Here is a 72,089-nt window from a genome sequence, read left to right as displayed (position 1 = left end):
ACTCACATCAGTCAGTTATAACAGTGCAACGACACTTCAGGACAAATATCCACCAACTGCTAACTACATTCGGCGATGGCATGCGCAGTTTGAAGCTTCTGGATGCCTCTGTAAGGGGAAATCAACGGGTCGGCCTGCAGTGAGCGAAGAAACGTTTGAACGCGTGCGGGCAAGTTTCACGCGTAGCCCGCGGAAGTCGACGAATAAAGCAAGCAGGGAGCTAAGCGTACCACAGCCGACGGTTTGGAAAATCTTACGGAAAAGGCTAAAGCAGAAGCCTTACCGTGTACAATTGCTACAAGCCGTGACACCTGATGACAAAGTCAAACGCTTTGAATTTTCGGCGAGGTTGCAACAGCTCATGGAAGAGGATGCGTTCAGTGCGAAACTTGTTTTCAGTGATGAAGCAACATTTTTTCTTAATGGTGAAGTGAACAGACACAATGTGCGAATCTGGGCGGTAGAGAATCCTAACGCATTCGTGCAGCAAATTCGCAATTCACCAAAAGTTAACGTGTTTTGTGTAATCTCACTGTTTCAAGTTTACGGCCCCTTTTTCTTCTGCGAAAAAAACGTTACACGACACGTGTATCTGGACATGCTGGAAAATTGGCTCATACCACAACTGGAGACCGACAACGCCGACTTCATCTTTCAACAGGATGGTGCTCCACCGCACTTCCATCATGATGTTCGGCATTTCTTAAACAGGAGATTGGAAAACCGATGGATCGGTCGTGGTGGAGATCATGATCAGCAATTCATGTCATGGTCTCCACGCTCTCCCGACTTAACCCCATGCGATTTCTTTCTGTGGGGTTATGTGAAAGATTCAGTGTTTAAACCTCCTGTACCAAGAAACGTGCCAGAACTGTGAGCTCGCATCAACGATGCTTTCGAACTCATTGATGGGGACATGCTGCGCCGAGTGTGGGAGGAACTTGATTATCGGCTTGATGTCTGCCGAATCACTAAAGGGGCACATATCGAACATTTGTGAATGCCTAAAACAACTTTTTGAGTTTTTGTATGTGTGTGCAAAGCATTGTGAAAATATCTCAAATAATAAAGTTATTGTAAAGCTGTGAAATCGCTTCAATCATTTGTAATAACCCTGTACATATCCTCGCAAACAACTGGAGAGGGAGTGGCAGAGGACATTTCGTACGAATATTAGGCGTTTACTTTAGCATCCTGCGCTGCGTGACGAAAATACAACATAAGAAATGTGTTAAAAAGTAACGCTAATTTTGCAGTCCGGCTTGTTGTATTAGTCCGATTCCCGCGATTTTTTCTTTGTTATACAGGGTGTATCATATTTAATGGTGTAAACGTATACAGTTGAAAGTACACGATACTAGAAGCAAAAAGGTCTCAGTAAAAATAGGGGCGAAAATGCATACCTTAAGAGCTACGAGCAATTTTTCATCTTCGATACTGTGAAGCAAATCTCTTCTACTGCAAGCTCTTTACTTTCCACATTTTGGGAAGTAGCAGTATGGGACAAAACAAGAAAAAATGTCTAGCAAACATTTGCTCTAAAATGCATACCTCAAAAGTTATGAGCAATTGTTGAATAGAAGAGTTGTGTTTCCAAGTAGCGAAGATGAACACTTTACTGATACTTTTTTGCTTCTTGTATCGTGTACTTTCAACTGTATGCGTTTACGCCATTAATTACGATACACCCCGTATATCCGAAAACTATCTGTCCAGTGTTAGCCATATCGGATATTTAGTCTGCTGTCAGCTGCCAAAAAGGTTTCACCTGTTTTGCTACTGTCGGCGATCGTTTATTTTGTATAAAAATGGATAAGAGAGTAGAAATTATGATTTCGTAAGAACGGAATAAAGTGCAGCAAATTTTAGAAATGTTAAATATTGCTTTTGACGAGGCTGTTACGTGTAAAATAAGGGTTTACGAACGATATAAGCGTTTCGAAAAGCGTGAAAACCTTTAAGATGACGCGAGCTCTGGCCGCTCCATCGTATCATCAACCGATGAAATCGCGGAAAAATTGAAAGAAATGGTCATGAACGCTCGCCGAGTCACTATGAGAGAAGCTGCTGATAATGTGCCATGGAATTTTTCCATGATGTTTTGGATATGACGCAAGTAGCTCAAGAGTCGCTAGATGAAGTCAACAACGACGCACAGCGACTAAACACGGCACAACAGGCGATGAAACATCGGTTTGTGGATATGATGTTGAAATTAAGACTCAGTTGTCCCTGTAGAAGTATTCTGGATCGCCATGACGGGAAAATACCCAAGTGCTCACCGTGTTTCCGATTTTAACGGCGTAGTGCACCAGAAACTCTTGCCACAAGGTAGTACGATCAGTTACGTGTCAGGTACTACTTACATAAAAGTTCAACGCTTCTTGCGTGAACCAGTCCGAAAAATGAATAGCTCGGTTTTGTGGTGAAAGAGTTCGTGGCTTTGCACCACGATAATGCACCTGTTCACAATTCGTTGCTTGTTCGTGAATTTTTGGCCGAATGCAGTACTGTAATGATACCCCAACTTCCATATTCGAGAGATACGGCACCATGTTACTTGTTCCTGTTTCCAAAAATGAAGAAAACCTTAAACAAGCGTAGACGAGATTGCCTGGAGCGATTTAGAAGAATCACGGAGAACTTCAATCCGAATGACCGGACGAAGACTTGAATCTTTGTCTTCGCGAATGAGAGTTCAGTATGCTAACACTGAATGACTTCGCCCCGTTTCAGCACTGATGTTTCGATTGGATGCTGGTCTCCCTTCTTTTAAAAGCCGTTATCTTGCGTTCATTAAAATTTAAAGAGAACAGCCAATCACTGCACCAAGAGGAAGTTGTGTACAAGTTGTAAGATACCGGCAACGTGATCGAGGGATCTGGATGAGGCATACAGAGCAGATAGAGCCGGCTCTCGGGCTGGGGCGGGGGGGGACAATTTAACAGTTCCCTGGAGGCGACAGGCCGGAAAATTCCTGAGCTGTTTTTCTTATAAGTACAAGCAAAGTGGGCAATCTGATTTAATAAAGAAAAAGAAAAAAATAGGCATTTGGATTCGGACCCGCGCACTGAGGGTTCCGTACAAAGTTAACGTTATATGTAGGCAGTTCATCTATCGTGAGAACTGAAGATATCGGCTATTTTTGCCTGTTTTCGACATTGATACTGGCAAGATTTTGGTCCCAGGGATTCCGAGAATTGCGACAACGTTTTTATTTCAAGTTCGAAGTCGGATGACAGATGAAAATCCAAATACTTTTTCGTTTGATATAATAACAAATTAAGAATTTTTAGATATTTTACTTAGTTGTACAATGAAACCTCGCTTGTTGCCAAATTTCATGCTCCTAGTCCGGGAATTACCCTGTAGGTTTCGATGAGTGAGTTTGCTAGTGTCTAAATATGTGACGTAAATGGCCGCGTCTTTTGACTGCATTGACTTAGAAGCGTCATTTTTTTTATATCGCCAAGGGACAGTAGACGCTAATATGTGACATAAATATCAACTCGATACGACTTCCCATTCCTGAGAAAAGTGGTTTTGAACATTCGGACAAACAGACAGACAGGCAACAAAGTGATCCTATGTTTTCCTTTTTTTTTCTTTTTGCCGATTGAGGTAGGGAATTCGAAAAGGGCCGATGGAGATTCAGTATGAAGGGAAACGTACCTTTTCAGTCAAACGTGATAAAATATTGTTGTTTATAATAAGGAGAAGGGGCCTGGCTTGTGGTGGGAAATCTGACTCATTTCAAAAGTTGCAGATAATATGCGAGGTGGACTCTTAACAGGCCGCTAGGCAGGGGGGCACTCGTAGCTGCATCGTGAGAGACGGAGGACGTGCCCCAGGACCAGCACCACTCAGACTCACTGCTACATTCCATGAAAGTGTGGCGGTATTCTTGGATGCGTAACTAGGATTAGCTGTATGTATATATATTTGTTAGCACGTAACTTATTTGTACGATGTCTTTTCGAACATGTATCTAGTTACAGGAACAGCTGGAGTCGGTGAAAACGTCGTACCACCAATGCGAGGCAGTTATTAAGGTTGGTGTTAATAGACAGGAAAGTTTTAAAACAAGTAAAGGATTAAGAAAGGATGTTCTACGTCACCAATCTTATTTAAGTTGTATTTAGAAGTTGTTCTTGGTTACTGGAACTAATGGTGCAAAAATTTGGGCGTTGCAGTACAGCACCAACGTTTACGTTGATTGTCATTTGCCGGCGATCAAGTGCTTATAGCTCCGGATAAGGATGATCCCATGTATCAAACGAGTAAGTTAATGGATGCTTAGAAACAATGGGGACTAACAATCAATGTGGATAAAACAGAATATCTCGTTGTGGGAAGGGGACCAGGTGAAGATTTGGATTTTGAGTTTGGCTGGGTAATAAAAGTGTAAGTGTTCAGGTATCTGGGTTCACTAAACGATAAGACTGGCCAGCGAGGGTAAGTCAAGTGAGTGTAGCTATCAGATGATTAAATGGTATCTTTTGGAGTCGGCACGTATCCAGTTGAACAAAGAACGTAGTGCCACGAGCTGTGGTCGAAAGCACTCTGACACATGGCTCAGACTATTGGACGTTGGACAAGAGTTGGATCGACTAAGAAATGAATATGTAACAATGGAGACGGATGCTGCGGAACCGCTCAGAGACAGGATTGAGATGGTATGGAGGATCGACGATGGTGCAGTGCCTGCTCAATTGGTCTCCGGCTGGGAGCCAAGGGAGAGGAAGAAGACTGGCAGAACAGGCAACGGCTGATAAATGGAAGCACCTGCTAAAGTAAAGTAAAGTAAGCATGTATAAATGTGATTGACTTAGGATACCTGTAGCCGGAAGATTTCGTTGACAGAGAGTAATGCAACATATTTTTTTCTGCAATGTGGTTAGTTTTATTCAGGATTCCAAAATTCCCTATTATTGTCCACTCTTTTGGCTACAGAATCTTATTTCTCAGCATAATCTCCGTTCAGTGCTACGGTCTTACATCACCTTAATTGGAGTGCCTGTCGACTCTACTGGTCGACGACGGAGCCAACGTCTTGTTGCTTCAATATCCTCATCACCTACGTACGGTTTCCCGCAGAGTGCATCCTTCATTGGGCCAAACAGATGGAAGTCGGGAGTTGCGAGATACGGGCTGTAGGGTGGATGAGAAAGAACAGTCTATTGAAGCTCTGTGGGCTCCTCTCAGGTGCACAGACTTGCGTAAGGCCTAGCATTGTAATGGAGAAATAGAAGTTCCTTTGCATTTTGTAGCGACTAGTACGCTGAAGTCGTTTCTTCAGTTTCCTGAGGGAGCATGCGGTCGGCCGGCACGCGGGAGATCGGACAAGTTTGCGCAACCTTGTTGCTATCATGATAGACGCCTCGTCCAACGATTCACCGTGCTTTTGTTCACTGCTAGGCACCGTAATCATCCAGCAAGCGGCTGTGAATATCTGCGGTGCTACCGCTTTCCTCCAAAAGAAAGTCAGTGACAGCTGTCTTTTTGGACGCATCTCTTTCACAGACGCAATTTCAAGGCTACATATAGCGTCGGCACTCCACCTGTAGGAACTTCTTGAAACTACAGTGGATGAAGCGGGAATATTCCACAATGTTCGACAGCAAATTCTGCATTTTTTTAAAAAAATATGCTGCATTACTTATTGAATGCTCCTCGTATATACTCTTAAAGCAATAAAAATGCCTCTTTGTTAAATAATAACCGACGTTTTATGCTACAAATAACATAATATCATGCCACGAAATGTACGGCTTCACTGTATCATCTTGAACATGAAACTCATCGTAATTTTCTTTCATTCTTTTGTAGGTGATAACGCTTAGTGGCGTCACTTTCGTGCAATAGTTAATTTCTTTTTGTTATCAGCATCTTCAAATTTTATACTCCTGTCTTCTCAGTTGCGTGTAGTATTAGGGTATATTGATAATTTTTACTTTTTGGACCGTCTGTCTACAACTGAATGAAACACAATTTTCGGTCCATACGCGTTTCGCCTTTATTCTCTGCAAGGCATCTTGTAATATTTCTGGCTTATTCAGCCATCATATTAGGCTCCAGGAAGCTATTCCCAGGGCAGTGGAGATGCAAGAAGCATAGAGATGACGCAGTGTGGGATGAGGTACCGGTGACAGATGTTAGATTCGGTAGCATTCCCGTGAGAAAGACCGCCTGCATGATGCTGCTGCTCTGTGATTGGCTGCTGTGTTCGGCGGTAGGGCGCCAAAACGTTAAACTTTAGTTGCTATTATAAATTAAACCTGTCATCCAAACTACTTCATTTTTTTAAATAAACATCTCTCAACAGCTAGCTATCAATCACTCATTTCAAAATTATTAAAATCAAAGTATTACTAAAACGAAAGACTGACGATATCACTACCGATGCACTTCGGTGGCGTTCGGGTCACGCCTTACTGGCTTGGCGTGCGAAGTGTCTCGGGCAGTCCTCCCTCCAGTTCTGACCGTTCCAGTAGACAGACATGTTGTCTGTAATAGCAGTATTTGTTTCATGCAATTTTATTTACTACAGTTCAGACCGTCGCTAGGTACAGACATGTTGTCTGTAATAGTAGTATTTGATTCATGTAATTTTATTCTCCAGTTCTGACGGTTCCAGTAGACAGACATGTTGTCTGTGGCAGGATGTATTTCACGCTATTTTAGCCAGATATAGTGACTATGGAAAGATATGTCCAATACGTTGTGATCAAGAATAGTTTCTCGTGTCTATATCAATAAAAACGCGAGTGGCATCCCAAATGAGTTATAGTTTATTCGTAGCAGCAGTTCCTTGCGAAGTTAATTTCAGCCTTAAGAAAAAGAATCCACGACCTGCGTGCTGTTTTCAGCGCTGGGGACATCATCACCATGAAGACAGCAGGTTAGTGAAGTGTACAAGAACTTATGTATTCCACACAGGGCAGTGGAAACAACTAGGCACCTCACGTGTACTGCATGCACAGTACAAATGTGCTCAGTGACACGTCATCTGCAGTAATGCAGAGGAGGTAAAGAAGGGTGAAAGTATTAACACTATCTCACTTTTATTCCTTTTTTCCTGCCGTAATCTTCAGTGGCAGGTTGCGTGGACGATTTCTTACAAATCACGCTTTTTTTCCATTATTGGTGCCGTTCCCATTCTTATAAATCACTCGCGGTTTTTTCCCCCACACTTCACAGCACTAGGAACTGAGCGACTATGGGCGTCGTGTGTCCTCAAGCAGGAGACAGTTGAGTTACTGGGCAGTCCAGATACTGGTTGGCTGCTTCCTTCCGGCTGCGATAGCGGCCTCTCAGGCCACTAACTCAGTTGATAACAGACCCGCACTCACTCACATACCTGCAAGTTTTTCTTTCGCCTGAAATTTCGCGCATTGTACGTAAGTTTATTTCTACCTGTCACTGACGCCAGATAGCGGAAGTCACAAAGCACATTGTGGGTTACTAACTCAGAGGCCCACTGTAGTGCAGAATGGTGAATGTCTGACTTCTCAGGTGCTGACCCCTTTGTTGTAAAAACTAAAAACGCCGGAACTTGAAAAGAATTTGACAAGGAATTCTATCACTTACGAGTTAGACGCTTTAGCGAAAAAGCTTAGAACATTATTTAAACTACTATTAGCCATTTTCATAAGGTATTATAATACTTCAGACGTTAACCCGCCGAAGTAGATTATTTGTAAACGAAAGTAGCAGAGTCCAGCAGTATTCAAAGCATTTATGATGACTAATACACTGAGTATAATACAATATTTTTTCTTGTGCCTTTTCTGAATGAGGGTTCTCGCAGTGATATCGACATTTTACTGCAGGCTATTCATACATTTCTTTTACACTGAAGAGAAAAAGAAATTGGTACGCCTGCCTAATACGGCGTAGGGCCACTGCGAGCACGCAGAAGTGCCGCAATACGACGTGGCATGGACTCGGCTAATGTCTGAAGTAGTTCCGGATCGAATTGGTACCATGAATCCTGCAGGGCTGTCCATAAATCGTTAACAGTACGAGGGGGTGGAGATCTCTTCTGAGCAGACCGTTGCAAGGCACCTCAGATACGCCCAATAGCGTTCATGTTGGGGAGTTTGCTGGCCAGCGGAAGTGTTTAAAGTCAGAAAAGTGTTCCTGGAGACACTCTGTAGCAATTCTGGACGAGTGGGGTGTCGCATTCTCCTGCTGGAATTGCCCTAGTCCGTCGGAATGCACAGTGGACATGAGTGGATGCAGGTGATCAGACAGCATGCTTACGTACGTGTCACCTGTCAGAGTCGTATCTAGACGTCTCAGGGGTCCTGTATCACTCCAGCTGCTTTGCTACGCCGAGCAAAAGGAGGTCCGACACAATATTATTAAGTATACCATGAGTATTGCCCCCTGAATGAACATGATCTGAAAAATATTTGTCGAAAAATTTGAGAATGCAGCAAATGATGCAGGTGAAAGTGAACACACACGTCTACAAATGAAATTGACAGAAAGTGCCCAACGGATAAGCTGGAATTCTCATAGGACAAATGCAAGGCTATAGAAGCATGCACAAGTAGGGAAAAGATAGATACCGCCTATAGGAAAAATAAAGAGACCTTTGGAGAAAAGACAAGCAGATGTATGTATATCAAGAACTCAGATAAAAAAACCAGTGCTAAGCAAAGAAAGGAAAGTTGAAAGGTGTAAGGAGTATATAGAAGGGCTTTACAAGGCAGATGAACTTGGAGGCTACAAAATAGCAGGTCAGCAACTGGAAGCAGTTAATACCATAAATTATCTGGGAGTACGCATTAGGAGTGATTTAAAATGGAATGATCATATGAAGTTGATCGTCGGAAAAGCAGATGCCAGACTGAGATTCATTGGAAGAATCCTAAGGAAATGCAATCCGAAAACAAAGGAAATAGGTTACAGTACGCTTGTTCGCCCACTTCTTGAATACTGCTCAGCAGTGTGGGAACAGTACCAGATAGGATTGATAGAAGATATAGAGAAGATCCAACGGAGAGCAGCGCGCTTCGTTACAGGATCATTTAGTAATCGCGAAAGCGTTACGGAGATGATAGATAAACTCCAGTGGAAGACTCTGCAGGAGAGACGCTCAGTAGCTCGGTACGTGCTTTTGTCAAAGTTTCGAGAACATACCTTCACCGAAGAGTCGAGCAGTATATTGCTCCCTCCTACGTATATCTCGTGAAGAGACCATGAGGATAAAATCAGAGAGATTAGAGCCCATACAGAGGCATACCGACAATCCTTCTTTCCACGAACAATACGAGACTGGAATAGAAGGGAGAACCGATAGAGGTACTCAAGGTACCCTCCGCCACACACCGTCAGGTGGCTTGCGGAGTATGGATGTAGATGTAGATGTAGAGGCAGTATTATAGAAAGATAAGAGGAAGTAGATGAAGATGAGATGGGAGATACGATACTGTGAGAGAAATTTGGCACAGAGCTGGAAGACCTAAGACGATACAAGGCAACTGGTATAGACGACATTCCCTCAGAGTTACTGATACCCTTGTGAGAGTCAGCCGTCACGAACCTATTGCACTTGGTGTGCAAGATACACGAGACAGCGGAAATACGCTTAGACTTAAAAAGGAATGTAGTAATTCCATTTTCAAAGGAGGCAAGTACTGGCAGTTCTGAATACTGCCGACCCGTCTGTGACATAAGTCATTGATGCACAATACTAACACGAATTACACTACTGGCTATTAAAATTGCTACACCACGAAGATGACGTGCTACAGACGCGACATTTAACCGACAGTAAGAAGATGCTGTGATATGCAAATGATTAGCTTTTCAGAGCGTTCATACAAGATTGGCGCCGGTGGCGACACCTACAACGTGCTGACATGAGGAAAGTTTCCAACCGATTTCTCAAACACAAACAGCAGTTGACCGGCGTGGCGTGGTGAAACATTGTTGTGATGCTTCGTGTAAGGAGGAGAAATGCGTACCATCACGTTTCCGAATTTGATAAAGGTCGGATTGTAGCCTATCGCGATTGCGGTTTATCGTATCGCGACACGGCTGCTCGCGTTGGTCGAGATCCAATGACTGTTAGTAGAATAAGGAATCGGTGGGTTCAGGAGGGTAATACGGAACGCCGTGCTGCATCCCAACGGCCTCGTATCACTAGCAGTCGAATTGACAGGCATCTTATCCGCATGGCTGTAACGGATCGTGCAGCCAAGTCTCGATCCCTTAGTCAACAGATGGGGACGTTTGCAAGACAACAACCATCTGCACGAACAGTTCGACGACGTTTGCAGCAGCATGGACTATCAGCTCGGGGACCATGGCTGCGGTTAACCTTGACGCTGCATCACAGACAGGAGCGCCTGCGATGGTGTACTCAACGACGAACCTGGGAGCACGAAAGGCAAAACGTCATTTTTTCGGATGAATCCCGGTTCTGTTTACAGCATCGTGATGGTCGCATCCGTGTTTGGCGACATCGCGGTGAACGCACATTGGAAGCGTGTATTCGTCATCGCCATACTGGCATATCACCTGGCGTGATGGTATGGGGTGCCATTGGTTACACGTCTCGGTCACCTCTTGTTCGAATTGACAGCACTTTGAACAGTGGACGTTACATTTCAGATGTGTTACGACCCGTGGCTCTGCCCTTCATTCCATCCCTGCGAAACCTTACATTTCAGCAGGATAATGCACGATCGTATGTTGCAGGTCCTGTACAGGCCTTTCGGGGTACAGAAAATGTTCGACTGCTGCCCTGGCCAGCACATTTTCCAGATCTCTCGCCAATTGAAATGTCTGGTCAATGGTGGCCGAGCAACTGGCTTGTCATAATACGCCAGTCACTACTCTTGATGAACTGTGGTATCGTGTGGAAGCTGCATGGGCTGCTGTACCTGTACACGCCATCCAAGCTCGGTTTGATTCAATGCCCAGGCGTATCAAGGCCGTTATTACGGCCAGAGGTGGTTGTTGTGGGTACTGATTTCTCAGGATCTATGCACCCAAATTGCGTGAAAATGTAATCACATGTCAGTTCTAGTATAATATATTTGTCCAATGAATACCCATTTATCATCTGCATTTCTTCTTGGTGTAGCAGTTTTAATGGCCAGTAGTGTAATTAAACAAAAATGCAAAAAACTGACATTTCATCCTCGGGAAATACCTGATTGGGTTCCGGAGAATTGTAAGAACATATGACGCAGTATTGACACTAAGTCATCTCTTAAAAGATAGGTCAGGGAAAAAGAAACTTACGTTATAGCATGTGTAGATTTGGAGAAAGATTTTTAAAATATTGACTGGAATGCACTCTTTAAAATTCTGAAAGTAGTGGGGCTAAAATACAGGGAGCGAAACATTATGTTACCGGCACGGTAACTCAGCGTGTTCGGTCAGACGGTTAGCTACTCTCTGTAATAAAAAAAAAAACTGAATTAATGGATCAACGACGAATTGAAACGGGTGCGTTGCGACGTCCTCCCCGAGCAGATTCGGATTGCCGTCCTACGGGCTCGGGCTCGATTCCCGGCTGGGTCGGGAATTTTCTCCGATCAGGGACTGTGTGTTGTGTTGTCTTCATCATCATTTCATCCCCAGCCGGCGCCTAGGTCGCCCAATGTGGCGTCGAATGCAATAAGACCTGCACCACGGCAGCCGGACCTGCTCCGCAAGGGGCCTCACGGCCAATGACGCCAAACGCTCTTTTCCATTTTTTCCACAGTCACAAAAGGATTTTGTACTTCCATACCTTACCCAGATTCGACGGATATACAGTATATTTTGTACTAATGAACATTTTCAGTCTTAAATGTTCACTGTTTTACTTCTTATAATTGTTACTTCTTGTCATGCAGAAAGTCGCAGAAGTTACGTGAAAACTGAAAGAAGGTGGCCTTCATTTTGGCAGCATTATTCATAAATCAGAAACTTCCTAGCGGATTAAAACTTTGCGCCGGATCGCACTTGGACTTGGAACGTTTTGCTGTTGCGAGAAATTACTCTTTCGACTTCTTTTTGTCACTTGTCGACATCTTTCGATGAGAAGTTCACTCAGTTTGGGTTCCGTATCTCAACTGGTAAAAACGGAACCATTATAGAATCACATTGTCGTCCGTTTGTCTGTCCAACTGTTAAGACCCCTTTTTCTCAAGAACGGCCGAGGTATCATACTGAAATTAATGTCACGTACTAAAGTCTACAGTGCCTTGGCGGCGTGAAAAATTTGAGCTTCTAAAGCAATGCTGTAAGAAGCTACGGTCATTTATGTCATAATTCGATAATCGCAACTCACTCTTCAAAATCCATACTCTTAAGGTGCTCTCAGTTGTCACAAAGTCATAAAAAAAACGGCAAGAAGCTAGGTTTCATAGTATAAGTAAAGGAAAAAAATCCGAAAATTGATAATTTGTGATTATATCACATAAAAGTTTTTTTTGGCATTTATTGCCCACCTGTTTGTACGCGTGTTGAGACATATTTTTCTCAGGAAGGATTATGTGTATCAGACAGAAATTTATGTACAGTACTAAAGTCAATAGTCCCTTGGCGGTGTAAATAATTTAAGATTCTAAGTCAATGCAATAAAAGATAGGACCATTTATGTCAGATATTTCGATGCTCGCAAACTCATTCATCAAAACCTACAGTTGAACTACAGGGTGACAATTATTGAACTCGTTTCTTGCAGTGGCCATTTTCGCAGCAGCTGTATATAAATTGTAGTTATTTCAAAGAAAATGCGTTTTTTGGCATACTGCACATTATTTTTATTTATGCACCCAAACGCGTTTCGCCTTTTTTACAAGGCAACTTCAGTGGGTGTCCTGAAATATTACATGATTTGTTCATTTTTACACATAGGTTGTGGTTTCACATCTAGGTTATAGATTTAAAAACAGTTCCTTAATGTTTTTTTATGAAATGATTACACATCAGATTCCTCTCATAAGTATATACAGGAAAATAAAATAATAATAATAATTATTATTTTTAAGAATAAATAAATAAATAAAAAAGTAATTAAAATAAAATAAATAAATAATTTATTTTATTAAAAAATATGAAATCTCTCCCCCTCTCTAACACACACACACACACACACACACACACACACACACACACACACATTCACGAAACAGTTGAATGCAGAAAACTGAGAATGTTGGTAACACTTAGAAAAACAAATGAAACTCTATATTAAAAAGATGGCAGTTACAGTGATGTGTAACGTAAACAGTGAACTGAATGTGAACTGTAAGATGTCAACCTGGTTGCCAGATGAGAAAAAGCAGTTTGCTTCGATGCAATGAATTAGAAGTTACCTGGAAGTAATTGTCCATTTAATAAAAAAACGTTAAGGAACTGTTTTTAAATCTATAACCTAGATGTGAAACCATTACCTATGTGTAAAAATGAACAAATCATGTAATATTTCACGACGCCCACTGAAGATGCCTTGTAAAAAAGGCGAAACGCGTCTGTGTGCATAAATAAAAATAATGTGAAGCATGAAAAAAAGGCATTTTCTTTGAAACAACTGCAATGGTTGAACTATATGGAAAAAACGTAAATTATTGGCAAACTACGGCGTACATACTCTTTATTCAACATGTAAACGTACTACAGATATTCGGATTTAGTAAAAATATTTTTTGTTTGTTTATAGACACAATCATATGTTTATGACACAGTCATAACCGGTTTCGGCCATACAATGACCACCTTCAGATGCTGAAGGCGACATACACTGAGCACAGGTTCATGCGTTGTCAAACAAAAAAAAAAAAAAAAAAAAAATTACAATAGAATCAATCACCCACTCCATAGACACAAGGTCGCTTTTTCAAATTCGGATTTAGGTTACTACATGTTCGATATACCTGCCATCATTGGCGATGATGTGACACAGATGAATAGCGAAATTCTGCGTGACCCGTTGAAGTGTCGGAACATATCGATGCTGTCGGCGACCTCCTGAATGGCTGTTTTCAGCTCAGTAATGGCTTTGAGGTTATTGCTGTACACATTGTCTTTAATATAGGCCCACAAAAAGGAGTCGCGTGTATTCAGATCCGGAGAATATGGCAGCCAATCGAAGCCCATGCCAGTGGCCTCTGGGTACCCCAGAGCCAGAATGCCGCCCCCAAAGTGCTCCTCCAGGACATCAAACGCTTTCCTGCTTCGATGGGGGTCGATATTCGTGTTGCATGAACCACATCTTGTCGAAATCAGGGTCACTTTGGATAATGGGGACAAAATCATCTTCCAAAACCTTGACGTACCGTTCGGTTGCCACTGTGCCGTCAAGGAAAATCACACGGATTATTCCGTGACTGGACATTGCTCACCATACAGCCACCCGTTGATGGTGAAGAGACTTCCCGATTGCGAAATGCGGATTCTCAGTCCCCCAAACGAGCCAATTTCGCTTATTGACGAACCAATCCAAATGAGAGTGGACACCCTGCATCAATATAGAGGTTCGACGTGTTGGACTCGCGGCAGCCATCACGGTAGCTTAGCGTGTTCGGTCAGAGGGCGTGGTGCCCTCTGTGATAAAGAAAACTGAGTGCAGTGTTGAACGATGAACTTGAGGAGGCGTCATGTAACGTTCGCCAAAACCAAATGACGGGAACAATGACGAGCAAAATGAAGGAAAAACGTAAGAAAAAAGTGGTGAAGGGCGAGCTTCGAAAATGAGCTATCGTGGGATCGAATATCGCCCGGACCACGGATTTTTCATTACTCATTTTAACCTCGCGTTCACCTCTCAACTATGTGAGGAGCCGCCAGAAACAACACTTGGTTCGGATTCCGCGCTGAGCTGTAGGTCCCTTTCCCCGTTTGGATAACAGGCGATAGTTAGGGACATACTAGTCCCCGGAGTGGCGTCTAATAGAAAAACTTTCACCAGGCCACTGAGCCACACTAAATTATTATTATTACATTATTGTCTACATAGGTAACTGGTTTTGCACGGAACCCTCACAGTGCGATTCCTATTTTCACTTGCCCGGTCTTTTTTATTTGAGGGTTTGGCCGGGACATGACCGAACGCCCTGAGAACCGTGCCGGCGCGCGCTGGGTTCTCGAAGCTCCTGCCCTCACAGCTTCCCTTCCGGCAGAATCTAATCCCCAGCCTTCCACACTTCCTACATACCCACACATGCCTCGCGGAACTGGGACTCGTGGAAGAAAGGGTAGTTGCGGAGACATGGCTGAGTCACAGGCTAGAGGATCGTTTGCAGGCTGAAGTTCCACTCTGTCAGCGGAGAGTGCGATGATTTGAAACTTCCTGGCAGACCAGAACAGTGTGCCGGTTCGAGACTCGAACCTCCAAGCCATGCAGGAGAACTTCTCTGAAGTTTTGAAGGTAGGAGATGAGGTACTGGCGGAAGTAAATGTGTGAAGGCGGGTAAGGAGTCGTCTTTGGGTAACTCAGTCGGTAAAGGACTTGCCCGATAAAGGAAAAGGTCCAGAGTTCGAATCCCAGTCCAGAATGGAGTTTTAGTCTCAGGACGTTTCAAATTAGCGCACTCTGGAGAGTGATAATTAACCTTGGTTCTTGTAAATCTGTTTGGCTAAAGAGGCAGAAACTGAGACATTGCAAGCAAAATGAACTCTCAACCCAAATTGTGTTCTGTAATCACGTAAAACAACTGTAATCGTTCAGTTTACATTTCTCTGTTTTGATTATTGCGGGCAAACATCATTTCTATGGGAAACTCAGTGCATTTAAACAGCAGTTTCATTTTTTTTAAGGCACTGAATCAGACGTATTAGTGTTAGTAGGACGATTCCAATATTTCTTGAGAACATTTTAGCAAAGATCTGGAAAGTCAATTCCTGTAACTGTACCTTGATATGAACGTATATTTAATCCAATTTTTTACGGGTAAACTGTTCTCATTCGGGAAACAGCTGTAAAGATAGAATCGAAATTGTTTAACACCGTTTGCGTCGCCTAGCAGCTGCATTCGAGACAGGTGCTCACGAATTCGTAAACTCAAATGCCGATATGTCATTTAAAAGGTAAAACACCGCCTTTAACGGTTACAGAGATCCACAATTGAAGAGCTACATAATTAGAATAACGCCTTTAACTTCTTCCCAGTAAAGTACGCGCAGCATACCTTTATTCTGCACTGAAACGAGAAAAATATTTCAGTAAGCTCATTAGTTCTAGTTGAGCAAAATATGGACTAATTATTTCCCGTTTCCCACTGCTATAAACACCGCGCCCATAACGCCGAAGTAGAATGTACGTGAGCGCGACTCGGTGAATTTGTAAGAAACATAGTCTGTTTACTCGTGGCGTAGATACGAAACTGCATGGAAAAAGCTGACGAAAATGTTCCTGGACAGAAATAAAAACAAATCTGCGGCGTCAGAAAAATTTATAGGCTCGTCGGATACAGCGTCACTATCCCCTTAAAACAGCGCGTTGCAGATTGTGTAAAACTGGTTCCAGACGGTCATGTGACCTTCCACAGCTGACATAAATCATGACAGCGAAACGTTGTGTGTGTGTGTGTGTGTGTGTGTGTGTGTGTGTGTGTGTGTGTGCGTGTATGTGTGTGTGTAGGAGGGGGGTTGCTAGTTGCATGGTATCAGAACAGCAAGATGGATCGACATGAAGATGTGCTAGAGTGGTGTAAGAACGATGGATGTACACAGAACGTAACCGAGAGGGATCGAAGACGAGTGTCATACCAAGTCAGAGACTATCGGATGGAACTCATCAGGAATTGCTGCTGTCATTGGATGCAGGTTCATCTGAAGCTGTTTTCGTGGGAAGATTGCCAAGAGAAGTACATGCAGTGGACATTTGGTGTCGAGTACCTCGCACAAGGTCGTTTCTTACAGTGGCACGTCTTCAGTGGTCCAGACAACGAGGAAACTGGGCCGAAGGTGACTGGAGTAGTGTAGTGTGATCCGACGACTCGTGATTTTGCCTTTTTTGAAATGACGCAAGCGTCGAGTACATCGACGGCCCACTGAGACTCTTCACCTCCTTTGTGTGGATGATGTAATCCAGGTCAGAGGTGGTGGGGGGAGGGGGACTAATGTTTTATGCTGTGTGGAAGGAATTACATTGACAAACTGTACATGAAAGTGAGTGATCTAGTTTTCAGATTACTTGTTGACATTAAAGTATACTCCCAACGGCATCTTTCCACAGTGTGAGGTATTGATCTGTCTGTACAAAACTCGTTGTTGAACTCTAATCTCTTTTCCTTTAAGTAAACGCCGTCAGAATATTTGTACCTAACAAACCATGAAAGAACTTAATGAGGATGGCACTTCTGTCTCTGCAGGCGGAACACTGTGTAAGATGTGCAAAGAAGTGGAACAAATACTCCATGGTAATGTTGAATGAATATTTGCCTTAAGCCATCGGATGAAACAGAAATAGCTAGAATCTGGATAACCAGATGTGTCCAGTCTACAGATATTTCAGAGCACCGTAAAGGAATGTTAATTCTTAGATATCATGAAAATGGATGTACGTATGTAAGAATGTTCCACTTCTTCACCTGATCCACTGTACCGATTTCAGCCAAACTAAATACGCATATGATTTAACAGTGTGTCTAAGAACTACCTGCCTGTCGAAGGGGAGGGGGAGTGGGGCGAGGGTCAAAAAGCGATGTAGTCCCAAATACCCCCGAGTACACATATTTCAGTCATCCAGTATTTAAGAATGAGAGCAGTTAGTAATTTGCAACAAACTTTGCACATAATTCCAAATCCTTACGAAATTCTTCTCGCTGTAAACCTCCACAAAATGGCAAAAGAAAAACGTTTACGCTAACTACATTTTCTGCTGTTCGTGCCGTAAAACTGCCGAATGAAGAATGCCGTTTTAATTTATTAGTTCTTTATTACTAAATCCATTCGCAACACATCATTTCTCAGTTATTATTCACGTATGCTGCTGAATTTATTAAGAAACAGATATCATTGTACGATACATATTTCTGGAGATATGAAGTCGTAAATACTGAGATGCGTGGAAAACTGTCGAATCAAGCATGATGCTTTAATTTATTACTTATTTATTACTAGCTCTATTCACGACACGTTTCGCAGACAGAAGCCACATATACCACTGGATGTACTTGCAAAATTACATCGGTGTACAGCATGTAGTTCGAGAAGAAAGACGTGATAAACATTGAGCTGTGTGATAACGTTGCGGCAGAGCGAAATTCGCTCGAGATAGAGGTGAAATATATCTACAAATACGTGTGAAATATGTTACATTATGTAAATAGTCTTCACGGGTGTGCCGCCGGATGACGTTGTGCAAATCCCACAATATTTCCTCGGAGCAACTGTCCGACATCATCAGGTGGTTGAACCTCGCTGGTGGCTAGGTACGACTGACAAGATTCGCATGTCGACGCCGCTGTATATAGAGCACGCGCGTGAAGATTTGAGCAGGCGCGGAAACCACGCATGCGCAAAAATTTGCAGATAGATGGCGCCAGACTCAAACGCCCTCTGCCGGGAAACGCAGAGCAGCCGTTCTGCGCGTGCGCTGACGCTGTCTTTACTAACATGCTGCCAACGTTATGACGGGTCTATTATCGAAAGCTCTCTCCTTTCTCGTCGTGATTTAACAGCAGCCAATGCGACAAATGTAGAACGTAATTAGATTCGAGAAGTTGTACATGCAGTCTGATCCTTGCGTACAGTTGTGGGGCTGCGGTCTTAAATGTGTTGCGTTGTGAAGACGTGATTCCCTCCTATCAACTTTGACCCTGCCCCACCCCCCACTTCCGGTGTCCTTTCCTTTCGGCACTCTCCCTCCCTTCTCTTCTCTTCCCTTCTCTTTCCTTTTCCCCCATCCTCTCCCTCCACCCCTCTTCCCCCGGGCTTCCCCTCCCCCTTCCTCCCTCCCCCCTATCTCCCCTGCCCGTGGCATCCCTGCTCTCCCCTCTCGCTCTCCCACTCCCCTTCCTCCTCCTCCTCTCTTGGCAGTTCCCCGGACTCACACACGCTTAGTGAACATTCGCGCGCCGGAGATCATCGCCTTCTGTGTCTCGTGTGTGTGACGTCGTTTAGTGTTTTTGGTGTCCGCCGTCCCGCTACTACGTTCACTTGTGCCGTCGGATTCATCAGTGTTCTGTGCGCCGTGTCAACGTGTTTTCAGTGTTGTTATCGTCACGTGTGAACGACTCCGTGTTTTTTGTGTCTCTGTGACCTCTCTCTTTTGCCCGTCACTATGTTCATTATCATTCTCCGTTCTTATACTATTGTAAACACTATGGCTGAAGAGCAGCGTAGTGTGCCGCTGACAGCCTACCTGATTTGTACAGGTATTAAAATAACAATAAAGTAAAAAAAAAGACGTGATTCAGGTTAGTCCCACCTGTATTCAGAAATTGATGGTAGACAGCACTGACTGAACAGAACGTGTCTGAATCAGAAATCAGATGATACGAGGACAGACGCTATAGCAATGTGCGCTTAAGCATTTGTGACAAGTCACTTACCTTTTACCTGCGACACGGACGATGGGTGTGTGTGTGTGTGTGTGTGTGTGTGTGTGTGTGTGTGTGTGTGTGTGTGATGAGTGTTATTGTCCCCACGAACTCGTCTAGTGGATCATGCACAAACATTCCATACTAACATTTGGAAAAAGTGGTACGAGACAGCTGTAGATCAGATATTGCTTGTCTGTATTGTTGTAGTTCAGCTAAGTGAAACGGATACCACAGCAGTGATAGGGGAAATGGGATAAATATGAGCGACAAAATGCAAGAAGCTCTACGTATGCGTTTGCAGGCTGCTGTGGACAAAATGTAGAACTGCTACTGACTTGTGGTTAGAGTGATGGTATCCGTATCATATCAGCTGGTGGACTTGGTGAAAACTCGAAAAAAGTGTTCCTGGAAAGTACAGTGCATACTTAGGATGCCACCTTCCGAACGCTAATGATTTAAAATTGAAATATATGAACCCTATGTCCTTCAATAGTAACAGTGCAACTGAATCTTGCAGTGCATTCTTACGCTGCCACCTTCTGGGTGGTAACTATTTCTAATTGAATGATAATATAAATAATAATGACCACAGTGCCAATATAAATACGTCTGTCTTCTTCAGTAGTAAGAGTACACGTAAATCTTTATTGTATCATTTGAATTACGGGAAGATAATTATGTAACTTGTTTTCTGATGTTATTTGTACGATTGTTATGTTTGTTTCTGCCATTTGACGTCCTGAATGGCGTTTTCAAGGTACGGGTCTGAGACTCCCTCTGAGGGTTCCTTTCTACGCCAGATATTACCAGTCCTTGGTTGACTTGGCTCAAGAGAAACCTCGATGTACAGTAAAAAATTCTTTTCTGTTTTGATCCTTTTGGCAGACAATGTTAAAATACAGTCTCTAAATTAGCCTGATAATTCTTTCCTCCTGTAACATTTCGTGATTGATGTCGACCAGTCCTGTCCTTCTCCACACTAATGAAGTTTCTCTACGTACAGCTTATTTTTTGCAGTCTCGAATAACCCTACCACCAAAATAAATAAATAAATAAAATAAAAAAAAATAAAAAAAATAAAATAAAAACGAAGTGCTCAGGTTACAAACGTTGTGAGGTAAGGATGCAGCTTTTTGTCCCTATTGTTCAATCTGAACATCGAAGAAGCAATGACAGAATAGAAGATTAAGTTCAGGAGTGGAATTAAAATTCAGTGTCAATGAATGTGAATTACAAGATTAACTGATAATATTTCTATTCAGTGGAAGCGAGAAAGAATACTTGGATTTAAGAACGAAATAAATAGTCATCCGAGTACTGAATATACATTGAGAATAAACCGAAGCAAAACGGAAGTGATGAGGACTATCAGAAATCAGATTAGTGATAAAAATAACATCAGAATTGGGGATAACGAAACAACGAAGTGAAGGATTTCTTCCACCTTGAGAGCAAAATAAAACATTACGGACGAATCAACGAAGATATAAAAAACAGAATAACACAGGCAGAGAGGGCCAAAAAAAGTCTACTACTATCAGACACACGATTTAATTTGAAGAAGAAATTTCTGAGAATGTACGTTTCGAGCACAGAATTGTATGAATGTTAATCATGGACTGTGGGGGAAACTGAGAAGAAGAAAACTGAAGCATCTGAAATGTGGTGCAATAGAAGGATGCTGGAAACTAGGTAGAATGATTAGATAAGAAGTAGAAGAATGCTGGAAACTAGATAGAATGATTAGATAAGAAGTGGGGAGGTTCTCCACAGAATTGGTGAGGGTAGAAATATGCGGAAAACACTGACAAGAAGAAGAGACAAGATGACATGTGTTAAGACATCAGGAAATGACTTCCATGGTACTAGAAGGAGCTGCAGAGAGTTTAAATTGTAGGGAAAAAATATATCCAACAAATAATTGAGAACGTTGGAATGCAAGTGCTACTCTGATATGAAGAGGTTCCCAGAGTGGTGGAATTCGTGGCGAGACGTATCAGACCATCCAGATGAATGATGACAAAGTAATAATAATAATAGCCTAGTTTACACGAATGTGTATGCGAATACTTTTCTGTGGCTATGTCTTGTTACTTGTTACGTAAATGCGATGCTGATAGGTCTTGTTTCAAATCGTTGAAAACAACTCCGTCAACCTAGCTTATATCGTATGATTCATTTGACTTATTTCATTTCAAAATCATATCCGTGGCAGTACAGTCCGTAGCCCTCAGTGGTTCATAATCCCACAACAGGCTACAGCAATCCACTCACCCCACCTCCGCCCCACACCGAAACCAGTGTTATTGTGCGGTTCGGCCCCCAGTGGACCCCCATGGGGAACGTCTCACACCAGATGAGTGGAACCCCAATGTCTTCGTTGTAGAGTATTTATGGTGTACGTGTACGGGGCGATAGTGTTTGCGCAGCAATCGCCGACATAGTGTAACTGAGGCGGAAGAAAGGGAACCAACCCGCGTTCGCAGAGGCAGATGGAAAACCGCCTTAAAAACTATCCACAGACTGGCCGGCACACCGGACCTCAACACTAATCCGCCGGGCGGATTCGTGCCGGGGACCGGCACGCCTTCCCGCCCGGAAAGCGGTGCGTTAGACCGCACGGCTAACCGGGCAGGCGGAAGTGCAGTACCCGTATTAAATGTGGCAGACTTTTTTTTTTCTGCAACAGGATGGTGGATGTCCTTATCACCTACGGTCTGTATTTATTGGTAGGAAATATATTTAAATAATTAATCTCAACCGCCGCATTCAGTGTGTAGTGTTTAGGACGGCTTTGGCTTTGTTTTTTGGTGGTGAACTTGAGTTCCAGTTCCTTGCAGTCGTAACGTTCGTGCCCCACTACGTTACCTGGAATCAACGTAGCGTCATTCTTTGCTTCCAGACGGTACACTGTTCGTTACAGCTACCTGCATAGTTTGCGTCCGGCTGCGACAGGAAAGCTACTTTGAGGACCGGTAGAGCGCCGTGCTGGGACAGTCCAGTCGGTGCAACCGTTGTTCACAGGCAAGGTTCTGGATTCGAGTCCCAGACACGCACCCTTTTTTTAATCTGCCAGAGTTTCAGATTTAGGTTTTCCGTTGTTTCCCTAAATCAATTAAGGAAGATTCTGAGTTGGTTCTTCTGCCTAGTCTTGTCCAGATCGAGGTTTCCTCCGCCTCTAATGACGCAACATCAATGGAAAGTTAAACCCTTACATTCTTTCCTCCAAGACCCCGTACGGCCATTTAAGTTTAGGGTTCTGTGGTTTACCTAATGCTTTTCAGATAAATGCTGGGTGGTTCTTTCAACAAGCTCATGCCCGAAATTTTCCTTCATCTTACTTCTATGTGCCAAAAACGACATAGAGCACAAACTGACGGGTACTACCTGGACAGCTCATGCACCGCGAGAACTAGTGCGCTAACTAACGCTGTGTTACTCCAGTGCTGACTGCAGATGCATGTTCGATATGGTACAAGTCCAGTCATGCCAGAAACATAGATGAGGCGCTTAGTGAGACCTGCCGCACTATCACGGATCGTTTAAGACCTACACCCATAGATAAACTCTTCTATCTTGCCAGCATAGCCCCTCCTGAAACCAGACGCGAGGCAGCTGCTAGATGCGAGAAAAGCATGGCTATGACTACGGAAGCACACGCTTTATACGTCCGCCACCTAGCACATCCTCAGCTGAAATCAAGGAAGAACTTCTTGGTAACTACTGAAGTTCGTACAGGAATATCACAGCAAGCAAGAATATCAAAGTGACGGGGGAAATGTAACATTTGGAAAAAATGGCTCTGAGCACTACAGGACTTAACATCTGAGGTCATCAGTCTCCTAGAACTTAGAACTACTTAAACCTAACTAACCTAAGGACATAACACACATCCATGCCCGAGGCAAGATTCGAACCTGCGACCGTAGCGGTCTCGCGGTTCCAGACTGTAGCGCCTAGAACTGCATGGCCACTCCGGCCGGCTGTAACATTTGGAGAAACGGATGTTCCGAAGAAAGAGCTCCCTCCTGATTATTTAGAGAAGTGATCAGCATAGAAGGTTCTCAACACTCTAAACTCTGGTACCAGGAGATGCAAGACCAACCCGCAGAAGCGGCTCCTTCCTATGGAGTCAGTTTTTTGCAAGTGTGATGTGCAGAGTAACAGCCATCTTCTACAGTGTTCTTGATTTCCAGCCACATGCACCTTGATAGACATGATGACGGAAACCGAATGCACTCGATGTGACAAATTTATTACCAACCAACGTATAGTACATCAACAATCGATTTCCTTTCGTTCATTATATACATTGAACTTCTGATACTATGATAAATAAGCACTCGAAACACACAGTTTTTCAGAACGACAAAGAAAAGATTTTGTTCCGCAATGTTCTATGCAGAAGGAGGGAGTGGTTCTACTAGCGGATTTTTTTCGTGATCTGAACTGTAAATGGCAGTGAAAACTGGAGGAGAAGGAGCAGTGGCCTTGACAATATCAGTGAGGTTCACTTCAAATTTTGTACTGGCATACCAAGGACAAACGTATTACACAGTAATAGCGTGTGACTTGTTATCTAATCTTATCGTTCGCACAACTAATCAACGGTAATTGATCACTTTGTTATGTTGTCAGCTCACTTGACTTTTACGTCAGAAAACTGGCTACTTAATCTCGCGCGGCTAAGACTGTAGGAAATGGCAGCTTTGATCAAAAATATGAAGAATAAACTCGATACTGCCAGTGCCTTCTTAAATTCGGAAAATAAGCCCAAGGATTAAACAACATGAGGATACAATGAGTGAGTTGTTCTGGTTACAATCAGTTGACTGATAAAAATTAAAATATTCTCGCAGATCACTGATCATACTTCTAATGTCGTTGACTAAGCAAAAAAGTGAAGCATCCATCTACATCTACACTCCTGGAAATGGAAAAAAGAACACATTGACACCGGTGTGTCAGACCCACCATACTTGCTCCGGACACTGCGAGAGGGCTGTACAAGCAATGATCACATGCACGGCACAGCGGACACACCAGGAACCGCGGTGTTGGCCGTGGAATGGCGCTAGCTGCGCAGCATTTGTGCACCGCCGCCGTCAGTGTCAGCCAGTTTGCCGTGGCATACGGATCTCCATCGCAGTCTTTAACACTGGTAGCATGCCGCGACAGCGTGGACGTGAACCGTATGTGCAGTTGACGGACTTTGAGCGAGGGCGTATAGTGGGCATGCGGGAGGCCGGGTGGACGTACCGCCGAATTGCTCAACACGTGGGGCGTGAGGTCTCCACAGTACATCGATGTTGTCGCCAGTGGTCGGCGGAAGGTGCACGTGCCCGTCGACCTGGGACCGGACCGCAGCGACGCACGGATGCACGCCAAGACCGTAGGATCCTACGCAGTGCCGTAGGGGACCGCACCGCCACTTGCCAGCAAATTAGGGACACTGTTGCTCCTGGGGTATCGGCGAGGACCATTCGCAACCGTCTCCATGAAGCTGGGCTACGGTCCCGCACACCGTTAGGCCGTCTTCCGTCGTGCCGCCCGCCTCAAGTGGTGTTGCGACAGGCGTGAATGGAGGGACGAATGGAGACGTGTCGTCTTCAGCGATGAGAGTCGCTTCTGCCTTGGTGCCAATGATGGTCGTATGCGTGTTTGGCGCCGTGCAGGTGAGCGCCACAATCAGGACTGCATACGACCAAGGCACACAGGGCCAACACCCGGCATCATGGTGTGGGGAGCGATCTCCTACACTGGCCGTACACCACTGGTGATCGTCGAGGGGACACTGAATAGTGCACGGTACATCCAAACCGTCATCGAACCCATCGTTCTACCATTCCTAGACCTGCAAGGGAACTTGCTGTTCCAACAGGACAATGCACGTCCGCATGTATCCCGTGCCACCCAACGTGCTCTAGAAGGTGTAAGTCAACTACCCTGGCCAGCAAGATCTCCGGATCTGTCCCCCATTGAGCATGTTTGGGACTGGATGAAGCGTCGTCTCACGCGGTCTGCACGTCCAGCACGAACGCTGGTCCAACTGAGGCGCCAGGTGGAAATGGCATGGCAAGCCGCTCCACAGGACTACATCCAGCATCTCTACGATCGTCTCCATGGGAGAATAGCAGCCTGCATTGCTGCGAAAGGTGGATATACACTGTACTAGTGCCGACATTGTGCATGCTCTGTTGCCTGTGTCTATGTGCCTGTGGTTCTGTCAGTGTGATCATGTGATGTATCTGACCCCAGGAATGTGTCAATAAAGTTTCCCCTTCCTGGGACAATGAATTCACGGTGTTCTTATTTCAATTTCCAGGAGTGTATATCTGAATCGATACTCTGCAAATCACACTGAAGTATGTGGAGGAATGGTCATCGACCCACCTTCAGAATAATTCTCTATTATTCCACGCTCGAACAGGTGTGGGAAAAGAACACCTATATCTTTCGTGCAAGATCTGATTTCCATTATATTATTATGATGATCGTTTCTCCCTGTATACGTCGGAGTCAGAGAAATATTTTCGCGTTCTGAGGAGGAAGTTGGTGATTGAAATTTCGTGAGAAGATTGCGCCTTTGTTTTAATGATATCCACCTCAAACCCTGTATCATGTAGGTGACACTCTCTATCCTATTTCTCGTGTTGCTCTTCTTGGAGCTTTCTCGGTATTCTCCGTTTATCCTACCTAATATGGATCCCACACCGTGTAGCAGTACTCCAAAAGAGGACGGACAAGCGCACTGTAGGCAGTCTCTATAGTAGATCTTTTGCGTCTTCTAAATTTTATGCCAGTAAAATGCAGTCTTTGGTTCTCCTTCCCCTCAACATTTTCTATGTCTTCTTTCCAATTCAAGTCGTTCGTAATTGTAATTCCTAGGTATTCAGTTGTTTTTAGGGCCGTAAAACCGAAGTTTAACGGGTTCCTTTTAGCACTCAGGTAGATGACCTCACACTTTTCATTACTTAGGGTCAATTGCCAATTTTCGCACCATACAGATATCTTTTCTAAATCGTTTTGCAATTTGTTTTGGACTTCTAATGACTTTACAAGGCGACATGCGACAGCATCATCTGCAAAAAACCTAAGAAGGCTGCTCAGATTGTCTCCTAAATCGTTCATACAGATAAAGAACAGCAGATGGCCTATAACACTACCTTGGGGAACGCCAGAAATCACTTCTGTTTTACGCGATAACTTACTGTTTATGAAGTGTTGGCAGAAGAGCCAACACTGTGTTGCTAGAGGAGGCCGAAATGCACGCGTTTAATTACACGCTGACTGGCGTGAGATCTGGAACAGTTAAGGGAATTAATTGTAGCAAATATAGTACGTAGTTGATATAATACTTAACTTTAATCCACACTTGGTGTACATCGCTCTTGACGGTACATGTTATTATCTCAATATCAAATGCTATGGCGCCTTGCTAGGTCGTAGCAAATGACGTAGCTGAAGGCTATGCTAACTATCGTCTCGGCAAATGAGAGCGTAATTTGTCAGTGAACCATCGCTAGCAAAGTCGGTTGTACAACTGGGGCGAGTGCTAGAAAGTCTCTCTAGACCTGCCGTGTGGCGGCGCTCGGTCTGCAATTACTGACAGTGGCGACCCGCGGGTCCGTCGTATACTAGCGGACCGCGGCCGATTTAAAAGCTACCACCTAGCAAGTGTGGTGTCTGGCGGTGACACCACAGTTTACTAGCAGATGCCATGACCACTACGCCAACCAGATAAGCAGCCATCACAACTGCACCGAATTCCCTAGCGTGCCTTCTATCAAACACAGATTCTCAGCTTATTTGGGTCTGACAAGAGGCGTGCTAAGGTTCATCTCGCTAGTAAGCTGGAGACCAGGGTTCGAATCCCAGTCTGCCACAATTTTTCAACTTGCCCCTTTGGTACAAATCAATGCCCACTGGCAGATAATATCTTTAATTCCTTTGTTTCTTGACAACGAGAAGTATTTTATCAGCTGTCCTTGCTTGCCAATCACGGCACCTCTACAAAACAGCCATTTGTGTTGTATTAATGGCAGCCAAGTCAAGGAACGGTAATTTGCTAGTCCAGCTGCTACCAGCCGCCGACCAGTAATGTGGGATGACACAGGACGTCGCTGGGAGTCCATTACTTGTTGTCTGCTGGCAGGCGCACGTATGAAATAGTTACGATGAGCTTGGAGCATAATGTGATGATCCTTCTTTTTGGTGGTCAGATGCGGTGTACGCCGAACCTGCCTGCCCTCACGTTCCCATGAAATTCAATATCGGACCACTGCTACATCCGAGAGCTCCGCGAATCTGGATACTGCACGAATCATCCAGCCAGACAAACAGAGGCCCATTTCAACCTCTTTCAGACACTGTCTCACAAGGATTTAAAGTCACTTACTCTTGTACAAAAAGGCGTGCATTATTCAGGAACACACATTTTCAATAACTTGCCAGCAGCCATAAAAAGCTTAACAACCAATGAAATTCAGTTTAAGAGAAGCCTAAAGGATTTATTGGTGGCCAACTCCTTCTACTCCATTGATGAATTTCTCAGTAAAACAAACTGATTTGTGTGTGTGTCTGTATAAGTTAATATAACTTCTGCACAATTTCAGTGCAGTAATGTGTTCATTGTAAATAAGCATTATAGCAGTTCTATTACATGTTTATTATCTTATAAATAAAAAAACTTTTTTATTTTAAATTCAGTGCATTAGTGTTTGTAAAATGATTCTTTCATATAGTGTTCATTAAAAAATGACGATCATTCCATTTGGGACCTGTGGAAGGTACATTGGCTTATTTGTTTCAGTTGTAAATATTTGTCATGCATTATTGTTTTTCTGACATGTTCTACATCTTGAAGGACCTCTCACTACGGATCACTTGGAATGAAAGTAAATCTAATCTAATCTAATCTAATCATTACTCTGTATCTTCGCATCTTTCACTCAACATAGGACTTGGTTCGCGTCCCTTATATGCTTTACCGAGGATGGTAACAACTTTAAAGACGAAGGACGCTAATCCACTTTGTTGTTCAGTCTACGTTCATTGGAACTCTAATCACTTCCATACCCACCAATACTGTGTTTATGCACGAAGTTCCTCTGAAACTCGACCATATCTTCTGGGTGCTTCACATTTTGTGTCAGGGAGTGTACTTTTATTTATCATACAGGTTTAATTAACACAAAGATCAGTTAATAACAACATTTTGCTGCATTGATGTTACCTTCTGCCAAGTCTCTCCATTCAGGGCATCGTAACTGCATACACTGCTGTGCTCCATTATTTCATTGATACGTTCTTTGCAGGAACGACTTGGTCTGTCATCTTTGAATCTGCCTGGTGGTTTGCATTCAAAAATGTTCTTTGGCCACCGATGACCTGGTATTCGCAATTAGTTTAACGCTTTTCTTTAATTCCTATCTATTGATGTTTCATTTACCCTCATTCCATTTCTTACTTCATCATTAGTTTTTCTCGAGTTTTGGCATTCTGACGCTCCTTCGCAAATAATCCATGTCCACAGTTGTCTTCCACAGTTCTGATGCACAGCATAAAACAGATTCAACCATTAACCTACTCACTCTTTTCCTGTTATTGTTGGAAATGTTGTTGTCCTATCAAGAAGAATTCATAAACCCTATTACTTTTCTGCTTTGCAGTATTCTGCATTTTACATGCCTTACCCAATTCACTTTTGACAATACATGCCCCTAGATATTTAAATTTCTCTATCTGTCTCATTACTGATTTATCAATGACGTTTACTTCAAATTTAGTGTCGCTATTCACTCTCGGATAATCAGTACGTATGTTTTTGGATAGGGTCCGCCTTTAGCAAAACACAATTTTGTTTTTAACCCAAACATGTTTCACTGCAGTTGCAGCATCTTCAGTGGGCTTTTATTTTTCATCTGTTAGAGATAAAGAATGTTCTTTACTGTTTGTATACATGTAACTATTAGTCTTGAAATCGTAATTACAGATATTTGAAAAAGCGCATAAATTTTGAATTCATGCCTGTTTACCACATGTTGTAGTTTTTCTGAAGTGTTTTGTTTCTACAGTGATTGTTTTGTTCCACTGTTTGTCATCTGTAACCACTTACACCCTCAAGTAGATAAATTGTCTAAGTCAAATTTCGATTTGAAAGTTGTTATTTCTATTCCTGAAATTAATTAATTCTATGTGTGTGTGTGTGTGTGTGTGTGGGTGTCTATTTACATAATGTTTCACTTATATTTTCTTTTACCTCATCTTCATCACTGTCAAACACTATATATTGATAATCAAAATATCCACGGGTGTACTGCCGGTCTACAGTGTCCAACGGGCACAATATTTTGGCGATCATACATGTCGCCATCATCAGGTGAACTGACCGACTGAGCTCAATCCGTTAGTTCACCTGATGATGGCGACATATATGAAGGCCGAAATATTGTGCCCGTTGGACACAGTAGACCGGCAGTACACCCGTGGATATTTTGATTATCAAATACGCCGGGAGAAACCCAAGAACTACACTATATATTGAGTTGCCACTGTCACTGTCACTGTTTCACTGTTTACCAGCTGTAAAAACAAACATGGAGGGCAGTGGAACAGTTGAAGGTGTAAAAACAAGATGGCTGACAGTGGGACAGTTGAAGGTATTCCTGGCAGTTGTTCTGAATCTTTCACAGGTGTCTGATTTTGTGTGTGAATGTGTGTGTGTGTGTGTGTGTGTGTGTGTGTGTGAAAAAGGGAGAGAGAGAGAGAGAGAGAGAGAGAGAGAGTAGGTTTTAGGATTGTGTGTGTGTGTGTGTGTGTGTGTGTGTGTGTGGGTGGGTGTCTGGGGGGAGGGCTGGGGTGGTGGGTGGGGGTGAAAGCTCTATAGTTTGGTCTTGTCTAATAGTCCTTTGGGGGCAGAGAACAGAGTCAGAGGGCTGTGTATTCATTTATGTTTGCCTTCTACTATGGCTTTTTGTATCTGATAATTTTCTTCAGCTAATGCTGCATTTCAGAATTTTCAAACCGGTATTGATGTTTGCTGGGTTATATTTCTTGTCCATGAAGTGTTCAGCAGATAATCAGATTTTATTAGGCTCATCTGTATTCTCCATTTTTCATATTTCTGATATAAATGTCTTATCATAAACTCAGTATGGTATTCATATTGTGCTAGAATGACTTTATCATCAGCAAAACTTTATGACAACATCTGTACATCATTACCAATGTTTCCCAAGTTCTATTCGAAAGTAATAATGAAATCGATTCGTTAGCTCCATTGCAGAAATCGGGATTCATCTGACAAGGCCACGGTTTTCCAGTCGTCTAGAGTCCAGTCGATGTGGTACTGAGACAAGGAGAGGTGCTGCATGCGATGTGGTATTAGCAAAGGTACTCACATAGATCGTCTGCTGCTATAGCACCTTAACGCCATATTTCGCCGCATTGTCCAAACGGATACGTTCGCCGTACGTCCCACATTTCTGCGGTTACTTCACACAGTTTTGCTTGCCTGTTAGCACTGACAACCCTAAGCAAACGCCGCTGATCTCGGTCGTCAAGTTCAGATCGTCGGCCACTGCGTAGTCCGTAGTGACAAGCATGAAATGTATTCTCCGCACTCTCTCGACACTATGGCTCTCGGAGCATTGAATTCCCTAACGATACACCGAAATGGGATGTCCAATACGTCTTGCTCAAATACCATTCCGCGTTCAAAGCCTGGTAACTCCTTCATGGGGCCATAATCACTACGAAACCTCTTCCCATGAATCACCTAAGTACAAAAGACAGCTGAGCCAAAGCACTGCCATTTTATACTTTGTGTACTCGATACTACCGTCATTTGTATGTGTGCATATCAGTGCCTCATGAGTTTTGTCGTCTCAGTGTACATCCATTATTTGACCCTACTTACTGTGTGCAAGCTTTGATTTTCAAACATGGCTCTGAGTGCTATGGGACTTAACTTCTGAGGTCATCAGTCCTCTAGAACTTAGAACTACTCAAACCTGACTAACCTAAGGACAACACACACATCCATGCCCGAGGCAGGATTCGAACCTGTGACCATAGCGATCACGCGGTTCCAGACTTTTGATTTTCCTCTACACTTTTAACCCGTCCCCTCTCTCCCATCTACACACACACACACACACACACACAGATATATATATATATATATATATATATATATATATATATATATATATATATTGTAAGATGGCAAGAAGTATGCCCCTTACATGAAGTCATTAAAGATCACCTAACTCATGTTAAGCGAACAGTAGGACTGAACAAAAATGACTGACAAGGCACAATGCATCTTTTAGAGGTTATAGTATGGACGTATTGGAATACTTGAAGTCAGGTTATGGTTTTAAAGTAATTCACATGACATGAAAACTTTGTGGAAACACGTCGATTTACTGGAGGCTAGCTTATCCCAGGGAAGTATTCAGAATTGAATGTGGCTGGCTGGGGAGCGGCGAAGGGAAGCGACAATAGGCAGCTTAGGGCGGCTCAAACTCTGAGAAAGTGGTAACGAGGCGCAGCCTCCAGCTGCCTTACGATGAGTGACAGTGAATGGGTGGTTGACCCCATGATGATGTACCGGGAAGCAGATGGAGAACTTGTATGCCTGTTGATAAATGTCCATCGTCCCGTTTTCAGTGAAACATGCGAGAAAGCTGCGCAAAGCTACGGTGGAGCAGTCAACAGAGGCCAAAATATTCGTGTTCGTGACTATAGCAACTTCACACTGAATTCACGGTCCACAGAATCTGAAGTAAATCAGGTGAAGAGTGACAGAATGAAATACGCCGGCCTCCGATGGGAACGTAGGACCAAGGAATTTGAAGTACTCTCCTGGAAGTCAGAATTCCGGAAAAATTGGCGTTTTGTGCAGACGCTAACCTTGATGGGTGGCCTGGGAGGAGCTAAATAGCAGAAGTTGAGAGGAAGGGAAATTTTGTGGGAATTCGTTCACTTCCCAGAGTAGGCATTGGTCAGTGCTGGGAAGCGATATACCGAGAAACAGATTCGTCGGGCTATGGAATTTGGACCATCTCCGGAGGCGTACGAAGAGGAACATAGGTCTGTGGCCTTTCTTCCTTATGCTGGAGGCTTATCGTTTAAGATTGGACGAATTTTAAGGAATTTTAACATTAAGAGTGTGTTCCGTCCACCTTCTAAGATTAGGGCTCTTCTCGGCTCTGTGAAGGATGATTTGAGACTTAGGAAACCCGGAGTGTATAAAATCCCGTGTCAATGTGGGAAAGCTTACGTTGGCCGTTCTATTCGCACAGTGCATGACAGGTGTGTGGAACATCGCCGTCACACGAGGCTACAACAGCCGGAAAAATCGGCCGTAGCAGAACACTGCCTAAACGAGGGACACAAAATGAAATTTGAGGAAACTGTTGTGATTGCCAACATTTCCGGTTTTTGGGATAGTGTTTATAAAGAGGCGATTGAAATTAGGTTGGCTGATAATTTAATCAACAGAGACAATGGGTTTCCTCTTAGCAAAACGTGGAATCCCGTATTATCTCGCATCAAAACTGAACGTTCATCGGTTCGGCATGGATTGCGATATATCGCTGCCAGCAATGTTTCACCAAGGGCGGCGCCACCTCCCTGTTTTGTAAGGCAGAAACCGTGATGGGCGGCGCATGCGCCGTGTACTGAGCGGTGGCCTATATAGGACGTCGAATTGCAATCTTGCGTCAGTTCTCAGCGGGACTCATCAGCAGAAGCAGCATTTCCTGAAGATGGCGAACAGTTGGATCGCCGAAATATCGAGTCAAGTTGATTTTAGGATCCGGCAGCAAACCCGAAAAGACTTTCAACACTAGGCTGACCCTTGACAGGATGTTCGGCGGGCGTTTCATAGGACGTGGAGGACGCATAAATTGGCCAGCCCGTTCTCCTGATCTTACACCTCTGGACTTCTTTCTGTGGGGTACGTTAAAGGAGAATGTGTACCGTGATGTGCCTGCAACCCCAGAGGATATGAAACAACGTACTGTGGCAGCCTGCGGCGACATTACACCAGATGTACTGCGGCGTGTACGACATTCATTACGCCAGAGATTGCAATTGTGTGTAGCAAATGATGGCCACCACATTGAACATCTATTGGCCTGACATGTCGGGACACACTCTATTCCACTCCGTAATTGAAAACGGAAACCACGTGTGTACGTGTACCTCACCCCTCATGGTAATGTACATGTGCGTCAGTGAAAAAGACCATTAAAAAGGTGTTAGCATGTGGACGTAATGTGCTGTTCCAGTTTCTTCTGTACCTAAGGTCCATCACCGTTCCCTTTGGATCCCTACGTAATTTGATGCTCTCCGATACACACGATCGAACAGTAGAGGAGTGGTACTCAAGCGTCAGCTTTAGGTTACAATATCTCCGGATGTAATTAACATTTTACAATGCAACAAACGGCACTGATTATTTATTTGTTTATATGTTCAGATGTGCTAACAAAACTAACGGGGTTCCATTTAAAAAAACGTAGGTTTGTGTTAAAAATCATACTTCCGTGCATTTTTTTATGGTTTGTATTAACCAATTACACTAGCTCCTCTCCTCACGTTCGGTCTGTGGAATCGATTCGTCAGTATTTGATGTGGTTTATGAAATATATCCAGCGGTAATGTTAGGTGACTCAATATATATATATATATATATATATATATATATATATATATATATATATATATATATAGGGTGTTACAAAAAGGTACGGCCAAACTTTCAGGAAACATTCCTCACACATAAAGAAAGAAAATATGTTATGTGGACATGTGTCCGGAAACGCTTACTTTCCATGTTAGAGCTCATTTTATTACTTCTCTTCAAATCACATTAATCATGGAATGGAAACACACAGCAACAGAACGTACCAGTGTGACTTCAAACACTTTGTTACAGGAAACGTTGTAAGTAGGCTGTTTAGGTTTTCTTATTGGTAACGCCACGTAGCGCTCTGTATGAAAATCACTGGCTGTGCTGTGTGCAGTCTGTGGCTAGTTTGCATTGTTGTCTGCCATTGTAGTGTTGGGCAGCTGGATGTGAACAGCGCGTAGCGTTGCGCAGTTGGAGGTGAGCCGCCAGCAGTGGTGGATGTGGGGAGAGAAATGGCGGAGTTTTGAAATTTGTAAGACTGGATGTCATGAACTGCTATATATATTATGATTTTTCAACACTATTAAGGTAAATACATTGTTTGTTCTCTATTAATATCTTTCATTTGCTAACTATGCCTATCAGTAGTTAGTGCCTTCAGTAGTTTGAATCTTTTATTTAGCTGGCAGTAGTGGCGCTCGCTGTATTGCAGTAGCTTGAGTAACGAAGATTTTTGTGAGGTAAGTGATTTGTGAAATGTATAGTTTAATGTTAGTCAGGGCCATTCTTTTGTAGGGATTATTGAAAGTCAGAGTGCGTTGCGTTCTGATGTTTCGAATTAGCCTTCTGACTGCAAGTAAATAGTGTTAATGAGACCCCTGAATATCTTTGAGTCTCTTGCTGCGAGCGTCCTATCGAGTCTCAAAATCTGCGCCTCTCTCAGGTTCCTTGCAACAGTGTTGGTGCTGATACATAGAATCATCCTGCATTCACTGGGAGTTTGTCTATCTGCATTTGGTCTTAGCCGTTCGGAAATTGCAGACTGGTCTCCTGTAATCCTCTGTCTTCAGTGTATCCTATGTTAAGACACGACGGATGGATCGGTTGATAACACACATCCTGAGGCATCAAGCAATAGTAATTTTAATATATATATATATATATATATATATATATATATATATATATATATATATATATATATAGGCAGTCAGATAACTACGACACAGAAGGCTAATTCGAAACATCAGAACGCAACGCACTCTGACTTTCAATAATCAGAAAAAGCAAAAGATGCAACTGGCTGCTCAAGAGAAGTCAATGCCTGAGTCCGTGGTGTGAGAGTTAACAGAAAAAGCAATCACTGGCAGCATTTTAAAATATGAATTTTTTAGACCAGAACTCCAAGTGAGGAAAATAGACTTGTCGGAACGTATCCGAGGCTGGCGATGAACGACATGGAGTTCGTGCCCTGATGATCTGAACTCCCTCTTCATAAAACAACATGGGTTTTTAAAGGATTTTTGCGGCGTACTATTTCTTCCCTCCCATCTTCGGTCCATCAATTAGCCAGCACTTTACACGCTTCGACCCATCTGGCAATTGGTTCTGCTCCTCCTGGGCGTCTCTCGCCAACCACATTCAGTTTCCTCCCCTTCTCCTACTCAGCTAAAACCCAGCCGTCACTGCCTTTCCTATTACACTGAAGCGCCAAAGAAACTGTTATAGGCATGCCTATTCAAATACGGAGGTATGTAAACAGGCAGAATACGGCATTGCGGTCGACAACGCCTATATAAGACAACAAGTATCTGGCGCAGTTGTTAGATCGGTTACTGCTGCTACGATGGCGGTTTGTCAAGATTAGAGTTTGAACGTGGTGTTACAGTCGGCGTACGAACAATGGGACACAGCATCCCTGAGGTAGCGATGAAGTGGGGATTTTCTCATACGACTATTTCACGAGTGTACCGTGAATATCAGGAATCCGGTAAAACATCAAACCTCCGACATCGCTACGGTTGGAAAAAAGATCTTGCAAGAACGGGGCCAACGACGACTCAAGAGAATCAACGTGACAGAAGTGCAACCCTTCCACAAATTTCTGCAGATTTTATTGCTGGGCCATCAAATGATTCAAATGGCTCTGAGCACTATGGGACTCAACTGCTGTGGTCATAAGTCCCCTAGAACTTAGAACTACTTAAACCTAACTAACCTAAGGACAGCACACAACACCCAGCCATCACGAGGCAGAGAAAATCCCTGACCCCGCCGGGAATCGAACCCGGGAACCCGGGCGTGGGAAGCGAGCACGCTACGGCACGACCACGAGATGCGGGCGCTGGGCCATCAACATGTGTCAACGTGCGAACCATTGAACGAAACATCGTCGATATAGGCTTTCGGAGCGAAACGCCCACTCGTGTGCCCTTTATGTCTGCACGACACAAAGCTTTACGCCTCGCCTGAGCCCGACGAAACCGACATTGGACTGTTGATGACTGGAAACATGTTGCCTCATGGAATTGTATCGAGTGGATGGACGTGTACGGGTTTGGAGACAACCTCATGAATCCATGGACCCTGCACAGCAGCAGGGGACTGTTCAAGCTGGTGGAGGCTCTGTAATGGTGTGGGCCATGCACAGTTGGACTGATATGGGACCCCCGGTACGTCTAGGTACGGCTCTGACAGGTAAAACGTACGTAAGTATCCTGTCTGATCACCTGCATCCATTCATGTCCATTGTGCATTCCGACGAACTTTGACAATTTCAGCAGGACGATGCCACACGTCCAGAATTGCTACAGCGAGACTCGAGGAACACTCTTCTGAGTTTAAACACTTCCGCTGGCCGCCAAATTCCCGAGACATGAACATTATTGAGCATATCTGGGACGCCTTGCAACGTGTTGTTCAGAAGAGATCTCCACCCCCTCGTACTCTTACGGATTTATTGATAATATTGCAGGATATATGGTGTCAATTCCCTCCGACACTACTGCAGACATTAATCGAGTCCGACCATGCTACGACGTGTTGCGGCACTTCTGCGTGTTTGCAGGAGCCCTACACTATACGAGGCAGGTGTACCAGTTTCCTTGGCTCTTCAATGTCTGTCTAGCAAGAACTGTGTTTTACGTCACTAGGCCTCACCCAGGGACCTCTGGTGAGTAGAGACCATCGTTGTAGCACTCTAACCTGTCTAAGCCCACTCAGGGACAATTATCAAGCTACTGGCATCTGCAAAGACGTACCTTTTTGCAACCACCTGCTATTATGAAGCCTTACAACAGCGTCTAGGTGGTGGATGGCGTTACTACTTAATTCTTTGAAGTGAGGATTCTCCCCTGGAACACCTGCGAAGATCGTGTGATATTCGCAGGACTCTACCGTTATTGTTTAGCGCTGGTAATCTGAACGCTACCAGTTTTATCTGCTCTCTGTGTTATGTCTCTTGATTTCCTACTTTGGAGCGCCCTTGCTGGCATCCAACAGCCTTAAGCTCAACAATGAGCAAGTCATTACATCGTGAGTATGTGACAACTTATTTTTGTCAATTTGAACCACAGATCCCTTTTTTCCTCAATTCGATACAGAATGCCTTAACCAGATCTTCGAACTACCCATCCGGCATTCCTCTCTCTATAGTATCAAGTTTCAAAAGATTCTGTTCTCTTCGTGTCGGAAATGTTCATCTTTATGCTATCTACTACTACAGATTGTCATTGAACTCACCCTTGAATGACTATGAACCAGCTGGGACCCAATTATTACACCTGTTCAGATTGAATTTGCACTTCGCAATGCGATCTTAGCAGGTAATCATATAAAAGAATATCTAGCGACGAACCTGTGGTCTTAGAAATGCGTACCGAACGAGGTGACGCTGGGTCTAACACACTGGATCGCGTTCAGCAGAGGCTGGATTCAGATGCCCATGTCGAACCCCGGCAAGAAAAGTGACACGAAACGTAAAACGGCATCTTTAGTTTGTGTCACTGAAAAATACGTGTGAAGTGCTCCAATGTGTAAGAAAAATATAACGAAATTTACGGCCAACAATAATTATGTGAAATGTAAAGCAAGCTTATACTATTTCAGTATAAGTTCTATAGAATTGATTCTTTTAGTCGAGTTTTCTCAACTATTGCATTTCAGCGTTGTGTCACTGTTCTTGCAGGGTTGCCATATGGTCATCCAAATTTCGGATTTTCATCATTTCCCTAAACCATTTAAGGCAAAGATCTGCCTATTTCGTTCCACATCCTTGTCCTTTCCAGGCTTGAACTTCGGCCTTTACGAACTCATCATCGATGGAACACTTACATCTTCGTCTTTTAGAAATGCATAACACCGAATATACATTCCTGGAAATTGAAATAAGAACACCGTGAATTCATTGTCCCAAGAAGGGAAAACTTTAGTGACACATTCCTGGGGTCAGATACATCACATGATCACACTGACAGAACCACAGGCACATAGACACAGGCAACAGAGCATGCACAATGTCGGCACTAGTACAGTGTATATCCACCTTTCGCAGCAATGCAGGCTGCTATTCTCCCATGGAGACGATCGTAGAGATGCTGGATGTAGTCCTGTGGAACGGCTTGCCATGCCATTTCCACCTGGCGCCTCAGTTGGACCAGCGTTCGTGCTGGAATTGCAGACCGCGTGAGACGACGCTTCATCCAGTCCCAAAGATGCTCAATGGAGGACAGATCCGGAGATCTTGCTGGCCAGGGTAGTTGACTTACACCTTCTAGAGCACGTTGGGTGGCACGGGATACATGCGGACGTGCATTGTCCTGTTGGAACAGCAAGTTCCCTTGCCGGTCTAGGAATGGTAGAACGATGGGTTCGATGACGGTTTGGATGTACCGTGCACTATTCAGTGTCCCCTCGACGATCACCAGTGGTGTACGGCCAGTGTAGGAGATCGCTCCCCACACCATGATGCCGGGTGTTGGCCCTGTGTGCCTCGGTCGTATGCAGTCCTGATTGTGGCGCTCACCTGCACGGCGCCAAACACGCATACGACCATCATTGGCACCAAGGCGGAAGCGACTCTCATCGCTGAAGACGACACGTCTCCATTCGTCCCTCCATTCACGCCTGTCGCGACACCACTGGAGGCGGGCTGCACGATGTTGGGGCGTGAGCGGAAGACGGCCTAACGGTGTGCGGGACCGTAGCCCAGCTTCATGGAGACGGTTGCGAATGGTCCTCGCCGATACCCCAGGAGCAACAGTGTCCCTAATTTGCTGGGAAGTGGCGGTGCGGTCCCCTACGGCACTACGTAGGATCCTACGGTCTTGACGTGCATCCGTGCGTCGCTGCGGTCCGGTCCCAGGTCGACGGGCACGTGCACCTTCCGCCGACCACTGGCGACAACATCGATGTACTGTGGAGACCTCACGCCCCACGTGTTGAGCAATTCGGCGGTACGTCCACCCGGCCTCCCGCATGCCCACTATACGCCCTCGCTCAAAGTCCGTCAACTGCACATACGGTTCACGTCCACGCTGTCGCAGCATGCTACCAGTGTTAAAGACTGCGATGGAGCTCCGTATGCCACGGCAAACTGGCTGACACTGACGGCGGCGGTGCACAAATGCTGCGCAGCTAGCGCCATTCGACGGCCAACACCGCGGTTCCTGGTGTGTCCGCTGTGCCGTGCGTGTGATCATTGCTTGTACAGCCCTCTCGCAGTGTCCGGAGCAAGTATGGTGGGTCTGACACACCGGTGTCAATGTGTTCTTTTTTCCATTTCCAGGAGTGTAAAAAGGTCAAGATTCAGAAGTGGGGAAGGGTGAGATTTTTTTAGTAGTAGTTGCGTTATTGGTTACGCCTGCTGATTACACCTTCGACACGTGACTGCTAGCGTGCAAATACTGCCCCAACTATTGTAGCTCACTGCTGAGATTCCAATTTATAGAAGACGAAATTAAATTGAAATCACTGCGTATGTACGACATAAAAAATAATTTTATCGGTTTGTTGGCTTGAAGATTCAGGCGTTCAATTAGAAAGGTTTTTCTGTCCTTCTCGCGCAATGGGATCTTTCGTTCTCGAAGTGTGAGAATTGTCTATTTAAGTGTATTCGATAAGTGTAGGCGACTTTAATGGGTGTGTGCAGTGTGGTATTGTGTTGGTGTTGGATGGCGATAAAAGAAGGGAGAGGCCGAAGCCCGGTGCCAGCTCACGGGCTCCTCGTCTCTAATGGTGCCAGGGGGCCGCCGAACGTAACGGGATCACCGCCGACTGTGTCACAAGCCCTCACTTCATGGGACACTACGGAGAGGCTTAGAATTTAATCCAGAACACTGGCTCAAGTCTGGTGATGAGGAACTTTACGCCATCACCGCTCCTCCGTATAGCCAAAAGAAAACAGCCGACAACACGTGGCGTACGCAGGCGATCACTCATTGAAGCATTGGCTACATCCAGTTATTGCTTATCTTCGGTGATCTGACGAGAACCGGTGTATTCAACTAGGCAAGACCTTTGGTATGTACGACATGAATACACTTAAATATTTTAAATTAATAACGCTTTTTTACCACGAAAACGAGTACAAAGGTATTGACCCCATGTCACCCTGGAAATCCCGTGGTGTTTGTAACATATAGCGTGTGTATGTGTGGTTGTCTTATGTTCTCTCCACAATGGAATTCTCACGCCTACAAATGATTGAAACGACCCTGTCATTGACAGCCTGCGGGCAGAGACTTTCGTAAAACGAAATATCGTGTTGTGGTTTTGCTTCACTTCAGTCTAGCAAATAAAACCAATTATTCCTATCAGGATGCCACAAGAATGGATCACTACTTGGGAACAGTAAATGGTTTACCCTAAAAGACATATACAGGGGATTTCCGCAAGAGCGTGCGAAAATGTAACAGGACACAGACAATGCGCCACTGAACAATCTGAGATAGGGAATCTGAGGTCGAAGAAGCCAGCTTAAGAACATATGGAAGTAAATTTGTCTACCGCTTTGTGTAGCATTACTGCCTTCACCTTATTTACAGCTAAAATGCGTTTAAGTTTACACGTACTTGCTGTTTATTTACGTGTACATTCTTTATTTCCTGAAAGGAAACGAGGAAGAGGAGCCTGATTACTACGAAGTACTTCCTGGTCGCTGGACTGGAAGGGGAGCTCCTATTCCATGGCCTGCGAGGTCACCTGACCTGAATCCTCTTGACTATTTCCTATGGGGATATCTAGTCATTTGTGTATGAGACCCCAGTGGATATGGAGATGCAATTGGTTGCCAGAATTGTAGCTGCCTGTGATGCCATTCGAAACACGCCAGGGATATTTCTACATCTACAAAATGGTTCAAATGGCTCTAAGCACTATGGGACTTAACATCTGAGGTCATCAGTCCCATAGAACTTAGAACTACTTAAACCTAACTAACCTAAGGACATCACACACATCCATGCCCGAGGCAGGATTCGAACCTGCGACCGTAACGGTCTCGCGGTTCCAGACTGTAGCGCCTAGAACCGCTCGGCCACCCCGGCCGGTTCTACCTACAACTACATCTACATGGATACTCTGCAAATCACATTTAAGTGCCTGGAGAGGGTTCATCGAACCACCTGCATCATTCCCTATTATTCCAACCTCGTATAGCGCACGGAAAGAATGAACACCTATATCTTTCCGTACGAGCTCCGATTTCTCTTATTTTATCGTGGTGATCGTTCCGCGCTCTGTAGGTAGGTGCCAACAAAATATTTTCGCATTCGGAGGAGAAATTTGGTGATTGGAATTTCGTGAGAAGATTCCGTCGCAACGAAAAACGCCTTTCTTTTAATAATTTCCAGCCCAAATCCTGTATCATTTCTATGACACTCTCTCCCATATTTCGATACAATACAAAACGTGATGCCTTTCTTTAAACTTTTTCGATGTATCCGCCAGTCCTACCTGGTAAGGATCCCACACCGCGCAGCAGTATTCTAAAACAGGACGGACAAGCGTAGTGTAGGCAGTCTCCTTAGTAGGTCTGTTACATTTTCTAAGTGTCCTGCCAATAAAACGCAGGCTTTGGTTAGCCTTCTCCACAACATTTTATATGTGTTCTTTCCAATTGAAGTTGTTCGTGATTGTAATACTTAGGTATTTAGTTGAATTTACGGCTTTCAGATTAGACTGATTTATCGTGTAACCGAAGTTTAATGAGTTCCTTTTCGCACTCATGTAGATGACCTCACACTTTTCGTTATTTAGGGTCAACTGCCACTTTTCGCAACATTCAAATACGTTTTCTAAATCGTTTTGCAGTTTGTTTTGATCTTCTGATGACTTTATTAGTCAATAAACGACAGCGTCATCTGCAAACAACCGAAGACGGCTGTACAGATTGTCTCCCAAATCGTTTATAGAGATAAGGAACAACAAAGCGCCTATAATACTACCTTGGAGAACGCCTGAAATCACTTCTGTTTTACTCGATGACTTTCCGTCAGTTACTACGAACTGTGACCTCTCTGACAGGAAATCGCAAATCCAGTCACATAACTGAGACGATATTCCATAAGCACGCAATTTTACTACGAGCCGCTTGTGTGGTACAGTGTCAAAAGACTTCCGGAAATACAGGAATACGGAATGGATCTGAAAACCCTTGTCAATAGCACTCAGCACTTCTAGTGAATAAAGAGCTAGCTGTGTTTCACAGCCGGCCGGTGTGGCCAACCGGTTAAAGGCGCTACAGTCTGAAACCGCGTGACCGCTACGGTCGCAGGTTCGAATCCTGCCTCGGGCATGGATGTGTGTGATGTCCTTAGGTTAGTTAAGTTTAAGTAGTTCTAAGTTCTAGGGGACTGATGACCTTCGAAGTTAAGTCCCATAGTACTCAGAGCCATTTGAATCATTTTTTTTTGTGTTTCACAGGAACGATGTTTTCTAAACCCATGTTGACTGTGTGTCAATAGACCGTTTCCTTCGAGGTAATTCATAATGTTCCAACGCAATATATGTTCTAAAAACCCTTTGCGTATCGACGTTAACGATGTGGTCATGGTGCGTCAGAGTCTTGTTCGCCGATATCATTGAGGTTCACGGCCCTGTTCCAGCACATTTTGTAAGATACACGACAAGTGGTACGTTCATTGTGTCATCGACGATATTTGCTGTTACTTCTAACTAACGCGAATAAATAAGTACACAGTACTGTGATTTTATTCGTATTATCTCCTTATGCTGGCTTCTCCGACCCCAGGTTCCCTACCTCAAAATGCTCAGTGGAGCATCCTCTACGTCCTGTTCAATTTTTGCACGCTCTTATGGAAAGTGCAAAAAAATTAAGTACACAAGCCAGATTCTACCCTAAATGTTGTTTTGAGATTAGCAGAACATACGTTTGGCTTTCTTCAGACGGCGCCCCCGCTTATTAGACGGACACAGAGCTGGCTGATACAGATTAGCGTTGGGAAATGGAAAACCTGCACGCCGACTGGCGCACTCAGAAAAACTCAGTGGACGAGCGAGTGTTTCCGTGTCAGCCGAACCGAAGTGCGCGTATCACCTATCGAAGTATGAACATCAGTTATACTGCACTGGTGATCTGTTAGTTGGGGCGTTGGTCGCTGTGCGGATGATGTACGTGGCATTCCTACAATCATCTGCCTGCACGGTAGACGTAATGTGCCGTCTGAAAACTCCTAGGGCTGAAATTACCTCCGTACAAGACAGAACATGGGTTAAGATTTCTGTTTACTCTCTAGCCAGGAACAGAAATTCGAGTATTCTTCGGTAAAGAAGCACTTCAACGTGTGTCAGAGTCCACAGAGAGGTAAAGAATCGTCGCCGAGTAAGCAGAATAACAACTCTGTTCACAGAGAAACGACTTCACGCGCTCCTTGTGGCGAGACCAACACTTCCCACAATCCAATCGCCATTCTTCGCTGTAGCTCTCGCCAGCGAAGTCTCTAGGTCGATCCCCGGAGGGAAGTGTCTTCCATTGATTCCCGCAGAGAAGTGTCTCCATTCCATACACCTGCTCCCTCCTGGACACCCAGTTTTACTTTTGCACTCAGGCACGAGTCACAGGTGCTGTTACAAAAACATTACCTCAGCCCTACGTAGTTCATGAATCTGCCAGTCAATCACCTGAAGCTCACATTCCTTCCAGAAGATTTTCTGAAAGTCTCCATTTCCCCTCCTACATCCTTAGCACCCGCCCAATGAAATACGCACCGCTACTTTTTGGTAGGAAACGTACCCGGTGCTTTCCGCGAGACGATTCCTCGGAGGTCAGCTCGCTGCCATCGTTTGTGAACACGCGCATTCTTTCTCATTAAAGTGGATGTCTTTTCGCCTTGTTCAACCCCCGACAATCTTTCGCCAGGAATGCTGTTCTGAAATTTTTTTCGACTCACCAGAGTAAAACTTCCCGCCAGCACTGCCTGCTCTTCAGGCATGCCCTGCGGCGTTGTTAACCGCCACCTCCTCGCTCTGCTCGCCTACAGGGCAGTGAATGTCCGCCCCTGCAGAACACGACAGCTCTCTTACCAGCCTGTCTTTAGCCAATAGTGGTCTCTGGAGAACGCACTGGCCAAGTCGCACTGTCAGCGCTCAGCTCTAATTAACTCCCAGACATGCAGTACTACAGAAATTGTTAGTATGTGGTGCTGGCCAGTATCAGACAAGGAAATGATTAATAATCCAACTGTGCAGCGTAAAAAGCGATCTAATTTAGAAAATATTATATTATTGTGGCAAAATCTTGCCACGTGCAATTTAAAGTTAAACTTTTACTATGAAAATAATGAAATTGAATAACCAACGACATAAAAAGCAAGAAACTATCAGCCTCGATTGCGGTAATGAAACCAACCTTTACCTAGGTCTCAGCTCAAATAATTGAGCCTTCTTCAGAAGATATAACTGAATCTATAATTTGTCTAAGAGGGCATGGTCTAGAAATAAAACTAAAACAGCCTACACCATGCCCTCTTAACAAATTTTAGATTCAGGTATATCTTCTGAAGAAAGCTCAATTATTTGGGACGAAGCCTAGGTAAAGGTTGGTTTCATTACCGCAACTGAGGCTGATAGTTTCTTACACTCCTGAAAATGGAAAAAAGAACACATTGACACCGGTGTGTCAGACCCACCATACTTGCTCCGGACACTGCGAGAGGGCTGTACAAGCAATGATCACACGCACGGCACAGCGGACACACCAGGAACCGCGGTGTTGGCCGTCGAATGGCGCTAGCTGCGCAGCATTTGTGCACCGCCGCCGTCAGTGTCAGCCAGTTTGCCGTGGCATACGGAGCTCCATCGCAGTCTTTAACACTGGTAGCATGCCGCGACAGCGTGGACGTGAACCGTATGTGCAGTTGACGGACTTTGAGCGAGGGCGTATAGTGGGCATGCGGGAGGCCGGGTGGACGTACCGCCGAATTGCTCAACACGTGGGGCGTGAGGTCTCCACAGTACATCGATGTTGTCGCCAGTGGTCGGCGGAAGGTGCACGTGCCCGTCGACCTGGCACCGGACCGCAGCGACGCACGGATGCACGCCAAGACCGTAGGATCCTACGCAGTGCCGTAGGGGACCGCACCGCCACTTCCCAGCAAATTAGGGACACTGTTGCTCCTGGGGTATCGGCGAGGACCATTCGCAACCGTCTCCATGAAGCTGGGCTACGGTCCCGCACACCGTTAGGCCGTCTTCCGCTCACGCCCCAACATCGTGCAGCCCGCCTCCAGTGGTGTCGCGACAGGCGTGAATGGAGGGACGAATGGAGACGTGTCGTCTTCAGCGATGAGAGTCGCTTCTGCCTTGGTGCCAATGATGGCCGTATGCGTGTTTGGCGCCGTGCAGGTGAGCGCCACAATCAGGACTGCATACGACCGAGGCACACAGGGCCAACACCCGTCATCATGGTGTGGGGAGCGATCTCCTACACTGGCCGTACACCACTGGTGATCGTCGAGGGGACACTGAATAGTGCACGGTACATCCAAACCGTCATCGAACCCATCGCTCTACCATTCCTAGACCGGCAAGGGAACTTGCTGTTCCAACAGGACAATGCACGTCCGCATGTATCCCGTGCCACCCAACGTGCTCTAGAAGGTGTAAGTCAACTACCCTGGCCAGCAAGATCTCCGGATCTGTCCCCCATTGAGCATGTTTGGGACTGGATGAAGCGTCGTCTCACGCGGTCTGCACGTCCAGCACGAACGCTGGTCCAACTGAGGCGCCAGGTGGAAATGACATGGCAAGCCTTTCCAGAGGACTACATCCAGCATCTCTACGATCGTCTCCATGGGAGAATAGCAGCCTGCATTGCTGCGAAAGGTGGATATACACTGTACTAGTGCCGACATTGTGCATGCTCTGTTGCCTGTGTCTATGAGCCTGTGGTTCTGTCAGTGTGATCATGTGATGTATCTGACCCCAGGAATGTGTCAATAAAGTTTCCCCTTCCTGGGACAATGAATTCACGGTGTTCTTATTTCAATTTCCAGGAGTGTATATATTAGCTTATCACGATTGCTGACTGCGCCGCTATGTTGAAAGTACAAAAACTTATATTATTATTAAATATTCCTTTTGAAAACGCCAAAACAAGTCGCAGGGCCTACCGGATGACGATGAGGTTGATGATGATGATGATTATTATTCTATTACAAATACATTTGCAGGTTTATTTATTCAATGATTGCACTAATTGGACTGAGAAGTAATCCACGCTTTTCAGTTCATCGTGTAAGGCTATCGCCTTCTGTTACACTTCCCACTAAGAATACATTACATCCATTTCTTCTGAACAGTAGCTACATTTCGGAGACAGTATTAACTTCAACGCGTGTTTTGTTTTGTAGGTAGCCATGTGGCTGTTGTTAACCTATTAACGGTAATAATCTCCTTTCAGTTAAGCTCAGAGGATCACGAAGAAATGGAAACGTGAGAGAAGCTTTAACTTTCTCAATATACATAAACGATTTATCAGATTTTATGAGCAGCTCCGTGTTCACTGACAATGCCATTCTCAACAGAGAATAGTCACTGGATGATCATTAGGCAAAAAGATTTCCACAAAATTTTCATATGTCGAAATGAAAGGAAGATATCTTTAAATGTGAATGAATGTAAGGTATACCTATAGGATAGAGAAAGTACCCTATAGTATCTGATTACAGGATCAGTGGTCCTAAGCGCTACAGTCTGGAACCGCACGACCGCTACGGTCGCAGGTTCGAATACTGACTCGGGCATGCATGGATGTGTGTGATGTCCTTAGGTTAGTTAAGTTTAAGTAGTTCTAAGTTCTAGGGGACTGATGACCTCAGCAGTTAAGTCCCATAGTGCTCAGAGCCATTTGAACCATTTGATCAGTGGTGAACAGCTTAAGCATGATGAAGGGCACAAGCATTTAGAGGTAACAGCAAGAAGTGATATGAAACTAGACGATCACGTAAAATGATTACAAGGGTAAGCCAATGGAAAAGTTAGATACGATGTAAAGGCCCTGGGAAAAGTTGTACAGATCACATCAATGCTCAAGAAAGGAAACAGAACCAATCCGTTGAATTACAGACACGTATCACTGACTTCGATTTGGAATAGGATTTTCGAACACATACTATGCTCGAACATTGTGAATTACTTCGAAGAAAACGACCTCTTGACGTATAGTCAACACGGATTGAGGAAAAAATCGTTCTCGTGCAACACTGTTACCTCTTTATTCTCATTAAGTAATGGGTGGTATCGCCAGGGAATCTCAAACTGATTCCATATATTTAGATTTCCAGAATGCTTTTGATACCGAGTCTCACACCTGGGTTCTGATCACATTGCTTTCCTATGAAGTATCGTCGCAGTTGTGCGACTGGATTCGTGGCTTCCTGTTGTAGGGAAACAGCATACTCACGCCTTATAAAATTCACATCAGTCTTTCCATTGTGTGCCAGCCAGTCTGCTGTAACTAGCTCTGACGTCATAAATGTTGCGCAATACTTTAAAATGAAGTAAATAACCTGGAACGTTTCTAGCATGTCAGGAGTAATACAAAATCAATATGTGTTGAATATCAGTTCAATAACTTTAACCATTTTCGAAATTTGGACGTTTTTCTGTAAAAATCATTGGCGCAACAGAATAGAGCTAGAAACTTAAAAATTTATATTTAGATTCCTTTTGCATAATAATTTAGTGGAAACAGTATTCTGGATCTCACAAATTAAAATTTTAGTTGAAATTCATGATTTTCTGGTTTTTGTCTTAGAAATTAAGGAAGCAAGATAGATTAAGTAGGCGAATAAATAAAGCTAGGATGTTTAAATTTAAGTAGAAGGGTGATCGGCTATAATCATAAAAATGTGAGAAGTTTCAACAGAATAACTACAAAACTATAGCTATAGCGTATCTCCAAAGAGCAAGTTCAGAGCTCGTCTACTGCGTGTAGTGTAATTAAATTAATTCTCTCGCCCAAAATAATTGACTTAGCCACGTCAGACTTTTATTATGATTACTTACTTGTGTGCTGATTGCACGTTTAAATTGAGAGCTTCATCGGCCATCAGCAAAGGAAGCAATGATTTATTCAATAACTTAAAGTGGTGCATTACTAGCCCAGTGGCTAGTCGGGAGAGCAGATTTGATCAGGCGTTCCCTTAGCCGTCCGCACCGCGGCTTTATATGTAAGAACGCTGCGCCAGGAAGGAAGGCCCCAGTTCTCTCCAGACGCTGATTAGCGCACCGCCTGTGCCGGGAGTCGCGTCGCGTCGGTATCGTTGATATAAACAGCTTCGGATGCAGTAATAAGTACTCGGGATACGCGTAACCATGAAATCGTTTTCGAGTGAAGTGTTAATTTTGGGATGACGTTAATGATCTATCTTTAGTTTGCATATGTCGTATTTTCACGTGCCGCCGCAAGACAGACATTCTACCATTATTAGCGTGGCGTTTGATGAACATTATCATCAAATTATGGCGAGCATTCACTTAAACATTTAATTTGAACAGTTATAGTTGCATCAGAGCATTAGACTCTGAACTGCTCTGGTAGTTGGATTGCGTGGATTCTTTTTGGTCTGTGACTTTCAGAATATAGTGAACATTTTAGAGAGAATGGTTTTTGATTATGAATCCCAGACAATCTCCTAATTCCTCAGAGCTATAAGCTGTAGCTATAAATGTATTTCTCACATGAAGTGGGCACTAGGATTTCTAAATACAGGCTTCACGATTTGCTAATCTCTTTCTGGTTGCCAATATTGTAGTTAGAGGGCAGTGTTGAGAATGGCAAACAACAGCATTAAATAAATAATAGGAACATTAACAATTATTCCACCCGCTGCCCCACATTGTCAAGGTCACAACTGGTAGTAACTGAGAGAAAGTCATCGAGTAAAACAGAGGTGATAAGTGATGTATTCTTAGAGAGTATTATAGGACCCTGCTGATGCTAACCTATATGAACGATTTAGGAGACAATATGAGCAGCCAGCTTAGATTGTTTGCAGACAACACGATCTGTTGTTAAGGTCCATAAGCAATGTATCGTGAGTGTGGTTCTTTAATTCTGTTCTATCTCTTTACTGTGACAGAGGATTTAATAGCAATGAAGTCAGAGTCATTAATTACAGTATCTAGAATTTATTGCAGTAATAACGTTATAGCTCGGTTCACCACTGCATATTAATTACTAGAGAGAAGTTCAGATAAATACTCATCATTACGTGTTGGCAAGGTCTGGTGATGAATAAGCATATTAAGGAAGATTGCTGCGACTTACCGCTGAGAACCCACGAAGCTGTATGGTAGGCAAGCGGTGATTGCACAGTGATTAACCGACAGTAAATGGAGATAATATTACTGTTGGAGCAGAACGGCCATTACAGTGGCCGCCGCTTCGCATTGAACTCACGGATCGTTACGCCCATCTACCCCATGCATGACGCTGCTTCAATGTGTTCCTGCTGTGAGCTACGTAATCTGCCATCGGGTCGTTGATCTCGTGATGGCCTCCATAACTACCGTCATATATGTGTTCTGCTGAACCGCGCTCTTTCAGCCTGTATGTTAATCTCGCCTATTCACTATCTGCATCTGAATCCTAGCTCTCCAATCGAGTCCTTAGTACCTAAACTTCGACTACAGACTCCTGAATGTTGTCGCGTCTACGGACGGTATCGTCCCTATCTTTTTCGCACCTGTTCCAACTTCTGTCCAATCTCCCACTTTGCCCCAAATATCCGCCAATAGTATAAACTTTATAAGATCTCTCTGCCTCCCTCCTTCAGGTCTGTGTTAATAGCTCCATCAATCCACTCCTTTAGCGTGTTTTTCCGCTCAAAATGTGGGACGTTTTCTTCCCGCCAATACGATTTCGCCACCACGGGAAAGCAAAAGGAAAAAGTAAGTTCTGTTCTTTTAGCATGGCCTGGGAGAGTCACCTGCACTGTTATACAGTCCCAGCTCGCAGTGTTTTTTGGTCATCTAAGATGTTATCTCCACTCATAGCCAGTATTCCTTTACGGGAGAGAAACGTTTCTCTGGAGTCCTTCACATCACTGCTGAGCTTTTCCTCGTCCACCTGCAAACTCTCTCTGCCTCCCTCCTTCAGGTCTGTATTAACAGCTCCATCAATCCACTCCTTTAGCGTGTTTTTCCGCTCAAAATGTGGGACGTTTTCTTCCCGCCAATGCGATTTCGCCACCACGCGAAAGCAAAAGGAAAACGTAAGTTCTGTTCTTTTAGCATGGCCTGCGAGAGTCACCTGCACTCTTATACAGTCCCAGCTCGCAGTGTTTTTTGGTCATCTAAGATGTTATCTCCCCTCATAACCCGTATTCCTTTACGGGAGAGAAACGTTTTTCTGGAGTCCTTCACATCACTGCTGAGCTTTTTCTCGCCCACCTGCAATCTCTTATGTTGTCTGTAGGCGGGGCTGGTGGAAGCAGCGGCGGGTTCGTACTTCTACCACCAGAGCACGAAGTGGTCGCATTGTCCTATGTCGGCGGTGGCGTGTTCGGCGCCAGTCCAGCCGCCCGAACAAAGCTCGCCCGACTACTTTCTCGTTGCTGTGCGACACGGGCTTGCTCTGAAAGACACCACTGCAGAGAGTCCTGAGGGGTCTACATCTACATCTACATCCATACTCCGCAAGTCACCTGACGGTGTGTGGCGGAGGGTACCTTGAGTACCTCTATCGGTTCTCCCTTCTATTCCAGTCTCGTATTGTTCGTGGAAAGAAGGATTGTCGGTATGCCTCTGTGTGGGCTCTAATATCTCTGATTTTATCCTCATGGTCTCTTCGCGAGATATACGTAGGAGGGAGCAATATACTGCTTGACTCCTCGTTGAAGGTTCAAATGGCTCTGAGCACTATGGGACTTACCATCTATGGTCATCAGTCCCCTAGAACTTAGAACTACTTAAACCTAACTAACCTAAGGACATCACACAACACCCAGTCATCACGAGGCAGAGAAAATCCCTGACCCCGCCGGGAATCGAACCCGGGAATCTGGGCTCGAGAAGCGATAACGTCTCGGTGAAGGTATGTTCTCGAAACTTCACCTGAGGGATCGTCCACTGCATCAGCACCGTTCTGCCTCGTTAACGTCTGCTCCGAAAAGCCGAGTCTCCATCTTTTTACATCTTCAGAATAATAGTCCCAGTAAATAAAGAGCATGCACAGAGGCTTAGTACTGCCTCTGCAATCACTGCTATCTCCGATCTCCGATTTGCTATATCCTGTGTCCCACTAGCGTCTGCGTCCTTCCTGTTTCAAGTGAAGGATGAGATGTAGCTGGCCAGACAGGTTAGCAACTTCTTATAGTAATCAGAAGTTCACATTCAATTGCAAAATGATTTAGACAAGATTTGTGTGTGGCACAAAAAGTAGCAGTTGACCCTAAATAATGAAAAGTGTATAACGTCTTTCACATCAGCACTAAAAGGCACCTGTTCAGTTTCAGTTACACAGTAAATCACACAAATCTAAAGGCTGGTAATTCAATTAAAAACCTTCGGATTGCAATTAGGAACAACTGAAATACTGAAGCTGTCACATAGATGGTGTTGTGGAAAAGGCAAATCAAAGACTGTAAATAGTTTGCAGGACACTTGGAAGCGGCAAAAGACACACTAAGGCATCTGCCTACACTACACTCGTCCGTACTCTGCTAGAGTTATTACTGTGCGGTGTGGGATCCTTCCCAGACAGGATTGACGAAGGGCATAGAAAAATTCAAAAAAGGGCAGCTCGTTTTGAGTTATCGCGTAATAGGGGAGAGAGTGTTGCAGATATGATACACGAGCTGCGTTGTAAATCATAACAAAAAAGGCGTTTTTCTTTGTGGTGAGAAATTTTCACGAAATTTCCATCTTCAACTTTCTCTTCCCAATGTGGAAATATTTTGTTGCCGCCAAATACATAGGAAGAAACCATCATAGTAACAACATTGGAAAAATCTGAGCCTGCGCGGAAACATTAAAGTGTTCGTTTTTCCCACGCGCTGTTCGAGAGTGGAACGGTAGAGAAATAGTGTGAAAGTGTTTCTATGAACCCCCTGCCAGGCAATTAAGTGTGAATTCCAGAGTAGCCATGCAGATGTAGAAAGTGTTGTGCATCTGTAAAGGAAATCACATACAAAAAGCGACAATGTTTAGAATTTTGTACTAGCATTTGGAGTTCTTATCAAAGAGGCTTGACAATAGACATCCATAGAACTCAGAGTCGTGCTACTAGGATCGTAGCAGGTCGGTATAGCCCTTACAAAAGCCTAACAGAACTGCGCAGGAAACTTAAATGGGAACCTTCAGAAGAAAGATCACTTACTACTCAAGAATGAACTTAGATAACGTGTATTCCATAGAACATGTGCAATCCTTGTGCTGGCACCAACGTGTACATGGTGATTTTTTCCACCGTGTACAAACTCTAGGGATTGATCGATGAGAGCATACGGAACGTAAAAGGTCTAATGAACTTATGTCCGGAAATGCATGGCTTCCATGCTAGAGACCATTTATTCAGTCATACTTTGTTAAGAGACTGCGGTTTAATACGAGGTGTATCACGCAGCCGCAGTCGGAGTATGCATGGTTTTTTTCCTAGATGATGGTACTGTTCCTCATACGTCATGCCCTAGCGCATAGTAATAGGTTATGTTGTGTCCGATTCACTTCTCTTCCTGACTCATCTCGTAGTGGATGTGATACAGCGTATCCGTATTCGAATCAAGAGCTTGCTGACATGGTGTTTACTTACAGAAAGACAAATGGCAATGGGCAGCGGGCAGCAAGGTTGTATCAGGAGACCTATCCCCGCCTACAACAACCACAGCATTCAATGTCTGCAACAGTGTTTCGTTCGTTTCAGGCAGCAAGAAATCATGTAAGACGTACCCGAAATGTTCGGACACCAGAGTTTGAGGAAAATGTGATTAACATTGTGGAAGGCGGCCGCCGTGTCGGTACCAGTCAATTGGCTCGCCAGTACGAGGTGCATTCAAGTTCTAAGGCCTCCGATTTTTTTTCTCCAGACTGGAAAGAGATAGAAACATGCGCATTGTTTTAAAATGAGGCCGCGTTCATTGTCAATACGTCCTAGAGATGGCAGCACCGTACGGCAGATGGAATTTTACTGCCAGCCGCGAGAATGAGAACTGTTTTAAATACTTAAAATGGCGACGTTTTCCTTACTTGAACAGCGTGCAATCATTCGTTTTCTGAATTTACGTGGTGTGAAACCAATTGAAATTCATCGACAGTTGAAGCAGACATGTGGTGATGGAGTTATGGATGTGTTGAAAGTGCGTTCGTGGGTGCGACAGTTTAATGAAGGCAGAACATCATGTGACAACAAACCGAAACAACCTCGGGCTCACACAAGCCGGTCTGACGACATGATCGAGAAAGTGGAGTGAAATGTTTTGGGGGATCGCTGAATGACTGTTGAACAGATCGCCTCCAGAGTTGGCATTTCTGTGGGTTCTCTGCACACAATCCTGCATGACGACCTGAAAATGCGAAAAGTGTCATCCAGGTGGGTGCCACAAATGCTGACGGACGACCACACGGCTGCCCGTGTGGCATGTTGCCAAGCAATGTTGACGCGCAATGACAGTATGAATGGGACTTTCTTTTCGTCGGTTGTGACAATGGATGAGACATGGATGCCATTTTTCAATCCAGAAACAAAGCGCCAGTCAGCTCAATGGAAGCACACAGATTCACCGCCACCAAAAAAATTTCGGGTAACCGTCAGTGCTGAAAAAATGGTGTCCATGTTGTGGGACAGCGAGGGCGTAATCCTTACCCATTGCATTCCAAAGGGCACTACGGTAACAGGTGCATCCTACGAAAATGTTTTGAAGAACAAATTCCTTCCTGCACTGCAACAAAAACTTCCGGGAAGGACAGCGCGTGTGCTGTTGCACCAAGACAACGCACCCGCACATCGAGCTAACGTTAAGCAACAGTTTCTTCGTGATAACAACTTTGAAGTGATTCCTCATGCTCCCTACTCACCTGACCTGGCTCCTAGTGACTTTTGGCTTTTTCCAACAATGAAAGACACTCTCCGTGGCCGCACATTCACCAGCCGTGCTGCTATTGCCTCAGCGATTTTCCAGTGGTCAAAACAGACTCCTAAAGAAGCCTTCGCCGCTGCCATGGAATCATGGCGTCAGCGTAGTGAAAAATGTGTACGTCCGCAGGACGATTACGTCGAGAAGTAACGCCAGTTTAATCGATTTCGGGTGAGTAGTTAATTAGAAAAAAAATCGGAGGCCTTAGAACTTGAATGCACCTCGTACAGGGTAGGCCAGACGATCGTGTGGGACATCTGCATGACGATTGTTACTGCCATTATAAGTTACAGTGTGCAGGGCTTACTAGCGACAGACTTTCCACATCGGGAGCAGTATTTTCACTGACGTCTTCACCAGGCAACCTCGATTCCAGGCTTTGTGTCACCCATCCTATTCACAGATGAGATCACCTTTACTCGCAGTGGCGTCTTCAGCTTTCATAACAGTCATCTGTGGGACAGTATGCAGAGCCCCCATGGTGTGGTGACAGCGAATCACCTGCATCGGTGCAGGCGGAATGTGTGGGCCGCGATAATTGGCGACCGTATTTTGGGGCCAGTCTTCTTTCCACGCTGCCTAACGGGACGCAACTATCGGCGTTTCTTGCGGGTGACTTTGCCTCCCCTGTTGGAAGCTGTGCCATTGATGATTCGAAGGGTTAAGTGGCTGCTACATGATGGTGCTCCAGCCCACTTCGCCGTTAACGTCCGGACGCATGTCAATCGTGTCTTCCCTGGTCGATGGATCGGACGAGAGGGTGTGGTTCAATGGCCTGCTCGTTCGTCGGATCTGAGCACGTGCGATTTCTCGTTATGGGGCCCCCTCAAAACTGTAGTGTATGCAGAGCCCATTCCAGATGTGGAGACACTGGAGCGGTGTATTCGTCTGCTTCTCATCGATCAATCCCCGGAGGTTGCACACGGTGGGAAAAATTACCGTATATATGACGTAGACATCACTAGTTAAACGCAAGAGAGATTATGACGCTTGCATTGGCTTATATACGTACTTATCTTTCCATTGCTCAATACGTGAAAGGAAAAGGAGGTAAAATAATGTTGGTACGCTGCACCGTCGCCATGTACTATAAAGTGGCTTGTGGAGCACCATACATCATCTTATCAAAAGTAGTGAGCCACCTTCGTATGATGTAGAATTGGCTACTAGATGTGTCAAGAGTTAGTCCCGCCAGTATAGGACCCGTGGAGCACTTAATTGTGAGTAGAGAAGCAGTAACAGTAGAATGGATCGTACAGGACAGCTCAGTGACTTCGAAAGTGGGTTAGTCTTTGGATATCACCTGAGTAACAAATGCATTAGAATATTTCACCCCTTCTAGGGCTACGCAAGCCCGCTGTTGGTGATGTGCCGGTGTCGAGGAAACATGAAGGAACAACCACAGCCAAACCAAGTCGACGCAGAAGTTACACTACTGGCCATTAAAATTGCCTCGCCACGGAGATGACGTGCTACATACGCGAAATTTAATCGACCGAAAGAAGATGCTGTCATATGCAAATGATAAGCTTTTCAGAGAATTCACACAAAGTGGCGACCCCTGCAACGTGCTGACATGAGGAAAGTTTCCAACCTATTTCTCATACACAAACAGCAGTTGACAGGTGTTGCCTGGTGAAACGTTGTTGTCATGCCTTGTGTAAGGAGGAGAAATGGATACCATCACGTTTACGACTTTGATAAAGGTCGGATTGTAGCCTATCGCGAGTGCGGTTTATCGTCTCGCGACATTGCTGCTCGCATTGGTCGAGATCCAATGACTGTTAGCAGAATATAGAATCGGTGGGTTCAGGAGGGTAATACGCAACGCGGTGCTGGACCCCAATGGCCTCATATCACTAGCTGTCGAGATGACAGGCATCTTACCAGCATGGCTGTAACGGATCGTGCAGCCACGTCTCGATCCCTGAGTCAACAGATGGGGACGTTTGCAAGACAACAACCATCTGCACGAACAGTTCGACGACACTTGCAGCAGCATGGACTATCAGTTCGGAGACCATGGCTGCGGTTACCCCTGATGCTGCATCACAGATAGGAACGCCTCCGATAGTGTACTCAACGACGAACCTGGGTGCACGAATGGCAAAAAGTCATTTTTTCGGATGAATCCAGGTTCTGTATACAGCATACATTATGGTCGTATCCGTGTTTGGCGACATCGCGGTGAACGCACATTGGAAGTGTGTATTCGTCATCGCCATACTGGCGTATCACCCGCCGTGATGGTATGGGGTGTCATTCGTTACACGTCTCGGTGACCTCTTTTGCGCATTGACGGCACTTTGAACAGTGGACGTTACATTTCAGATGTTTTACGACCCGTGGCTCTACTCTTCATTCGATCCCTGCGAAACCCTACATTTAAGCAGGATAGTGCAGGACCGCATGTTGCAGGTCCTGTACGGGCCTTTCTGGATACAAAAATTGTTCGACTGCTGCCCTGGCCAGCACATTCTCCAGATCTCTCACCAACTGAAAACGTCTGGTCAATGGTGGCCGAGCAACTGGCTCGTCACAATACGCCAGTCACTACTCTTGATGAACTGTGGTATCGTGTTGAAGCTGCATGGGCAGCTGTACCTGTACATGCCATCCAAGATCTGTTTGACTCAATGCCCAGGCGTATCAAGGCCGTTATTACGGCCGGATGTGGTTGTTCTGGGTACTGATTTCTATGCACCCAAATTGCGTGAAAATGTAATCACATGTCAGTTCTAGTATAATATATTTGTCCAATGAATACCTGTTTATCATCTGCACTTCTTCTTGGTGTAGCATTTTTAATGGCCAGTAGTGTATATACCGAATTCTAATGAAATTGCCAGAAGTTCGAAAGTGACTTTGGAAGCCTTCAACTTCCGTTGAGGTTTATGTTTTCGATTTATAATGCTATCCTTTTTGCCTCTGCCTTAACAGGGTGCAGTCTATAGGAAGCACAATGCAGTAGGGGTATTAAATGGGTGCAAGTTGTTGCAGGTTTTTTTTAAAGCTAGTCACGATTCGGAAAAGACAGATCGACTTCGGAAAGATGGGGAGCGGCAAGCGAAGAAAAGACAACTTCGAAGTGTGACTGCGGCATGTGGAAGCCGAGGCAGTGGGGGAGCAAAGTATTTGGCCATATGGTGGCGGAATGCTGCACCGAGCGAGATGTTAACATCGGAGAGGCGGGAGGCGGGAGGCGGGAGCGGGTCCGGAGCTGGCAGGCAGGAGGCGGCTGTCGCGATCAATAGCGGGCGGCTGGCGCTGAGCGCGCGCACGTCGACGGCGCCGCCGCCTGACCAGCGTACACACGCTATCGACCGGCCCATTCAAGGAAGCGCTGACCGCCTCGGGCCGACTGCGCTAGCCGCACCGCCTCCGTGCAATTTCCTGCTTAACGCTGCCTGCTTGTGCCCTGGCCGGTTAATGACTGGACTAGAGTTGCGCTCTGCCATAATTACGGCTCGGTAGTTTTGGTACAGTACGTGAGTGACGTAGAAAATGGAGGATTACCGGTATTATTGGCAGCGTTGGTCGGGAAATAAACATCTACATCTACATCCATACTCCGCAAGCCACCTGACGGTGTGTGACGGAGGGTACTTTGAGTACCTCTATCGGTTCTCCCATCTATTCCAGTTCTAACAACCCTACCACAACAAAGGTCAGAATTTAATAACGATTGTGGTGTTGCTCACGCTGCTAAACACTGCATTTTCGGGCAACAACTAAGTTATTATGTGGCAGGTGTTATTAGAGCACAGTTAATAAAGTCATTTCATGTAATAATCAAAAAACAAGGCACTCATTTTTTTGTGTTTCCCACGCTGGTCTCGTCGTAAAATCATGGCTCAATCGTTGAAAATCTACGTGGTTATGATTCCAAGCTCGGATGCAAAGAAGCCTAGGTTTTATTCTGCTATATTCAAAAGTTTTGTAGATGCGCTTCACAAACCATCCTTGAAGATTACACTTTTGCTGGACAATGGTGATGTAAAAAAATAATCAGCACTCCGAAATTAAGTTACACTTCCTTTTAATTGCTTTTATTGCAATATCACGTGACACACTATCATCACTTCACAATACAAAACATACTTTAAAACATCTTCCTCACAGTCTCTGTTAAAGTTCATATTTTATAAGCGGACTACAACACGCGTCTTTCCAACATGACGTCCAACACTTGATTGTTTCAAGGTCCGACTCTCTCACAACTTAACAACTAACTAATAATCGCTTACGCGCCCAAAAATCAGAGTTACAAGTACGTCAAAGATCATAGTGACAAAAGAAAGAATACACATAAGAATAATATCATTGCAATATAAACATATCGATGTATCACAAATGAAATCAAATCTGAATGTTGTCTCAGAAATATGTCAACTACTTTACAGAAATACAGTAGAATATTACTGGTATCGAGAGGTTCAGGTGAGGTACCATAATGGTCACGTAATTCAAGTACCATTACACAGTCTCGAATTGTTCGTGGAAAGAAAGATTGTCGGTATGCCTCTGTGTGGGCCCTAATCTCTCTGATAATTGGAATGTGTAAGTGAGGAACTGGAGGTCGACAACATCTCTTTGTTTTTTGTTTGTTTCTTGTGCAAGTAATTAGAACCGCACATGCTTCAGTATTGGTCCATTTTACATCCTTACAAAATATAAAATGCATTTTCTAAGTAAAACAAAAGCTGCTCGCGTTGCTTCTGTGCTTTTATATGACCAAAACAATTACTTATGATAAAAGAGCAGTTTACATGCACAAACACAATAAACAATGTAATTATTGTTGTTATTCTGTACTCAATAGAGCGTTGTTCGTTATAATCAAAGGCAAGAGTTTTCCGTTATTATTGCTAAGTGTGGAAGTTGTTTAGCAATAACAGAAACATGTTATATATATGGTCGACGAAGTATTGAAGCAATGTTTGATATGTTTTTGTTTTGCATTTTTTAATTTTACCTTTTTCTGGAAAAACTGGATTTTCTAACATGATTTGATACATCTTTTTTTTTTTTTTAAAAAAATGTTTCGCAAGTTATACGGCACTTATATATCCACACTCATTTTCGAGATTGTTCACCACTTCCACTTCTAGTGGACTCTAGTAAGACACTCATCGCATGTGCAAATAAAGCGATCGAATTAAGGTAATGCCTGATAGGTATGCAACGCACATAACGTACAGGTAACGCAGCTACGATCTTAACTGACTAGAGTTACTCGCAAAGCTACCATCGTCTATGTGTATGGTAGCCTACAACTCTAGACTCGGTGCTTTCAGTTGAAAGATCTCACTTCTAGCCAACCCTGCTTTCTCCGTGCCTTTTCTTTAATTTTTGTGCTCTTCCTCTATTTTTTAAGTTTCCGTGCGTCAACTGGTGTAAACGGGTCCCCTATAGGATCACTTCGTTGTCCGTCTGTCCGTCTGTCCGACTGTTAAGACCTCTTTTTTGCGGGTACAGCTTAAGGTATCAGGTTGAAAATTTTGTCAGATACTGAGGTCTGTGGTCCCTTGGTGGTGCAAAAGATTTAAGATAGTGAGTCAGTGCAATCAAAAGATACAGTTACTTATTTCACATATTTTGATATTTGCCTCTCAGTCCTGAAAACCTATGGGACACATCTGTTGACCTAGAATCATGAAACTTGGCAAAATGCAAGGTTTTACTGAACAAGTAAAGGAAAAGTCCTAAAACAATTAATTTGTAATTGTATCACACGAAAAAACATTCTCGAAAATCTTGCAATTTCCGGGACCAATATCGATATCGATAACAGCCAAAATTTGTCGAGATTCTCGATTCCTGGGATGGATGAACTGTCTGTATACATAATTAAGTTTCTACGGAACCCTCAGAGCGCAAGCCATACTCGCACTTGGTCATTTTCCTTGTAATTTAATTTCATCTGTTAGAAATTGGTGATCAAAACCTGCGACTATAAAAAGAATGGTTTTGTTTATTATTAAAAAAACTTTTCCTGCTAACAATCACGACTTTCTTTTTATTTATATTTTGTACTACGCATTTCCGGAAATTATTCCCTATTTGAAGTATGTTTTTCGTTTCTATAAAATTATCGATCTTTACATACAGTTAATGGCGAATTTGGAAAGAACTACTTCTTATGATTTTCTTGCAGTCCACTTGGCAATATATCACAGAAGATTGCAAATACTAGTATCTTCAAAAACAACAAAGTTAAAATTGGATTGTTCAGTACACCTAATAATCTACTCCAGAAACTAATACTTGACATAAGACGTAATTATGACCCATATTCAGATTCTGGAATATGCAAACAGCATACCATGAATGCTCAATGACCTACACAAGGCAAACAATCAATATTTCCACACCAGCTATACTGAGCACACTGAAGCCTATGCTCACAACACACACTGTCAGCAATGGTCATACACGTTCACAGTACAAGACACCCATTTGGAAAGGTAGAGAAAAATGTCCAAGAACTCCACCGACCAAATAAAGGTAATAAAGTGATCTGTTGGAAGAACTGGAGATATATTGACATCACCAAAATTTGAAGACCAAATATTAAATGAGAAACTAGAAAGTCAATAAGTGACTTCCTCCAGATGCTTCGATGTTATACTTAAATAAAAATAGTGACACATAGAAATAAGTACATATATATATATATATATATATATATATATATATATATATATATATATATATGTGTGTGTGTGTGTGTGTGTGTGTGTGCAGATAATGATCCAGATTATTGAGTTAATGAGTTAATACCATCTGTACGAAAGAAGAATATGTCCAAAGAGATAGAATACCATATAGAGGCAATACCGCTATCAAAGTGAAGCAAACGGAACAACCCTCCGCCACGTTTTCGGAAGTCAAAACAAAGGGACGCACTACATGATAGTGCGTAATGAAATTACGAATCTTGGTTATAATATTTTCAAACAATAATCTCTTGAAATAAGATACGTTCGTAGTTTAATTTTTTTGTGTAGTCAGTTATGCGCTGTGCAAACATTAGGAATAATTTCGAACAGAAATTCGGCAACAGCTCGTCTTATAAGTTAGCGCACGCACTATTTCGCTTTAGAAACAAACATAGAATGACTTCCGAAAATATGGTCCATAACAGTAGAACGAGGCACCATAAGGAGCGCTCAATAACGTGTCACAACCTCTATATGTATACCTTCCCTGTATTGAATTTTACACATTTATTCCGACTGATTTCGGTTTTCAACCATAATCCAGGGACTATACCAAATAGACATAGCGAACAACACATGTTACTTACGAAAAATACACAGTCCATAGTTGTTACGTACTGAAACATCATACATGAAGATAATCTAAACAACGTACTTAAAAAGGAAACACCAACACGACTTTCACATTGCATACATGAAGCTACAGACGAATGCCATGCTGCAGGGCATATTATGTCACATATCAACAGCTAACAGCGAAGTGTTGTGACTCATTCAACTGAGATATAGAGACTGAATCCCAAGGATACTTGTAGAATCACAGGAAACATAAGGTGCCACAGCAAAGAGTGTATCGGTCAAAGGTATTACAGTCCACGCAACAAACATGATTTGCAATTGATCATCAAAAAATATGCAACATAGAATATAATTTTTTATAATTCAATTTGTTTACAAATTCACATCTATGGATGCCAAAATAACATCAGTAATATCAGGCTAATATAAGCACCTACATTGCCACGAAACGCTTGTGAAATGTGTCACTGTATTGAATGAATTGAAAATGAAATAAAAGATTGAAGATTAAAAGAATACACATAGCAACCAAGTACATCAGTTGGATAAGAAACACAACTGTTTTTCTTGTATATGATGCAATGTCTAAAATCAGTGAACAAAGAAATCTTCCAAAGTTGCATGAATAAAATTATTCGTAGCGTGTAGGCTTTCACGACCGGCGTCTTGAGTAATTAAAACTTCCGGGCTAAGAGGCCGTGGTCCAATAGTAGAAATACTTCTCCCTGACGTTTCGTTGCCAGCTGCGGGCAACATCATCTGAGGTGAGTCTATGACGAGTGGTGGTGCCCTCTACGCGCTCTATATAAACAGGACCTCCACGGCCTAGCAGCCGGTCGTAGACTCACCTCAGATGATGTTGCCCGCAGCTGGCAACGAAACGTCAGGGAGAAGTATTTCTACTATTTGACCACGGCCTCTTAGCCCGGAAGTTTTAATTACTGAATAAAATTATTGTTTGGAAATAAAAAGTACGAAAAATCGCATACCACGTAACGTCCACACAAGTGTGTGTGTAGGAGTATTGCATCATAAATGAAGTGACAGAGAAACAAGAAGTGTAGTTCAGTACATGATAGACAAACATTGAATGTCTGGATCAATGGCCAATACAAAAATCTTTCCAAAATTTTTGGAACAGTGAATGATTTTCATATATAAATATAACAGCAACTTTATAATTACACCGCTGCTCCAAGTATAACATCTGAACTCCGTATTCGCATACAGAATAGGTAGCAAAATTAACTATCGTCATATACAGATTATAGCTATAAAACAAACATGTAAAACGAGTATAGATTATAGTAAAGATCCATGTGGTTCTTATTATGTAACACAGTTCAATTATGGCTTGTCCTACAATAACACTTATTGTTAGATTTAGATATATGAGAACGTACCCTTCTCACGGAATTGTTATGATTTCCTATAAATATGATACGCACTTTATTATGTAATTCCTAGTAAAGAGATGAAATTACCGTTTTTCCATGGTGTTCTGCACTTATGTGACTTATGGGTGGACTACATTATATGATGGTCACTCCCAGAAATAAGTCTAGGTACTTCATATTACAGGACGTTTTCTCTTTGGACCCACAGCGTGCTACCTACTCTCTACAAGAATACGAGGTTTAGATGTTATACATATTAGAGCGGTGGGGTGATTATAAAGTTGATGGTATACTTATGTGTGAAAGTCATTCACTATTCCAAAATATTTTGGAAGGATTTTCGTATTAGCGATTTACTCAGGCATTCCATGTTTGTCTATCATGCACTGAACTACACTTGTTGTTCCTATGTCACTTCATTTATGATGTGATACACCTCCAACACACACATGTGTGGATTTTATGTGCTATGTGATTTTTTGTGGTTTCTATTACTCACAATAATTTTATTCATGCGACTCTGGAAGATTTTTTTGTTCATTGATTTGAGATATTGCACCATATACAAGAAAAACAATTGTTTCATACCTAATTGATGTATATGGTTCTTACGTGTATCCTTTAATCTTCAGCCTTTTACTTCATTTTTGTACTCAATACAATGAGATATTTCACACATATACGGTGCTAATTACTTGACTTGTAGGTGCTTATATTAGCCTGACGTTATTGATGCTAAGTTGACTTCCTGGTAATAAACAGATGAGAATTTGTGAATATAAAAAATGGTTCAAATGGCTCTGAGCACTATGGGACTTAACATCTGAGGTCATCAGTCCCCTAGAACTTAGAACTACTTAAATCTAACTAACCTAAGGACATCACACACATCCATGCCCGGGGCAGGATTCGAACCTGCGACTGCAGCGGTCGCGCGGTTCCAGACTGACGCGCCTAGAACCACTCGGCCACACCGGCCGGCTGTGAATATATTGTATTACAAAAAAGTTATGTTATATGTTGGATTTTTATAATGATCGATTGCAAATCACGTTTGTTTCGAGGACTGTAATATCTTCGACAGGTACACTCTTTGCTGTGGCGCCATATGTTTACTACAAGTATCCTGGGGCTCAGTCTCTGTATCTCAGTTGAATGACTCACATTTCACTTCTATCTGTTGATATGTGTCATAATATGCCCTGCAGTATGGCATTCATCTGTAGCATGATGTATGAAATGTGAAAGCCGTATTGGTATTTGCTTTGTAAGTACTTCGTTTAGATTATCTTCACGTATGATGTTTCAGTACTTAACGACTATGGGTTGTGTATTTTTCGTCAGTGACATATATTGTTCCTTTGTGTCTACTTGAATATAGTCCCTGGATAATGATTGAATACCGACACCAGTCGGAACAAATGTGTATAATTCAATACAGTAAAGGTAACATAGATTTTTAAAAATATATTTGTGCTGTAGACCGTCGCCTAAAAAGATGTTTGAAACCATGTGTATACTCTATGTCTTTGAGTATATCGTACTCTGTGGACGACGTATGGCTTTATCTCTGTTAACTATATTTGTAAGTACTTTTGTAACTCATTTGGTTTTGTACGTTTACTGTTTTCATTGTTTATTGTGCACGGGAAATTTTGTGTGATTTTGATATGCGTGAGTTTCTGCAAAGCCGAAGCATAAAAAAACATTCCGCCAGTGTGGACGGTATTTGCTTCGAGATACATCACCCGTGTTAAAATGGACCGTTTACCAGTTGCGGAAAATGTTGATATCGTGTTGATGTATGGCTATTGTGATCAAAATGCCCAACGGGTGTGTGCTATGTATGCTGCTCTGCATCCTGGACGACATCATCCAAGTGTCCGGATCGTTCGCCGGATAGTTACGTTATTTAAGTAAACAGAAAGTGTTCAGCCACATGTGAAACGTCAACCACGACCTGCAACAAATGATGATGCCCAAGTAGGTGTATTAGTTGCTGTAGCGGCTAACCCACACATCAGTAGCAGACAAATTGCGCGAGAATCGGGAATCTCAAAAACGTCAATGTTGAGAATGCTACATCAACATCGATTGCACCCGTACCATATTTCTATGCACCAGGAATTGCATGGCGACAACTTTGAACGTCGTGTACAGTTCTGCCACTGGGCACAAGAGAAATTACGGGACGATGACAGATTTTTTGCACGCGTGCTGTTTAGCAGCGAAGCGTCACTCACCAACAGCGGTAACGTAAACCGGCATAACATGCACTACTGGTCAACGGAAAATCCACGATGGCTGCGACAAGTGGAACATCGGCTACCTTGGCGGGTTAATGGATGGTGCGGCATTATGGGAGGAATGATAATTGACCCCCATTTTATCGATGGCAATCTAAATGGTGCAATGTATGCTGATTTCATACGTAATGTTCTACCGGTGTTACTACAAGATGTTTCACTGCATGACAGAATGGCGATGTACTTCCAACATGATGGATGTCCGTCACATAGCTCGCGTGCGGTTGAAGCAGTACTGAATATCATATTTCATGACAGGTGGATTGGTCGTCGAAGCACCGTACCATGGCGCGCATTCATATTTCTTTACGTACTACACTAATATGTAATAAAAAATGGGGGTTCCTATTTTTAAAAAACGCAGTTGATATCCGTTTGACCTATGGCAGCGCCATCTAGCGGGCCAACCATAGCGCCATCTGGTTTCCCCCTTCAAGCTAGACAAGTTTTGTTCTTTGTAGTTTTTTCGTTTGACGTTTATTTCGTGAGATATTTGGCCCGGTCACGATCAATGGACCTCCCTGTATATAAAGATAGATGTTAATTAAAAACTGCGTGTGCTTTTATGTATTATAGTAAAGACAACATAACAAGATAGCTCCTCACAAATCGAAATCATCATCGGTAAATAGCACAGCACCTCATAAATGCACTTGAAAAACGTAATAATTTACCAAAATGCATAGTGTAAAATATAAAAGAAATGAAATCCGTGACTGGTAGCAGAAAAAATTGCTTTATAAACAAACCCATGGTTTTCCTTGTACTTGGTCCACAGCCATCAAACGTAGTCATAGTATGCTGGATTGTATCACATCATGATTCTAGTATTTCATCGGCCGCAGCTAGGTTAATTGTGTCCGTCAGGGTTTTGGCAGCTTGGCTTTTCGTATTTGCAACGGCCGAACGATGGGACGTAGGATCTGGTATTCTGCTGGCAGACAGCAGAACCACTGCTTTGGTAGCCAGCAACACATAGGCCGCCCAACGACCGGCGTGACCACGGGGGTTCGATTCCAGGAAGACGCGCCCACTACGTGAATGTTGTCGTGCACAGCATGGATCGCAGCTTAGACTGTACATAGACACACATAGGCCGCGCACGTCCCTGTATCTGCCGTCTTTAGATTTGAAACCAACATCTAAGTCACGTGACGGAGGGCAAAAAGCCGAGTTTCTGTCATTATGCACTGTGCGAAGTGGAGCCAACAGTTACAGTTTTTCTCACTTATGACTGAAATTCAGAATTGGTTTTAACAACTGAACAAGATGTTAGGTCAGTATTTTACATGCAGCAGCACAGTTAACTTAATTTCTCTGAAATTGCCAATGGTAATACGATCGTTATCGTTTTTACATTCGGTCAGTTGAAAGAGTATCAAACATTTGAAACACTATGTTGGGAGAACTTTCTTTTTACAAGCGACAGAATTACAGTTCTTCAGTGATTTCCTGTATGCGAGTTATATAATTCATCGCTTACACGAGAGTAAAAGGCAAGATATCTGTTTGACGGGAAGCAAGTAGTTTTCTGATGATTCCTCAACAGTATATATGAAATGTTTTATTATGCTTTTACAAGAAATCACATCCGTTTCTATCCATAACCCCCTGGTTTTTACATAAAATATATGTTTGTGTTTTACGATTTTTTTTAATCCCGTTAAGATACCGAGTCAATATCAAGATAAGAAAATCTTAGACGGCGTTGATTATAGAGAAAGCTCCTGAAATGAGTTAGATGCAACATCCTGTCGTCTCAAAATATTCGTCATTCATCGAGTTTTATATCTGAGGACCAACGTATTTTTAGGAGACACTTATATGATGATTCTTAGCATTCAGTTTGTAATAATTAGACACGTGTAAATACTCTTAAACAGGAGACCATTCACATCTGCTTGGTAACAATATCACTCCTTACCTTCAGCCCGTAAATTGACTGAGGTGATGTTGGAAAACGCGTTCGCAACTTTTTTTGTAATTTTGTGACTACTTCGCATATCGAACGAATTGTTTCCTCCTTTCCACATGTTTCGGTGGAACCTAAGGGTGCACCATTGTAATAAATAAACTCCTTATGAAAATATTAAAATGAAGATAAATTGAGCGATATATCAGGATCTCCAGAAAATAGATGCCGCCACCATTCACTTGACCGAGATGTTAGCTTCAGCATAATGACGACGTGCGTGGTCTACATCATATTTGATATAAGGATGACAGAAACGTAGGAATCAATCGAAAAGCCGATGTTTTTCTTCCACAAGAAGTTTGAAGGGAAACCGAGCAAAAATTCCCGCAAATTGCAGCAATTTGTGCTGGTTAGAGTGGCAGAGTTCGGAAAACTTCGTTGAGAGGAGGGGCAAGAGAACTTCAGCAAGCATTGTGCTTGCGGCACTTCTGGCTCTATTTTCCACGGAGGTAAGCCATTTTGGTAGCGTTCCTAGTTTCCTTCCAGTGAAGAACTTGGGGTGACTAGGACGTGAGTAGCTTAAGGCGATACGAGTCAAGCACATTCATCTCGTCACAGTCCAGTTTAATTTAATCATGAGCCCGCAGCTTTCATCCAACATAAACTGTCTTTCATCTGAACAAGTAATTATCAAGTGAGCGATTTCGGTTGTGACGGTAACTTAGGCGCCCTTCAGCTAACTTTTTGAAAAACTGCTAAATATTGTAGAATACTCGTTGAATCACGGAAATCACCTAATTTGGTCCTTCAAGTGTTGAAACAAATGTTGAACCAGCGAAACTTAACTCCAAGTGTTCGTATCTCATTAAACTTTTAAACTGCAATTATTATGGTATTTATCTTTAGGAAATTTATTCGCATTTGAGGGTTTCTTTTTTGTACGTGTTCGTGCATCTTAAAAACTTTAAACAATATGACGACCTCGTAATAAATAAATAAATGCCGTAAATTAATATTTCCCCGTTTGGAAAATGAGTGATAACGGCAACCCAGCACTCCTATACAGTTATCCGTTAGCACTGGCCGAATATAATTCTCACTAAAAAGCAAGTGATTTATTAACTGTCCCCAAAGCATCGCATATAGTGACTTACGACAAAACGAAGCTACTTCGTAAAAGAACGAGCAAAGTCAAGTTACAGTCTAGCAAAAGACGTCATGTTTCGGCTGAAGTTGCACGTTATGTGAATGAAGTGTTGTATTCGACACTTTTGGCCAATTTCGACCATATGGCCATTTTCAAATTGGGTTCTCTCTATTATGCGGACACTATACCGTGGCAGTTTTAGGTCGGGAGTGTTCTGAACCGAGGTTGCGTAAGATATCGGTAAAGGTCGGGCCTGAACTACCATTGCCAACCGTAGCAAACAATTGCGCTTAGCCACTGTCAGATGCTTTGTGTATTTCAATTTTCTTCGTGTTGTGGAATGTTTTTTTTATTATTATTATTTTGAAATAAGTCATGAGACTTACCCTGGTGCATAAAGGGATTTGAACCCTGCTCTTATCATAACAAAAGGAATCAACGATCCCTATGACTGTTATGTCAGTTCTGCTTTCGTGGAAGCGCAGAACGACGTAGGATGGCAGCCCTTCGAAAGGAAGACGGGGCTTATTCCCCCCGCCCTGATCCTCTCCTCTCAGATAGTCTAAAATCCTCGTTTGCTTACGGTCGCGACCGACTGCCAAGATATATTGTACACATAATATGTCCTGTTGTTGGCACACCATCTCTCCGCCACTCAGTAGAGATCAAATCCACAACTCCCAAGGATATACTTGTATACTTGTAGTCGCTTTGCTCAGCGTTGCAGATCTTCAGCTTCATATGTGAGAGACACTTGGAATTGACTGGATAGTAACCATAGGTTTCGCGTGTATCTGTTTATTATCAGTGAGCACGAAATTAAAACATATTGTTCCACTTCAATATGGCAGTCGACAGTGTTACCACAATACTAATTCACTATAAGAGAAATGATGTGGAACGTGTCAACAGAATAAACATAGAACTCCTATGTACAACTAAAATACAAAAAATATTTATGACTCTACTAAAAATTCCTGTAAGCTGTAGAAGGAAAAACATGTATAATCCACTATTGAAAGCGCTTCTGCTGTCTGTCGGATATTTCATTTCCATTGGTCGGAGATCAAGAGGTTATATAGCTGCATATTTCACCCCTTTCCCTGCCAAAGTCAGATTCATTAGAGGGTAATGAATTCATCTTTCCTCCTAGTGTTGTACTTGTGAATATATCTGTCACTCTAAAACTTAGACCGATTGTTAATAGCAAATTTCGTAAGTGAATAAATGTATCAGAATCGAAGATTGACCATGTCATATGAAGCTGTCCTGTCAACTGCCAACTCTCGTAATTCACCGAAAAACTCTACCAGCAATGTTCACTTTCGTCAGAGGCAGCAGCTTCTATACCTTTGGTGGCTTGTGACGTCATTCTTATGGACTAAACCAAGCCCTAAACACATTTACCAAACTGTCATCTGTATAATTTCAAGTGAAACTGAAGACAAATTTTCAGTTTGATTCTGCTTATCGCCGGCCGAAGTGGCCGTGCGGTTAAAGGCGCTGCGGTCTGGGACCGCAAGACCGCTACGGTCGCAGGTTCGAATCCTGCCTCCGGCATGGATGTTTGTGATGTCCTTAGGTTAGTTGGGTTTAACTAGTTCTAAGTTCTAGGGGACTAATGACCTCAGCAGTTGCGTCCCATAGTGCTCAGAGCCACTTGAACCATTTTTTTCTGCTTATCAAAATAGAATTCGGGAACACTCACAGATAGCTGGTTCTGACAGCATGAAAAATAAGTTAATAATATATCAACTGAACGAGGTTCACGTACGAACAGCATGTCTAAAAACACAAAAATCAAAATCACAGAAGTTTCAAAATAATTCATAGTTTTCTGATCTTGACTCACACTTTGCCAATAGATTTCTGATTTTGTCTCAAACTTTGCCAAAGCAAAGTTGATTCTGCTTATCAAAATAGAATACGGGAACACTCACAGATAGCTGGTTCTGACAGCATGAAAAATAAGTTAATAACATATCAACTGAACGAGGTTCACGAACGAACAGCGTGTCTAAAAACACAGAAATCAAAATCACACAAAAGTGTCAAAATAATTCATAGATTTCTGATATTGACTCTGACTTTGCCAAAGCCAAGTATTCCCGAAGTTACTGTTGTATCTGTATCGATGTTCTAATTAACTAGTATTAAACGTCACCCGCCTCTGTAGTCAAGGTTGCTAAAGCTCGCCTGTGGTGTGGCGTTCGACTCGGAGGCAAGCCGATTCGAATCCTGGTTGGTGGATGAAATTTAGTGGACGAAATTTTCATGCCCATATTTGGCCAGCAAGGGGGAGGGGAAGTGATGCCGCAAATCTCCTGATCGTCATTCTTAGCCCCAAGGACCCGGATAAAATTTCCAGATCCTCCACACTGTCTCATAAAGTGAGAGCATGTGATGTTGTTGACGGTGACTGGTCCTTCGGACGAGGACGTTAAGCTCGGACGCCTCCTTGGTGTTCTTAACGATGAGAAGGCTAAGTCTAGCACAGGATTTCACCCTCTCCGGTCTCTCATCATAATCTCACTATACAAAATAACACTACACTATTTCCAAATCCATTACATTCATCGACACACTATAAGTAGACATAACAGTACGGAAAGGGGCCAATGTGCGCGAAACAACATGCTTGAAAGACGGCAAGTCCTTCTTTCCACTGTACTCATTTAAACAGACGGACACGTGCACTAAGATGACAAAGTCATGGGATAGCGGTATGCTGATATACAGATGGCGGTAGTATCGCGAAGACTAGGTATAAAAGGGAGGTACATGGCGGAGCTGTCTTTTGTACTTAAATGAATCATGTGAAAAGATTGGCTCCACGATTGGAATTAACAGACTTTGAACGCGAGATGGTAGTTGCAGACGGACGCATGTCGGAAATCGTTAGGGAATTCAGTATTACGAGCTCCACAGTGTCGAGACTGCGCCGATATTGCCACATTTCAGGTATTATCTCTCACCACGGACATTGCAGTGGCCGACGACCTTCACTTAATACTCGAAAGCAGCGGCTTTTGCTAGAATAGTCAGTTGCGTGAAATAACCGCAGAAATCAATGTAGAACGTACGACGAACGTATCCGTTGGGGCCGTGCGGCGAAGTTTGGCTTTAATGGATTATGGCAAGAGACGACCGACGCGAGTGTCTTTACTAACAGCACGACTTCGCCTGCAGCGCCTCTCCGATTTCAGTTGGTAAGAACTGATGGTAGGGTTCAAGTGTGACGCAGACCCCAGAAAGCCATGGACCAAAGCTGTCAACAAGGCACTGT

This window comes from Schistocerca cancellata, chromosome 8 (genome assembly GCF_023864275.1).
Source record: "Schistocerca cancellata isolate TAMUIC-IGC-003103 chromosome 8, iqSchCanc2.1, whole genome shotgun sequence".
Taxonomy (NCBI): Eukaryota; Metazoa; Arthropoda; class Insecta; order Orthoptera; family Acrididae; genus Schistocerca; species Schistocerca cancellata.
Note: the sequence above shows the minus strand (reverse complement) of the source record.